The sequence below is a fragment of the Mus musculus genome, chromosome 10 (assembly GCF_000001635.26).
Source record: "Mus musculus strain C57BL/6J chromosome 10, GRCm38.p6 C57BL/6J".
NCBI lineage: Eukaryota > Metazoa > Chordata > Mammalia > Rodentia > Muridae > Mus > Mus musculus.
In genome coordinates, this window is record NC_000076.6 from 98,516,313 (window position 1) to 98,588,401 (window position 72,089).

General features: G+C 39.5%; 1 long non-coding RNA gene across 1 annotated transcript; it reads left to right on the forward strand.

Moving 5' to 3' along the window:
• The first annotated feature begins 21,175 nt into the window (after window positions 1-21,175).
• On the forward strand, window positions 21,176-51,220 carry Gm34297. Its single transcript, XR_871988.2, has 4 exons — window positions 21,176-21,320; window positions 37,751-37,831; window positions 46,785-46,915; window positions 50,558-51,220. It is a non-coding gene; the product is annotated as a predicted gene, 34297 (long non-coding RNA).
• The last annotated feature ends 20,869 nt before the right edge of the window (window positions 51,221-72,089 follow it).

Sequence of the window (72,089 nt, forward strand, 5' to 3'; positions counted from 1 at the left end):
CTCCTTTATGTCCCTTCAGAAAAGTGCAGGCCTCCCAGGGATGTCAACCAAACACCTCATAGCAAGAAGCATTGAGACTAGGTACAAACCCTCATATCAAGTCTGGGTGAGGCAACAGAGTAGGAGGAAAAGGGTCCCAAGAGCAGGCAAGAGAGTCAGAGGTATCCCCACTCCCCCATGTTAGTTTTAAATGTTACTTTTTAAAGTGCAATCTATCCAGTGCATCTAACCATACCAACTCTTTAGAAAAACTAACATCAGAAAATTCTTTAACAAGAGCCCTTCCTCCTTTTTTCCTTTGGTCATGTGTTTGGCAACTCCTCTCTAGAAGACCACTGTTACTCTAAAAGCAATGCCAGAAGGAAGGGTCAGGGGTAGCACAGAAACATGGAATAGGACTACTGGGATTCAATGGGTCATTTGTGCAAGAGTTTCCAGAGACTCTTAGTTAAGATAGATGTTCATGGTTCATCACAGCAACCACTGGTATTCAACCATGAAGTATGTACAAGTATGCATGTTTCAGACCATCCTAGTAACAGAGCTGCCCATCTAATCCACAGATTAAAACCACTGAAACAACACCCCTTCTCACTCCTTTGCCCACGAAGATAGCTCAAGCAGAATTTCCAAAAATAAAAGTCTGCAACCAAGCAAGTAGCCTGTGCTGATCACTTTTTGAGATTAAACAGGACTGAGGAGAAAAAGGTTGTGGGAAAGAAACCAAATTCCAGCTCTCTGGCCATTTACTAAGGCTGTGACAAAAAAAACAAGCCACACGAAGTTGTATTGGACATAGGACCTTACCAAGTACACCCATGGCAGTTTACTCCCATTACTGTTTTTTGGCATATTGAAGGGAAAAAAAAATCAATAGATTAGAACTTAAAAGTAGTATCGTAAAAGGTATGCCCCAAAGCATCGACATGATTGGCATATAATGAGAAAACTTGGTCACTTCTTACTCATTTGTAAATTGGTTGCACAGGGTCCAAGAATGTCTGTGACCTGTGTTAGCACTGGATCAAACAATGAACACATGAGCATAAACATTCTTTACTTTCAAGGTTAACAACAACCTCCATCACGCACAATGTTTTAATGATTTGTGTTTAGCTGGTGGCTTTGGAAATGGTTCTTGAATTACTTTCATAAATGTTTTCTTTCCCTGTGGGTATTCTCATTGCTGTGACAAAATAGTTTACAAAGCAATTTTAAAAAGGGAATAGAGGAAGGGAGGGAGGAGGCAAGGTAGAAGGAAAGCAGAAACGAAGGAAGAAGGAAGGGGGAGAGCAGGGAAAAAGCAAGGGAGCTATGGAGGACAGCAGGCAAGCTAATTTTATTTGGGTTCTGAGTTTCAGAGGAAAACAGCTTAAAGAAAGTAGGGTTCATTTAGACTAGCTGCCTCTCACACCTCGGTCTGTAGTCTCCATTGCTTTGGACTTCAGCTGAGACAGTCCACAGGGCGGTAGAACACAGAGTGTTGCAAAGCAGCTTAGTAATGGCAGGCAGAAGAGGAAATGAAAGGAGGAAGGAGAGATAGACAGAAAGAAGACATTCAGTTCAAAGATATGGAATGGTTCAATGCTGAAAGTAGCATTCTCATGGTATAGAGCTGCCATCTAGGTGTAAAGTCAACACAGAAACCTGTGGGGATATCTTATCCTAGCCAGGACATATCTTGCATGAGTTACTTTCTTTACAGCTGTGACAAAATACCTTACAAGAGGAATTTAAGGAAAGAAGGGCTTCAGCATCATAATTTTGGAAGCATAGAGCTCCACATGTAATAGAAGACATAGTGCCATAAATGTAAGGCAGTGAATCATGTCACTTTTGTCTTCAGAGCAGAGAGCATGTTCTACTCAATTCTTCCTTTCAATTCAGTCCAAGACCCCAGTTTATTGGAAGATGCTGCCCACATTCAAAGTGAATCACGGAATACATCACAGAATAGACAAGAAGTCTGTGTTCTAAGTTTAGCCTGAATTCTACAAAGTTTGCTAGATTAACCACCATGCATCCTATCTGCCCCTTGACATATCTGATTGAGCTCATGGGCCCACTCTGTAAATGACCACCACTTATTCCTGGATAGGAAATACGTGTATTCAAAACTTCCAAAACACTTTTGACCAAAACACCTTCTTAGCATTTTCCTTGACTTTACGTTTCATAATCTCAGAGATTTCTGTATGAATTCTACTTTCTCAACCAAAAAAACCACTCTGATTCATTCTCATGTTACCAGACCATGAATGAGATCATTCTTTGCTTCTTATCTGTAATGAAATTCAAAAGCATTCTAAATTTCTAAATTTAGCCTTTTCCTTTCCCTCCCTGGCCTCAGAGAATTTTTCACTGCAAATGTCATGAAACAGCATTAGAATGGGAGAAAGATGTCAGTTAAGGCTTGCATCTGTCTATCATGAACACTGTAGTGATCTCACCAGAGAATCAACAACTGAATCAGTAAATGTCACAATTTGCTAATCTACATTAGCCAAATCACTGTCTTTGGAAAACATGGTTGTCATTTCTGCAATTATAATCCATGATGCTGGAATAAAATGAAATATCAAGGACACTGTTCCAACTTGTAAGTGTACAGAGAATTACACAGATACAATGCAGCCACACAGCCACACTAGCCCATATAACCTTAGAAGCAGAATGAAATTCATCAACTTCAATGACCCAAGGTCACAGAGTGAGGAAATAGTGTAACTAATTTCCGATCTTGAATCTGTCTGTCTCCAAAGTCACTGCTCTTGACCTCCTCCTGACACTGATTCTCATTATTTTTCTAGTTACTTATCTTCCTGTGAACTTGATGCTACTAGTCTGTTCCTGATTTAGGAAGCAGAAATTATTGAATCTAAACAGCTTCAAATGTTCTTTGTTGCTTTTATAAAGGAGGATTTGGTCGGTTGGGGAGATGGCTAAGTGTAGGAACACTGTGTAGATGGACAGATTGCTAAGGTTTGCTGTTTGACAGCCTGTCTCCAAGTCTAGAGAGACCCTGCCTCAAGGGAATAAAGTAAGCTGTGATAAAGAAGACATCAAGAATCTTCCTTTGATCATCCACTTCTGTATTTGCTAGGCCCCGGCACCGTCTCACAAGAGAGAGCTATATCTGGGTCCTTTCAGCAAAATTTTGCTAGTGTGTGCAATGGTGTCAGCATTTGGAAGCTGAGTATGGGATGGATCCCTGCATCACTAGATGGTCCATCTTTTTGTCACAGCTCCAAATTTTGTCTCTGTAACTCCTTCCATGGGTGTTTTGTTCCCATTTCTAGGAAGGGGTAAAGTGTCCATACTTTGGTCTTCCTTCTTCTTGAATTTCATGAGTTTAGCAAGTTGTATCTTATATCTTGGGTATCCTGAGTTTCTGGGCTAATATCCACTTATCAGTGAGTACATATTGTGTGAGTCCCTTTGTGATTGGGTTACCTCACTCAGGATGATGCCCTCCAGGTCCATCCATTTCACAGTCAGCTATTGGATGGGTCACATGGCCCCCAATGCAGGAGCTAGAGATATTACCCAAGGAGCTAAAGGGAACTGCAACCCTATAGGTGGAACAACAATATCATATTGTTATATTTTATATATATTTATATATATTATGTTATATATATTGTTATATTTGTTATAATATTATATTGTTATATTGTTACTAACCAGTACCCCGGAGCTCTTGTGTCTAGCTGCATATGCATCAAAACATGGCCTAGTCAGCCATCACTGCAAAGAGAGGCCCATTGGACTTGCCAACTTTAGATGCCCCAGTACAGGGGAACGCCAGGGCCAAAAAGGGGGAGTGGGTGGGTAGGGGATTGGGGGGGTGGATATGGGGGACCTTTGGGATAGCATTGAAAATGTAAACGAGGAAAATACCTAATAAAAAAATTTAAAAAAATGAATCTTCCTTTGGCATCTGTGTACACACATGTGCTTGCACACACACACACACATACATACACACATGCACAGACATGAGCATACATAACATAACACATATGTACCACAAACTATACAAACACATACAAACACACACACAAGCTTACATAACGTATATATGTACCATATACAAACTACACACACACACACACACACACACACACACACACACACACAGGAATCTAGAATTCCTTACAAGTAAGTGTTCCTTGCTATAATTAACAGACTAATGGAATAATTATATCACAAGTGTCACTAATAACCATCTTAACTATTGAAACTGTATGTTTTCAATATTCACTCACAGTACACACTTTAAGAGTTCTTTACTAAATGGCATCTTATTTATTTATTTATTATTTATTTATTTATTTATTTATACATTTAAGACCATGTTTGAAAAGCCTTCCCCTTTTCCATCCCTCATTCATTCAGGTGTTTTTCAGTGATACACATTTCAATTTATCTTTTAATATAAAACTAAAGATTCCCAAAAAAAGGACAGCAATGTCTGTGGATTTCTGAGTTTTCTGCCTGTGCCCAACTAAAGCTGGTTTTCGAAGATGGTGGCTTGGGAACTCTTCCACATGCCCCATGTAAAATAGGGAGATCATTTTATAATCATCTTTCAGATTCTTTAACTTAGTTTTCATGTATTTTTATTTTATTGAAATGAATTTGGGAACAGAAGGAAGTATATTCTGATCCTTTGAATAGGTGAGTTAGCACAAAAAAATTCATGGATTCTTTATGATTTGCAATTAAAATTTGATTTATATAAAATAGAATGTATTGCTAAAAGCTTTGAGATCAGTTATAATGAATTTTCCTGCAGATTCATCCTAGTTAAACCACCTCTTGCCAATGTCACCCCCCCTCATTTCCCTGAAGTCTACTGCTCATTAACAAGTTTATTAGATTTTGGATATTTGGAATGATGATCTTGAGACATCATAATACTAATAAAGACCAAGTAGCCTACAGTGGCCATATAATGATGTGAAAGAGGACACATTCTAGACTTTTCAATAACAAAGATAAAAGTAAAGAAGTATTAATGGAATTTACCCTTAAATAGCCAGGAACTCAGATAAATAGAACAACCCATTTACCAAGAAATCCAGCTAGTCGTATGTTCTAGAGCACTTCATACGTGAATTCAGAAGGTCAGGATGATCCTGCTGTCACTGAAGTTAATTTTAGGTTGATTCATGTATAAACAGGTATTCCAGGGAAACCAGGCCAGTGTTCCTGCAGGAAGCCAGCCTAATTTTATGGCTGCTCTGCTCACATAGTGGGAGGCAGGAGAGAAGAAAGGATAAAAAGAGACATAAAGGCCTAGGGGGGTCAAATGCCAAGTTCAATTGAGTTCAGTTCCCAGAGATCCACTTAACCAGCCTGACTACATCGTAGCAGGGACCAGAATGCCAGGAGCCAGATGTAAACATCCCCTTTCCGAGCTGTCGGGAAGTTTTGGTGGTTCACCAGCCTGACCTTCAAAATCATGTTCATGACATTTATCACAAGCCTGAAAGTTTTATCCTGGAGAATTTTGACTGTGTAAACCTAGAAACAACAGCCTCTTAATCAAGTGAACCCCCCCCCAAAACAAACAAACAAACAAACAAACCACTAATCCTGTCATTTTATCATCAAGGAAGAGAAGAAAGAGAGAGGGGGGGGAAGGAAGGAAGGAAGGAAGGAAGGAAGGAAGGAAGGAAGGAAGGAAGGAAGGAAGGAAGGAAGGAAACCCCAAAACTTCCATTGCTATTTTGAGAAGACTTTTTGCACATTCAGGCCCCTTGAAAAGTCAGGTAAGGTTTTAGTATGTCATTGTGGTCACCATTCTATAATGTGGGATTTGTGTTTGTTTGTTTGTTTGTTTGTTTGTTTGTTTCCTTATTTGTTTTCTGTTTATCTTGCATTCTGTTTTTTTTAATTAATTTATTTATTCACTTTACATCATGGTCACCTTCCCCCTGTCCCTTCTCTCTTCACAATCCCACCTTTCCAAGTCCCTTCCCCCCACACTACTTTCTCCCTTTCTCCTCAGAAAAGGGGAAGCCCCCTCTTGGGTGTCACCCTACCCTGGGAAATTCAGATACAGTAGAACTAAGTGCATCCTCTCACACTGAGGCCCAACCAGAAGGCCAGTTCAGGAAAGCAATGCAATGGCAGGCAACAGAGTCAGAGACAGGCTCCACTCCAAATGTCAGGGGACCCACATGGTGACCAAGCAGCACATCTGCTGCAAATGCTGGGGGAGGCACCTAGGTCCAGTCCCAGCATGTTCATTGGTTGGTGGTTTTTGCATTTTTAAAAGCAAATTAAAAATTTTCCCAATGACACTGGGGATATAGCTCAGATCTTGCAAAGGATCTGAGTTCAGTTCTCATCCCCCTACATAGAGTATTCTACAACCACCTATAATTCCAGATCGAGGTGATCAGTTGCTCTCTTCTGGCCTCTTTGGGCACTGGGCACACACATGACACACATAAACATATGCAAGTATCCCACATACTCTTCCTCTCTCTCTCTTCCTCTCTCTCTCTCTCTCTCTCTCTCTCTCTCTCTCTCTCTCTCTTTCTCTCTCTCTGTTTCTGTCTCTGAAATTCTGTCTCTTTCTCTCTCTTTTCTCTCTATACATATATGTATAAGTATAGATGTATATATATGTACATGTGTATATGTGTGTATACACTCAGTTCAGAAACTAAGATAACAGTATTTTTTCTAAATGTGAGTGGTCTTATAACCAACATTATCTTTGTCTTTCCAGTGTGGAGCCACAAATTCTACATTGTCATCTAAATGAAATAAACATAAAAAAATCTAATTTTATTGAGGGTACCTTCCTGAAATACTAGGCTACATTTCATAAAAATTAACTATGTATTTGTATGAAAACAAGATCAAGAAGAAAGAGCCAGAGAGCAGTGACTTACTTGCCCAAGATTAGGTCAACTTGTATTGCCTGGCTTTGGGCTTGCTCTTCGGTCATGAGAAGCATTGTGGAACCACAAGAGCATCCTACTTCTCCATGGAAATCTTTGGGAACCCCAAAACTAACCAGTTTGGAGTTCGGCCTGGACAATCCCATCCCAGTCAGATCCAATCTCCACCCAGGTTTATTCACCTGGAACACAGCCTACAGAGTGGAGTTGTGTGCAGTCCCTGAGCCCCATTGTCTAGCTCTGGGATAACTCTTTGGTCCAGAGGATCTTTGAGGGACGCTAGGAGTGTCCTGCTCCCCAGGGGAAAACTTGGACCATGTTCCACCATTCGCATCCCAGTCAGATCTGCTCACTACCTCAGTTGGTTCTGACTGGAACACAGCTTGTAGAGTAGGGTCTGCCTAAGACACAGCCAGCAGAGTTGGGTAACCAGGCCTCCATTGTCAGGCTCATAGCTCTCTGCCCCTTTTCAAGAAGTCCTCCTGCTATGAGGATCATCCAGCCAATATCAGGGAAAAATCAGATACCTAAAGGAGAGCTTAAGAACACATTCAACAGGACCCAGGGGAATATGGCACCACAGGAGCCCAGCTATGCTGCTATAACAAACCCAGGATATCCTAATGAAACTGAAGTATAAGAGGAGGATCCTAATTTTATGTGGAGTTCCTTAATCCACTTAGATTTGACCTTAGTAAAAGGAGATAGGAATGGATCAATTTCACATTCTTCTACATGATAACCGCCAGTTGTGCCAGCACCATTGTTGAAAATGCTCTCTTTTTTTCACTGGATGGTTTTTGCTCCCTAGTCAAAGATCAAGTGACCATAGGTGTGTGGGTTCATTTCTGGGTCTTGAATTCTATTCCATTCGTCTACTTGTCTGTCGCTATACCAGTACCATGCAGTTTTTATCACAATTGCTCTGTAGTGCAGCTTTAGGTCAGGCATGGTGATTCCACCAGAGGTTCTTTTATCCTTGAGAAGAGTTTTTGCTATCCTAGGATTTTGTTGTTCCAGATGCTTGTACAACCACTCTGAAAATCAGTCTGGCGGTTCCTCAGAAAATTGGACATAGTACTACCGGAGGATCCAGCAATACCTCTCCTGGGCATATATCCAGAAGATGTCCCAACTGGTAAGAAGGACACATGCTCCACTATGTTCATAGCAGCCTTATTTATAATAGCCAGAAGCTGGAAAGAACCCAGATGCCCCTCAACAGAGGAATGGATACAGAAAATGTGGTACATTTACACAATGGAGTACTACTCAGCTATTAAAAAGAATGAATTTATGAAATCCCTAGGCAAATGGATGGACCTGGAGGGCATCATCCTGAGTGAGGTAACCCAATCACAAAAGAACTCACACAATATGTACTCACTGATAAGTGGATATTAGTCCAGAAATTTAGAATACCCAAGATAGAAGATACAATTTGTGAAACTCATGAAACTCAAGAAGAATGAAGACCAAAGTGTGGACACATTACCCTTCTTAGAATTGGGAACAAAACACCCATGGAAGGAGTTACAGAGACAAAGATTAGACCTGAGACGAAAGGATGGACCATCTAGAGACTGCCATATCCAGGGATCCATCCCATAATCAGCTTCCAAACGCTGACACCATTGCATACACTAGCAAGATTTTGCTGAAAAGACCCAGATATGGCTGTCTCTTGTGAGACTATGCCAGGGCCTGGCAAACACAGAAGTGGATGCTCACAGTCAGCTATTGGATGGACCACAGGGCCCCCAATGGAGGAGCTAGAGAAAGTATCCAAGGAGCTGAAGGGATCTGCAATCCTATAGGTGGAACAACAATATGACTAACCAATACCCCCCGGGAGCTCATTTATCTAGCTGCATATGAATAAGAAGATGGCCTAGTCGGCAATCAGTGGAAATAGAGGCCCATTGGTTGTGCAAACTTTATATGCCTCATTACAGGGGAACGCCAGGACCAAGAAGTGGGAGTGGGTGGGTAGGGGAGTGGGTGGGGGACTTTTGGGATAACATTGGAAATATAAGTGAAATAAATACCCAATTTTAAAAAAAAAAGAGGATCTAAAAGCCAGTCTTATAGAAATGATAGAGGCCATTAAAGAGGACATGACTAGATCCCTAAAGGAAATACAGGAAAAATATTCTAGAAGCATTAAAAGAGGAAGTAAATAAATATAAAGAAATACAGGAAATGCAGTCAAATAGGTGAAAGATATGAACAAAACTGTCCAAGACCTGAAAATGTAAATAGAAGCAATAAAGAAAACAGAAATTAAAGCAATATTGGAGACGGAAAACCTAGGAAAGAAAGCAGAAACTACAGACAAAAGTATCACCAATAGAATACAGTAGGTAGAAGAGAGAATCTCAGGTGTGGAAAATACAATAGAAGAAATCAATATACTAGTCAAAGAAAAAAAAAACACTGTTAAAAGACTAAACCTAAGATTAATAGAAATAGAAGAAGATTCCCAGCTCAAAAGCCCAGAAAACATCTTCAACAAAGTCATACAAGAAAATTTAAATAACCTGAAAAAGAGAGAGAGAGCTATAGAGGTTCAAGAAGCTGACAGAAAACAAAACAAATTTGATCAGAAAAAAATATCCTCCCTTGACATAATAATCAAAACACTAAATTATACAGAACGCAGAAAGAATTTTAAAAGCCAACTAACACATAAAGGCATACCTGTCAGAATTTCACCTGGTTTTTTATCTGAAACTATACTATAAAAGCTAAAAAGGCCTGGGCAAAGGTCTAGCAGACCCTAAGAGACCACAGATATCAGCCCAGAATACTATATCCAGTGTAATGTTTTGTATATGCTCAGCCCACGATTAGAAGGTGTGGCCCTGTTGAAATAGGTATGTCACTATGGGTGTAAGCTCTAAGACCCTCATCATAGTTGTCTGGAAGTCACCCAAATTAACAAAATCTGCTATCAGCCTTCAGATGAAGATGTAGAACTCTCAGATTCTCCTGAATCATATCTGCCTTGATGATTATGGACTGAACCTCTGAACCTGTAAGCCAACCCAAATTAAATGTTGGCCTTATTAGAGTTGCCTTGGTCATGGTGTCTGTTCACAGCAGTAAAACCCTAAGATACCCAGCAAAACTGTCAATCACTATAGATGGAGAAACCAAGATATTCCATGACAAAACCAAATTCAACCACTATCTTTCTACTCACCTAGCCACACAGAGAATGCTAACAGGAAAACTACAACCAATAAGGCTAACTACACTCAAGAAAACTCAAGATATAAATAATTTCACACCACTGAAACCAATAGAAAACTAACACACACACACCGGCACACTCAACTACTACCAACATGAAAATAACAGGAATTAGCAATTATAGGTCATTAATATTTCTCAACATCTATGGACTCAATTTCCCAGAAGGAAAAAAAAAAGCCACAGGCCAAGTGAATGAATACATCATTCTGCTGTTTAAAAGAAACACATTTCAGCAACAAAGATAAACATTATCTTAATGGAATCTAAAGGGCTGGGAAATGGTTGTCCATCAAACAGACCCAAGAAACAAGATGAAATAGCCATTCTAATGTCTAATAAAATAAACTTTCAAATAAATGCAATAAAAAGAGACAGGGAAGGTCACTTTGTACACATCAAAGAAAACAGCCACCAAGAGGATGTCTCAATTCTGAACATCTATACCCCAAAGGCAAGGGCAGTCACATTCATAAAAGAAACATTACTAAAACTTAAATCACACATGGAATCCCACACACACCCTACTCTCACCAATAGACAAGTCATTGAGACTGAAACTAAACAGAGGAAAAAAGGAAATCAACAGAGGTTATGATTCAAATGGACCTGACAAATATCCATAGAACATTTCACACAAAAGAATGTAGCTTCTTCCCCCCAAAATTAACCATATAATCAGTCACATAGCAAGCCCCAGCAGATACAAGAAGACTGAAATAACCTTGTGCATCTTATCAGATCAACAGGGATTAAAGCTGGACTTCAACAACAATACAAACAACACAAAGCCTAAATATTCATGGAAACTGAACAATTCTATACTCAATGATCACTGGGTCTAGAATTCAATGAAAATGAGGGTACTGCATACTGAAACTTATAGGACACTATACAGGCAGTGCTAATAGAAAAATACATAGCACTAAGTAACCTCATTAGAGAAAATTGGAGAGTTCCCATACTGACAAATTAAAAGATATCTAGAAAAAGAAGCAACCACACCCAGGAAGAGTAGATGGCAGGAAATAATTAAACTCAAGGCAGAAATCAATCAATGAGAAATAAGGAGAACAATATAAAGAATCAATGAAACTAAGAGCTGATTCTTTGAGAAAATCAACTAGACAAATCCTTAGCCAAACTAACTAAAAGACAGAGAGATAGTCACCCAAATTAACAAAATCAGAAATGAAAAGGGAAACAAAATAACAGACACTGAGGAAATTTAAAAAATTACTAGGTCTTATTTCAAAAGACTGTACCCACAAAATTGGAAACTCTAAATATAATGGATTGTTTTCTAGACAGATACCAATTACCAAAGCTAAATCATGATCAGTAAACTATCAGAATAGTCCAACAACTCCTAATGAAATAGAAGCAGTCATTAAAAGTATCCCAACCATAAAAGGTCCTGGGCCAGACGGTTTTAATGCAGAATTCTACCAGACTTTCAAAGAAGAGCTAATGCCAATACTTCTAAAACTATTCCATAACATAGAAACAAAAAGAACTTTGCCAAACTCATTCTATGAAGTCACAGTCACTCAGAACCTAAACTACACCAAGACTCAACAAAGAAATAAAATTTCAAACCAATTTTTTTAATGAACATTGATGCAAAAAATTGGCAATATCAAGAAAACACCCACAAAGTGAATCCAAGATCACAACAAAGATATTATTCACCATAATCAAGTAGGTTTCATTACAGGGATGCACGGGTGGTTCAATATAGGAAAATCTATCAATGAAATCCACCATACAAACAAACTGAAAGAAAAGAAAATGAATGAGTATCTCATTAGATGCCAAAAAAGTGTTTCACAATATCCAAAACCCCTTCATATTAAAAAGCCATGAAGAGATAACAGATACAAGGCACATACCTAAATATAATAAAAGCAATATGCAATAGCCAACATCAAACATAAAACATGTCCACTAAATTTGGGACTAGACAAGGCTATGTACTCTCCCTGTATATCGCTTCAACATAGTATTTGAAGTTTTAACTAGACATAAGACAACTAAAGAAGATCAAGGGAATACAAATCAGAAAGGAATAAATCCAAGTATCACTATTTGTAAATGATATGGTAGTATACATTAAATGACCACAAAAATTCTAACAGAGAACTCCTACAGGTGATAAACACCTTCAGCAAAGTGATTGGATACAAAATTAACTCCAAGACATCAGAAGTCTTCATCTGCACAAGCAATCTACACATACAATGCAATTCCCAACAAAATTCCAACACAATCCTTTACAGATATTGAAATAACAATTCTCAACTTCATATGGAAAAACAAAACACCCAGGATAGCTAAAACAATAAAAGATCCTGAACAATAAAAGAACTTCTGGAGGTTTCACTATGCCTGACTTCAAGTTGTACTACAGAGAAATAGTAATAAAAACTTCATGGTATTGATAGAGAAACAGACAGGTGTGTCATAGGAATTGAATCAACAACTGAGAAATAAGCCCACCCTCCCACTGATACTTGATTTTGACAAAGAAAACAAAATCAAACAATAGGAAATGGAGAATACCTTCAACAAACGGTGCTGGTCTAACTGGAAATCTGCAAATTGTTTGACATTTATGGTCCTGCACAAAACTTAAGACCAGATGGATCAAAGACCTCAATGTAAAATCAGATACACTACAGAAAGTGAGGAATAGCCTTGAACTCATTGGTACAGGAGACAATGTACCAAACAGAACATCTTATGCACTAAGGTCAATAATTAATAAATGGGACCTCACAAAACTCAAAAGCTTCTGTAAGTCAAACGACACTGTCATTAGGAAAAAAACAACAATCTACAGATTGGTAAAATATCTAAACTAACCCTACATCTGACAGAGGGCTAATATCTAAAATATATAAAGAACTCAAGAAGTTGGACTCCAAAGAAACCAAATAATCCAATTAAAATTTAGGTACAGATCTGAACAGGAAATTCTCAACAGAAGAAATTGAATGGCTGAGAAGCATCTAAAGAAATGTTTAATATCCTTAGTCACCAGGAAAAAGCAATCAAAATGACTCTGAGATTCCATTTTACACCCATCAGAATGGCTAAGATCAAAACCTCAAAGAACAGCACATGCTGGCAAGAATATGGAGCAAGGGGAACACTCCTACACTCCTGGTGGGAGAGCAAACTTGTACAACCACTCTAGAAATCAATTTGGCAGTTTCTCAGAAGACTCGAATAGTTCTACTTCAAGACACAGCTATACCACTCCTGGGCATATACCCAAAAGTTGCTCCACAATCCCACAAAGACGTGTGTTCAACTGCATTTATAGCAGTTTTATTTATAATAGCCAGAAACTGGAAACAAGCTAAGTGTCCCTCACTGATGAATAGGTAAAGAAAATGTGGTTCGTTTACACAATGGTACTACTCAGCCATGAAAAACAAGGACATCATGAATTTCGCAGGCAAACAGATGGAACTAAAAAATATCATACTGAGTGAGGTAACCCAGACCTAAAAGGACCTGCATGGTTTGTACTCACTTATAGGTAGATATTAGCTATAAAATATAGGATAACCATGCTATAATCAATAGACCCAAAGAAGCCAAATAACAAGGAGGTCCCAAAGAAGATGGTTGAATCTTTCTCAGAAGGGGAAACAAAATAGATATCAGAGACTATGGAGGGAGGGAAGTAGGTGGAAGAGGACAGGGGGAAGGGAGTGGAGCATTGGGAGGTGGAGATCATATGTAGTGAGAACAGGAGAGAGAAAGGGGATATGGACAAGGGGTTGGGGGGCAATGTTTAGGACCCATCAAAGACCTGGGATGAGAGGAGGCCTCAAAGGATCTATGGGGGGGCAATTCTAGCGGTGGGGATATGGATTCTGAAGTGGGCACTACCTGTAGACAGGTAGACCCAGTGAAGGAATAAGGGCATCAGCCCACTCAAAACCTTTGATCCAAAACGTGTCCTCCCCTACAACATGTACAGGGACAAAATTAGAACAAACTGAAGGAATGGTCAACCAATGGCTAGACCAAATTGAGACACATCCCACAGGCAAGAACCAATCCCTGACATAACTAATGATTTTCTGTCATGCTTGCAAACAGGAATCTAGCATAACTGTTCTCTGAGAGGTTCTACCCAGCAGCCAATGGAAAGAGATGCAGAGAATGACACCCAAACTGTACATGCAGCTTAGTGAGTCTTAAGGAAGAGTTGGGTGGATTTAAGGACCTGAAGATGACAGGGACTCCACAGTAAGACCAAGAGAGTCAACTAATCTGAACTCTTGGAGGTTCCCAGAGACTGGACCACCAAGCAAAGACTGAGCAAGGGCCACACCTAATCCTTACCCCCTGCATATATGTAGTAGAGGAACAGCTTGGTCATCATGCAGGTCTCCCAACAGCTGGATCAGGGGCTGTCCCAGAGCTGTTGCCTGCCTGCCTGTGGATCCCCTAAATGGACTCCCTTGTCTGGCCTCAGTGGGAAAGGATTCTCAGTATCAAGTACGACTTGATAGGAAAGGGAGGTGGTAGTTGGGGAGACTTCCCGAATGCGGCGAGAACTTGTGTGGGGGGCTACTGAGAGGAGATGAAGGGTTTATTTTGGGTTGTAAGGTGAATAAATAAATAAACTGAATGAAAAGAAAACAAAAGCAGATCCACCTATATGTTTAACCTGCCTGTGGATCTGTCCAACAGTTTTGTCCTTCTCCAATACTGGTTATATTTGCAAATAGGTCAACAGCAAACAGATCCTTGCTAAGGGCTCACATAAACCAACCCATAAGCACCTCCCTCTTGACGAATAAATATTGCCTTTATTTTCTTTTATATTCTCTAGTGCTTGGCCAGTATAGTTGCTGAAATATTTATTGCCCCTTCAAATGCAATGTTATGCCCACATGTGATATATAAAGAACCTGCAAAGACAGGAGGCTTTCTTGCCAGGTGACATAGATAATCCATCTAACAGAAGGAGCATCAAAGGCTGAAAGAGATCTACATTGTATTTCTCCAGGCATCCAGAAGGTAAAATGGGGTTTGCAGTCTTCAATCAGGTCCTCAGTGACACTAGCACCTCACACCTGGGGCTCACCCGGCTAAATGGGCCAGCCGACTAAGGCAATTATCCGAGTGACGCATGGAAATAAGCCATTTTTAGCTGAAATATCTAAGCAGCTCAAGCTAAAGTAGGTTGTTACCTGGGTCATTCAGGCAAAAACAGATTGTTTTCTTTAAATGCTCTTGTAGAGGGAGGAGGGGAGAGGGAGTTGAGTCCAACTGAAGCAAAAGCTAAGCAATAAGAAATCTCAAAATACTGCCAAAGCTTATGACATGAAAAGCCAGTGTCATGAGCTACTGAGCAGAGAAAGCGATCTATTTTCTTAACCTACTGGATGCACAGAGACATGGTCTTAATTTGAAATACAAGCCTTTTGATGATACGTTATCGTCTCCATGACGTGGAACCTATCTCTGACACTTCTAAATTGGCCAAAAACCTGAGGTTGTTGGCCTTGGGTAAAATCTACTGTGATTTCTCTGCTAAAAGATCAGAAATAAAATGACACCTAATGGTTTATCACTCTGCCCACAGATCAGTACCTCCATCCACTCTCACCAGAGAAGCTTCTTGCTATGAGAATGAATGGGACTTAATACAGACTCAAAACCAGAAAATTTTCAGAGTGAGAGGCTTGGTCACACCAGGATCTCAGGGGCCCAGAGGCAGGTTGACTCCCAGGAGCTCTGACACAGCCAGGATTTCAGGTTCACAGGATCCCAGAAAAAAAACAGGATCACAGAGACAGCTGAAATCTTAAAAGTTCTGAAACAACCAGAGTCACAGGAAGGACAAACTCCATTCAGATATAGCCAGGGCAGGTAGCACTAGAAATAATCAGATGGCGGGATGCAAGCATAAGAACATAAGCAACAGAAACCAAGGTTAATTCTCCCACGATAGCATGTCCTGGATACACCATCACACCAGAAAAGCAAGCCTCGGATCTGAAATCACCTCTCGTGACAATGGGAGAGGACTTTAAAAAGGACACAAAATTTAGAAAGTTCAAGTTAAACAAAAGGTATTATCTTTAACTATCAAGGATGCATGAAGAGAAAAGAAATTGACACTAGCAATCCAGACAGTCCAAATTATGAGAAGTACCTCATGGGTTTCAGGTTATTTAATAAAAGGTGCTAGAGTAAAATGTCTAGTCTTTGTGAATATACACAATGAAGGCCAGTATTATCTTTCTTGACTATGGTACCATTTCCTGCTTTTTACACCTGATCACATGAGCTTATTTTATACTCTGTCTAAAGAGTAATTGATGTCATTGTGAGAGCTCAGACTGTCCTAAGTCTTCCCTTTTTGTGGGAAATTTGCTTATCTATATGTCTATGCTATTTTCTGCCTATACCAGGAACACATTCCTGGCTTTATCTCCATATACTATTGCTATACTTCTAAAAAGAATATAGACCCTGGAAGGACACCTGTGATTATGAACCTGTGATTTTCTAGACGACAACACACCCAGCTTCTGTGAAAGGAACCACAGAATGATGCAATAGAGAAATGGAGGAGGGCCCTGTGTTCCATCCTATAGATGACTGTGAGCATTCACTTCTGTATTTGCCAGGCATTGGCATAGCCTCATATGAGACAGCTATATCAGAGTCCTTTCACCATAATCTTGCTGGCATATGCAATAGTGTCTGGGTTTGGTGGCTGATTATGGGATGGATCCCCAGGTGGGGTAGTCTCTGGATGGTCCATTCTTTCCTCTTAGCTTCAAACTTTGTCTCTGTAACTATTTCCATACGTATTTCATTCCCCATTCTAAAGAGGAATGAAGTATCCACACGTTGGTCTTCCTTCTTGATTTTCTTGTGTTTTGCAAATTGTATCTTGGGTATTCTAAGTTTCTGGGCTAATATCCACTTATCAGTGAGTGTATACCAAGTGACTTCTTTTGCGATTGGGTTACCCCACTCAGGATGATACCGTCCAGATACATCCATTTGCCTAAGAATTTCATAAATTCATTTGTTTTTAATAGCTGAGTAGTACTCCATTGTGTAAATGTATCACATTTTCTTGTATCCATTCCTCTGTTGAGGGACATCTGGATTCTGGGAAGAGAGGCCACTTGGTCTTGCAAACTTTATATGCCCCAGAACAGGGGAATGCCGGGGCCAAGAAGTGGGAGTGGGTGGGTAGAGGAGCAGGGCAGGGGAAGGGTACAGGGAACTTTCAGGATAGCATTTGAAATGTAAATAAAGAAAATATCTAATAAAAAATGGAGGATGGATGAGATGCCTCAAGCAGTAAGGATGCTTAGTCAACGTGCTAAGATGTCTCTTGAACACTGATTAGTTCAATTGTTAGTTAGTGGCTCATAGTAAAGACTCTGCCACCTAGGTGTTATGGTTTTTACACTTAATAGCAAAGCAACTTGGGAATTTTTCTAACTTCTCTGAATCTTCAGTATCCCTCTCTGCAATGACTCTGTAAGTTTAAATACTGCTGTCAGAAGCCATCTAGGGAAGGCTAAAGGCATGCAAGTGTCTTTTTATAGAGATGATCCACCATTTCTCATGGCCTTCAGTGGGTGAGCACTGAGGCAAGGTCCCAAGAGCATTCATGCTAGGATTGAGTCTTTCCTCTCACTGATATGCAATTCCTGGGCATTGGCCCACCCTATTGGTCAGATTTCCTGCAGATCAATAAAAGATTTATTCTCATATAGGAAACCTGTGTATCCAAATTAATGATTTCATAATTCCTAATAATGACTTTGTAGAATCCCTAAATTTATACAAGGAATTTTGGGCCCTCTACAATATGAAAACTACAAAGAGTGTTCTTTAAACCTTTATGTGTCGAGGGCTAACTGCACTCGAATAAGAAAACAGTCTTGGAAGCAAATTTAAGATCAGGGAGAACATTCTTTCTAGGCTAGGATCAAGACCACAATCTGGTAACTAAAGGTCATAAACTGGGAATGGGCAATTAATTGTAGGCACAAAGGAGAAAATAAAATATTGACTGATCTATTAAAAAAACTTCAAAACTAATGAGACACAAGGCAGATGATTTGTCTCTTGACAAGACCATGCTAACTAAGAATTATTGTTTCAAACTTATAATGAATTTATGGAGGTAACAGTTAAGGTTTAATTTTTCTTAATGGAAAGACATGTAACTATGTCTGCTGTAACTCTGTTATTTTACGACGTGAACCATTGTCTTCAACTTGTTATGAACTTATGGAATGTAAAGATGTTTGGAACACCATGTGATGAGCTATCCTGAGAGAGTATAAGAACTAAAAGCCAAAAATAAATGATGCAGCTTTCTTCAGCTTCATCCAGAATGAGTGAGTATTTTCTTCATGTGTAGTTTTTTTCTTTTACTTTATTCCTTCTCGTCTTTTTTTTCTTTTCTCTCTGGTTCATGAAGAGTTAACAAATTCCAAGCCTCTTGCATGGCCAGTGATGGCTCCTTGAGCCAAGAGAAAAGATCCCTAGCAATTAATTCTTTCCTTAATTTCTGCAAGAATTAATTACTAAAAGCCAACAATGGCTTTTGACCTTAGAAAAGCAAATAGTTATAAACAGAAGAATTGTCAAAGACAAAAAATATTTTGGCCTAGGCCACTGACTCTATGCCCCATCACTGTCTTCTCCAGGAAATCCTGTGATGCAGTGACTGGCTGTTGGCATGCTGCTTTCCACAGACTCTGAGATAACATGAGTTAATGTCCGTAAAGCAATTAGAACATGGGTATAGTAAAATTTTAGCACCTCAATCACTCTTCATCATCTCCTTCCTATCAGTGGTCCTGATCATTGCTTTTCATAAGCAACTTTTCTTCCCCTGAGCACCAGAGAATGATTGGGAAGCAGCGAGGACAAGCGAGGCTCACAAGGTAAAGGCCCTTGCCTGATTACTGGAATTTAATCTCTGATACCCAGAGGATAGGAAAAGAAAACTGTCATCTGAGCTCCACATTAACATCACAGTACATGTGTGCCTAAGTGCAAGGGGTGCACTTGCATATGGGTGCACACACAACCACATACAACCATACACACACACACACACACACACACACACAAGCTAAGCCAGCTATGGAATATATGTAATAAAAATGTGGTTTAATCACTTTTACCTCTTGTTTATAACTCCAAATTAACTCATGGCTTGATTGCTGTTTTCTAAGCTATTTAACCAGGAGAAATATGCAGAAAAACATTGGATGAGATTTCTTTCATGTACAAGCCCCTTTTCATTTGTTTGGTGGGTTAGAAATCTTTAAAAACAATCACAGTCATGTATGAATATGTATAGCTGGACTTAGGAGGACTTAGAGATTAAGGATGTAAAGACTGACTCTTCTTCAAAGAAAGAAGAGGATGTGAGTTGTAGTGAACAACTAATTCATAAACTGGGAATTTGTATTCAGATTTTCAAGATGAAACAATATGAGGAGCAATGGGCAGAAGAAAAAGAGGAGGAGAGGGAAAGTGTAACTGCTATGTCAGAGAAGGAGAATTTTGACACTCAAATATAGAAACTATATCAAATATGGCTATTTCTTAAAATGGAGGAGAGGTGTATGGTTGTTTAAAGCATCTGTGTACCTGAATTACACTGATGTGAGACAATATTTTATAGTAAGATCCTTCTAAGAATCATGAGTTTAGAGTTTACTATCAGCTAAAACAACAAATTCTAGCAAGCCCACAGTGTATTTAACAGCCTGGAGTGTTTGTTTTTTATTCTAGTGTGAAGCCCTTTGCATGCAATCACTTTATCCAGTGTAATCATTTCCCATCTATGCTGGGCTGAGTTAGGCCTGCAGGTATCAGCCTTGGCCTTTAGACATTGCATTTCTCCTTTAAACATGAAAAGTCTGTGCAATCTTGTGCCAAGGTGATCTGAAACTCACCTGACTTACAACTCAGGTGGAGGTCATGTGTTTTTTTTTTTCCCTTTAATTTAAAGGTTATCTAATTGCATTATTATTTGGCATTCTACCAAAGAGAAAAACTGTGACCCTCCGCTTCTAATACCTCTCCAGCAGATAGCTGAACCGAGTAGCTGTGCTTCTTACAACTGTTTACCCACTAGAGTGCATGAATGCAAGGAAAATGTGTTCCTTCTGTGGCCTCAAGATTATCTTTTTTACTATCAGCCAAAGAAATTAGAAAAAATTCTCCCCCACATCCCCTAATGTCACTCTTTTAGACAGTTATGACATCACAAAGGCAACATTGCTGTGCTTACACAGCTGATTAACACCACAGACATTTGAAAATCAATCCAGAAATTGTCCGAGTTGTTTGACTTTCTGAGTACTCACAAAGCTAGCAGGAAATAATAAGTTTGTTTTTATTTTAATGTTTCCCTGTACAGTCATAGATTTACTATTGAACTGAGAATACCCAGAATATATTACACGCAGGTATGAATTTATCAATAAATGAATGAACTTTCAATAGATTAATAAAAGTAAAAGAAATAATGGTGAAAATGTAAATTGGAACTGATCCAAATTGTACTTATTAGTAGTCTAAGACTCAGAACATTAAAAAACACAACTGTACTTGTGGTATACCGGCTGATATAATCAAGTTAGAATAAACTGCTTGAAAAAAGTTCAGCTCCAGTGTCCCACAAATGCTGTTGTAAGACTCTGATGAGTCTTAGCTACAGGGGTGTCGTGTCTGCTCTTGACCAGCAAGAACAACACAGTCGGATTCTTATCAACAGCCTTTATTGCAGGAACGCCTCCATGCTTCTACGGGGACCCCTGGCGCCCAGGGAGCCCTGTTTATATACAACCCAGCACAGGAGAAGGCTCCGTGGCCCCCTGGGATTGGTCAGTCAGCCGGCACCCAATTTGCATGCACCCGCTTGGGAAGGGTGGGCACCAAATTCGAATTGACACCTGCATTGTTTATGACAACGGCAACCGGAAACCGGTGCCATCTTGGAGTTGGCTTCCCACACAGGGGACCCTCTGACTGAACCATACAAAGCAAGAGAAATTTATTGTTCCAGCGCTCTGGGGTCGCCCTGCACCCAAAGGAGAGGCAGCGACTCCAGGCAGGCCTGTTCGTAGAGTTTTTATACAGTTTTCAGGGGGCGGAATAGAGCAGCAGCAGCTAGGCACAATATGATTGGTGGAACAGTGCCAGAGTACCCTTTAAACTGATTGGTCTTTAAGTAATGAGGTAGTGGGGGCTTCTCATACCTGCAGGCAGCCTGAGCACAGTCAGAGTTGCGTTTTTTCTGAGGAATGTAATCAGTCTCTCCCTTCCCACCTACATGCTCCATCGAACTCTTCCTTCTGGGAGGGAAGGGGTCTTCATGTTCTGGTGCCTAGCGGAATTTTTCAACAGTCTTTAGTTAGCTGACCTCTTCACTGTCAACTAAGAACTGAAGCTACTCACAATTGCCCAAGTTGTAGGGAGCATCACATACAAGATCTACTAACACCTCTGTTTCTAGGAAGCACATAAACTTTTACTGAATTCTCCCAAAGAGCAAAATCCATTCCTTTCCCAGGTACATTGCACGGGCATGTGATTTTACTTGAATAATCTTAATATTCACTTTCCTATTACAGAGGCTCTCAAAATATGATACTTAACCTTCATAGCCTACATTAATAGTCACAATCCATTTTGTAATGCTGTCTGACTTTACCTTTTGATTCAGATTTTAATGAGACTGCACATTTTTAAAATGGAATTATTAACTGAAAAACAAATTCCTAATCAAATTGTAACACATTTCTGTCTTTCACTCTTTTTAGCTGTTTGCAATTCACAAATTCAATTCTCATGTCCCCCAAGTGCTGTTGTCCAGAAAGAACATGAATGCCAAATAAAAGACCTGCTTTCTCCCCTTAATATTTTTAAGAGGCAAAAATAACTGACCACAGCAGAGCTGCCCACTGTAAGCAACACAATGTATTCTGGAAGTTTCAATAGGGAAGAACTTGCTGCTTCAGTAATATAGGTGGAAGTCACACAAATCACATCCTGACAATCCAATTTGACCAGAACATTGTGACCAGCCAAGCCTGTCCTTACACATTGAATATTCCCACCCAACTGTCCACTACACAATGCTGCTCTTCACATGTGATTAGCAATAAAATAGAGAGGTAGATCAGTCATTTCTCATGAGATGTTTTTAAACAGCCTGCACAGTAATAAAATAACTCTAAAACTAGCCTGTCCTGACATTTAAGGAACAAAATCCTTTCAAATAAATAGGTAGGATTGAAAGACTATTTCCAAGTGTCCAAAGAGCTGTGTTGATGCTGGTTTCCTTCAAGCTGCCCTGTGATCAAATAAAGTCAATTGCACAAGTGTCCTTCTGGCTTCAGAGAGGGTTAGCTCACGGAGCAGCAAAGTTTACACAGGATCACTTGCCAGAATGTGAGCATGGATTTGGTTCCACTTTCCTTAAAAAAGAAAAGAATGAAAAAGTCTCTTCAAACTGAAGTTTCAGCTAAACTTCAACCAATGGCCTAACTTTTGTTACAAAATTTGATTTGAAATTAGTTGACTTCAATATCGCACATCCACTTTCCTGAATAACTCTCTCTGTCTCTCTCTCTCTCTCTGCCTCTCTCTCTCTCTGTCTCTCTCTCTCTGTCTCTCTCTCTCTCTGTCTGTCTCTGTCTGTTTCTGTCTCTCTCTCTCTCTCTCTCTTTCTCTCTCTCTCTCTCTCTCTCTCACACACACACACACACACACACTTTAAGAGGCATTTCACCTTTCCTTCTTTCTCCTCTTTGACACCTTTTTCTTGTAACATTTTTTCATTATTCAGAATAATGGATTTAATTATGACATTTTCAATCATTTGTAGCATTGTACCTCCTTCTTCCTTAGCTACTCACTGCCTTCCTTTCTCCCCTCTACACTTCTTACTATCTGGCTCCATTTCTTGCTCCATCTCTGGCTCCAATCCTACACCCCACACAACCCTGCCTTACCTCTGTTGATGACTTTTGCTTTACTTAGAATTAATGGTATGCTTTTGCCTTGGGAGGCACATGTTTAATGGCATGAATCTTATTTAATGTATTTTTATATCTCAATATCTAATTCTGTTCATCAGCCATTAGTCGATTAAAGATGAATTAAAACCTTTCACTGAGAGGCTTCGTTTGGAATCTCCAAATGACTAAAAGTAACTCTCTAACAAGTCAAGATGCTAGGACTCTTTCGTATGACCTTTGGACTATTGTTCTGATCATGGACTGAGCTTTCAACTGCTCTTCCCAACAATTGGCCCCATGTCACCAATTCTCCACTGTTTCATCATTTGAAGCTCTCTGTCCACTGAGATTCTTCTTGCTCAAGCCTTCACCATCCACTAGTATCTAGTGCTCAGTCACTGGAGCATGGTTTGGCTTTCCCTTCCCAATGTCTCCACCCATCATCTTAGGGACTTTCACTGCCAACTTACCAAGGCTTTCGATCCCTTCTGTTTCTCTGTCTCTTATCCAAGCACTGGGGCCTTGATTCTCTGGTTGACTTTCTTGTGACTGGCTCTTTTCCCATGCATGGAGATGTGGATAGATTAAAAGAAGAATTGAACTAAGGGTAAGAATTGTCTGTGAGCTGTGTGACAACAAAAGTTGGGTCACTTGTGCTTGCCAGCAAAGACCAGGGAAATAAGGTAAGTGTAAAACATCAAGAAAAATGAGTGAGAAGATTAGTCTGACAGATATATTAAATGTTATAATATAAATATATATAAATGTTAAATATATATTAAATGTTATAATTGAAGTACCCAAAGTGTGCATCATTCTCTTAGCTGTCTACCAGTTGCTCACTCCTCACATTCCATTCATACCTACATCCCAGGCTTTTGTTGTTTGTTGTTGTTGTTGTTGCTAGATATTTTCTTTATTTACATTTCAAATGTTATCCCATTTCCTGGTTTCCCCCCTGAAAACCCCCTACCCCATGCCCCCTCCCCCTCCTCACTAGCCCACCCACTACTGCTTCCCTGTCCTGGTATTCCCCTATACTGGGACATCCTAGGCTCTTAACATAGCCCTAAGGTTCCCCATCCCTTCCTTGATATTTTGTGGTGAAGAACAGAAAGGATTTAATGATCCAGGAAAAGAATCATTGTCTCAGGCTAGCGCTGGGAAAAATGAGATACACCTGGACCAGCTTATCTTAAGGGTTGGAGTGACAGCAGAAAGTGATGAAATGAGAAACAGAAAACTATAGCAGGTTACAAAAGAACTGCATGGGCAGGAAGACAGAACTGAAAACTTGATGAGCCTTCTGCATAGGTTTCATGGAAAGCCAATGGTGCGTGTGTGTGTGTGTGTGTGTGTGTGTGTGTGTGTGTGTGTGTGTGTGTGTGTTTGTGTGTGTGTGTGTGTGTGTGTGTGTGTGTGTGTATGTGTGTGTGTGTGTGTGTGTGTGTGTGTGTGTGTGTGTGTGTTTGTGTGTGTCCCTGAGTCTTATGTTTTACTTGGGGAGCCAGTCACATAGTTGACAGTATCAGTTGAATGATCTGAAATATAGTGTTCAGGTTTCATATCAGACTGAAGACTAGACTATTTCAGGTCATTGGTTTAACTTGCTCTATGGAGTAAAATCAGCCAGATCTCCTGTAAACAGAGAGGAGAAAGGTCATTGAACCAAGCTGGGTAGCTGTGATATCCCACTGCTGCTAGCCTGTAGAGTTCCAGTCCCTCACCTAGATCAACCCAACCATCTGGTTCTATGGGCTTGCTCCCAAGCTACCAAATGCAGTTGGAGAAAATTGGCTCTAACCTAGACTTAGGAATTTCAAGTTCAGCTGGACAGTCTGTGCCATTCAGCAATTCTTTTACTTATCCATGATTGGTTCCCTTTTTTATTTCCTACAGCAGCTGTGCCAACACTTTATCTCTGTTTTCATTTTTGTTTTTTGTTTGTTTGTTTGTTTGTTTTTTTTTTTTTTTTTTTTTTTTTTTTTTTTTTTTTTTTTTTAGGATTCTCACCCTTGCATGTCTGTGTTCTACAACCATGTACTAAAAACTTGGAATATACAACGGGGATCATAGAAAATAAAAATAATTACAAGCTCTTCAAACCACTTCTCATTTAAAAGGGGGAATTCATTGCCCTTCCTTTGAACCTGATCTGGGGATTATGATCTCTTTGAGCTAATAAAATGCATCAGAAATAAGATTTGTACCACTTTCAAGCAAGGTTTTGGGAATTTCTGCAGTTTCTTCTTACCCTCGTGGAGCCCAAGGACACAATGTTCTGAAAGCTCTGATTTATATGTCTTGCCAATGGATAATAGAAAACATGGATGGAGATACTGGTCAACTTAGCCATCATAGCAAAGACCAGACAGCTACTGCCTGAATACAGCCAGCTGACCATGCCTAGACAAAATAAAATGCCAATCCCAGATTTCAGTATCACTGGATCAAATGCACAACCCTTGTATCTGCGCAGTGACTTTGCTCTTCTGATTCATTGTATGTGAATTCCTGGATTTATGAGCCAATCCTCCTAACTTCTGGTATGACCAAAAAACAAGATTTTAGTGGCTTTATACAATGCTGGCTTAGTACTTTGTCTTTTAAGTCCAATCAGCTGCTCTTAGCTTTCTGAGACCATGGCATTCTTTAAGACCCAGAGGAAATCAACCAGCGAGAGGTCTAACCTCAAGCATTCATTTCCTGTACTTCTGGAATGAGGATGCCATGTAACAGCTGTGTTACATCCATGGCCTTACCCATCATGGACCTCAAACTGTGAGCCAAATAAACCTACCCTTCCTAAATCACCCCTTGTATGGTATTTGGCCAGAGGGGACCGTCACATACCAAATACAGAAAATTGGTTCTGCTTGTGGATGCTGCTGTGGTAACTAAGGCAGACAGAAGATAATACTTGTTCTCATATCTACTGCCATGAATTCAAATAGCCATGCAAGGATATCTTGAAGGTAGTCTATGTGCCCAGGAGGACAGGAGAATTAGTGTTAATGACTACCAAGGGATTTGCCATGACCCACTCTTCTCCTCACCAAGTGGACTGTTGTCTCTTTTCCAGTTTTCCTTTTGGAGAACACAGCTCTGAAGATCATTCAGCTCAGAGTCTAATATTGCTGGCTTATGTGTAGTTTCCACTATTGGGTCTTCAATTTACATAATGAAAAACAATCCTCAAAGAACGTGGGGGGCAGGAAATGCTGAAATACAAGCTCACATTAGGAGAAAATGAAAGGTCATCCTGGGTCATTTAGAGAGAATCTATCTCAAAATAGGAAGTCAAAGGAAGACGAAGAATGCATCTCAATGACAGAGCACTTGTTAACATGCACAAGGTCCTCGACAAAACCCTAGTACAGAAAGATATTCAATTAAATTAATGACCAAATCCAATAGAAGTAAAAGTAATATTGTAAGGTTAAAATTTACCCCCCCCTACAAACAAGTTAAGGTTCTGGAATCTACTTGGCAGCAGGTCAGTTTGGTTAGACAACTTTTCCATTTCCAAGGAATTAGAGAATATATATGTGTGTTTACAAATATGTTATAAATGTGGATATCTTCTAAAGGAATTGGACACTATATAACTAATGCCTACTAAAATTCTACCCAAGAATTTAAGACTTTAAATATATCCCCAGGTTTATACTAGAGATATTATTATTTTAGATTTCAACACAATTTGCACCCCATACACACACACACACACACACACACACACACACACACGGGCATGTGGCAGGGTGGGAGGGTGGGAGGATAGCTTAAGAAAGACTCTGTAAATCATGTTCAAGCCTAACTCCTGAACAGTAATGAAAATCTTCCCGTGCCTGAGTCCCTCAGATGCAGAAGTCTCTTTTTTCTTGGTGATTTAATCGCTTCCTCCCATTTAATTGCTTTGAGGATTAACTGTGGGCAAATGTATTCCAATAATAGGCCAATCTATGAAGAACAGGAAGCTTTCCCCACAGTCCCAAGGGAAATTTAGCACTTGCAACTGTAACTCTGCATAACAGTTCTCATGTTTCTTTTAGCCCTTAAGCCATGTGTGTCACGTTGCCTGGTTTGAGTGTTAAAAAAAAAAAAAGTCACAGGTTTCACTGTTTACATGCAGTCATTTGTACACAATTTCTGGCAGGAATAAAGATGACTTTTCTTAATCCAGGCCATACAGGAAGCTATTTCTTTCCAAATCAAGCCATTAATGCTTAAACAAGCAAACACTGCAGCCAAGAGTAAAATCAATTTGCAAAAAAGCAAAGGCTTTTTTCCAAACACTCCAGCAGTCACTGGGGAAGACGCTTTTACAAATCCAGTGCCGAAGAGAGTATTAGAGCATTAGGTTTGGTTGATCCTATTTTTCTAGTTGGATTTATTTTATTTGAGAGTCAAGGTGATTAATAGTATTGAATGCTATCGGGAATGTTTCACCTCCGTAAGAAATCCCCTCTCTGCCAAATAACAAGGGAAGAAAGCCATCCATGGCCAGTGACCTTCATGTGACCTCTTCGACAAGTGTGTCTGGGAATCTTCCAATGACTGAATACGCTCTGACAGCCTTTTCCAAACTTTGCTGCACATTAGAACAACCTGGGGAGCCTTTAAAAATTCTAGTGTTCAGGCTGCACCTATCGCAATTAAATCACAGTGTCTATGGACTGAGTGCCAAGCATCAAAGCACTACAGTGCTCCCCAGATGTTTGGAATATGCAGCAGAAGCTGGGAGCAACCTCTGCTCAGTCACATCTCTGACTCTTGCCGCTTCGGGGTGATAAAGTCCTAGGAGAAAGAGTCAAAAATAAATTCTTTCTCTATCGTCCAGAAAATCCTGGACTTATATTTATTATTATTATTTTTTTTTTATTATTTTTTATTTTTTATTTTTTTTTTCCATTTTTTATTAGGTATTTAGCTCATTTACATTTCCAATGCTATACCAAAAGTCCCCCTTACCCACCCACCCCCACTCCCCTACCCACCCACTCCCCCCCTTTGGCCCTGGCGTTCCCCTGTACCGGGGCACACAAAGTCTGCGTGTCCAATGGGCCTCTCTTTCCAGTGATGGCCGACTAGGCCATCTTTTGATACATATGCAGCTAGAGTCAAGAGCTCAGGGGTACTGGTTAGTTCATAATGTTGTTCCACCTATAGGGTTGAAGATCCCTTTAGCTCCTTGGGTACTTTCTCTAGCTCCTCCATTGGGAGCCCTGTGATCCATCCATTAGCTGACTGTGAGCATCCACTTCTGTGTTTGCTAGGCCCCGGCATAGTCTCACAAGAGACAGCTACATCTGGGTCCTTTCGATAAAATCTTGCTAGTATATGCAATGGTGTCAGCGTTTGGATGCTGATTATGGGGTGGATCCCTGGATATGGCAGTCTCTACATGGTCCATCCTTTCATCTCAGCTCCAAACTTTGTTTCTGTAACTCCTTCCATGGGTGTTTTGTTCCCACTTCTAAGGAGGGGCATAGTGTCCACACTTCAGTCTTCATTTTTCTTGAGTTTCATGTGTTTAGGAAATTGTATCTTATATCGTGGGTATCCTAGGTTTTGGGCTAGTATCCACTTATCAGTGAGTACATATTGTGTGAGTTCCTTTGTGATTGTGTTACCTCACTCAGGATGATGCTCTCCAGGTCCATCCATTTGGCTAGGAATTTCATAAATTCATTCTTTTTAATAGCTGAGTAGTACTCCATTGTGTAGATGTACCACATTTTCTGTATCCATTCCTCTGTTGAGGGGCATCTGGGTTCTTTCCAGTTTCTGGCTATTATAAATAAGGCTGCTATGAACATAGTGGAGCATGTGTCCTTCTTACCAGTTGGGGCTTCTTCTGGATATATGCCCAGGAGAGGTATTGCTGGATCCTCCGGTAGTACTATGTCCAATTTTCTGAGGAACCGCCAGACTGATTTCCAGAGTGGTTGTACAAGCCTGCAATCCCACCAACAATGGAGGAGTGTTCCTCTTTCTCCACATCCTCGCCAGCATCTGCTGTCACCTGAATTTTTGATCTTAGCCATTCTCACTGGTGTGAGGTGGAATCTCAGGGTTGTTTTGATTTGCATTTCCCTGATGATTAAGGATGTTGAACATTTTTTCAGGTGCTTCTCTGCCATTCGGTATTCCTCAGGTGAGAATTCTTTGTTCAGTTCTGAGCCCCATTTTTTAAGGGGGTTATTTGATTTTCTGAGGTCCACCTTCTTGAGTTCTTTATATATGTTGGATATTAGTCCCCTATCTGATTTAGGATAGGTAAAGATCCTTTCCCAGTCTGTTGGTGGTCTTTTTGTCTTATAGACAGTGTCTTTTGCCTTGCAGAAACTTTGGAGTTTCATTAGGTCCCATTTGTCAATTCTCGATCTTATAGCACAAGCCATTGCTGTTCTGTTCAGGAATTTTTCCCCTGTGCCCATATCTTCAAGGCTTTTCCCCACTTTCTCCTCTATAAGTTTCAGTGTCTCTGGTTTTATGTGAAGTTCCTTGATCCACTTAGATTTGACCTTAGTACAAGGAGATAAGTATGGATCGATTCGCATTCTTCTACATGATAACAACCAGTTGTGCCAGCACCAATTGTTGAAAATGCTGTCTTTCTTCCACTGGATGGTTTTGGCTCCCTTGTCGAAGATCAAGTGACCATAGGTATGTGGGTTCATTTCTGGGTCTTCAATTCTATTCCATTGGTCCACTTGTCTGTCTCTATACCAGTACCATGCAGTTTTTATCACAATTGCTCTGTAGTAAAGCTTTAGGTCAGGCATGGTGATTCCACCAGAGGTTCTTTTATCCTTGAGAAGAGTTTTTGCTATCCTCGGTTTTTTGTTATTCCAGATGAATTTGCAAATTGCTCCTTCTAATTCGTTGAAGAATTGAGTTGGAATTTTAATGGGGATTGCATTGAATCTGTAGATTGCTTTTGGCAAGATAGCCATTTTTACAATGTTGGTCCTGCCAATCCATGAGCATGGGAGATCTTTCCATCTTCTGAGATCTTCTTTAATTTCTTTCTTCAGGGACTTGAAGTTTTTATCATACAGATCTTTCACTTCCTTCGTTAGAGTCACGCCGAGATATTTTATATTATTTGTGGCTATTGAGAAGGGTGTTGTTTCCCTAATTTCTTTCTCAGCCTGTTTATTCTTTGTGTAGAGAAAGGCCATTGACTTGTTTGAGTTAATTTTATATCCAGCTACTTCACCGAAGCTGTTTATCAGGTTTAGGAGTTCTCTGTTGGAATTTTTAGGGTCACTTATATATACTATCATATCATCTGCAAAAAGTGATATTTTGACTTCCTCTTTTCCAATTTGTATCCCCTTGATCTCCTTTTGTTGTCGAATTGCTCTGGCTAATACTTCAAGTACTATGTTGAAAAGGTAGGGAGAAAGTGGGCAGCCTTGTCTAGTCCCTGATTTTAGTGGGATTGCTTCCAGCTTCTCTCCATTTACTTTGATGTTGGCTACTGGTTTGCTGTAGATTGTTTTTATCATGTTTAGGTATTGGCCTTGAATTCCTGATCTTTCCAGAACTTTTATCATGAATGGGTGTTGGATCTTGTCAAATGCTTTTTCTGCATCTAACGAGATGATCATGTGGTTTTTGTCTTTGAGTTTGTTTATATAATGGATTACATTGATGGATTTTCGTATATTAAACCATCCCTGCATCCCTGGAATAAAACCTACTTGGTCAGGATGGATGATTGCTTTAATGTGTTCTTGGATTCGGTTAGCGAGAATTTTATTAAGGATTTTTGCATCGATGTTCATAAGAGAAATTGGTCTGAAGTTCTCTATCTTTGTTGGATCTTTCTGTGGTTTAGGTATCAGAGTAATAGTGGCTTCATAAAATGAGTTGGGTAGAATACCTTCTACTTCTATCTTGTGAAAAAGTTTGTGCAGAACTGGAGTTAGATCTTCTTTGAAGGTCTGATAGAACTCTGCACTAAACCCGTCTGGTCCTGGGCTTTTTTTGGCTGGGAGACTATTAATAACTGCTTCTATTTCTTTAGGGGATATGGGACTGTTTAGAAGGTCAACTTGATCCTGATTCAACTTTGGTACCTGGTATCTGTCCAGAAATTTGTCCATTTCGTCCAGGTTTTCCAGTTTTGTTGAGTATAGCCTTTTGTAGAAGGATCTGATGGTGTTTTGGATTTCTTCAGGATCTGTTGTTATGTCTCCCTTTTCATTTCTGATTTTGTTAATTAGGATTTTGTCCCTGTGCCCTTTAGTGAGTCTAGCTAAGGGTTTATCTATCTTGTTGATTTTCTCAAAGAACCAACTCCTCGTTTGGTTAATTCTTTGAATAGTTCTTCTTGTTTCCACTTGGTTGATTTCACCCCTGAGTTTGATTATTTCCTGCCGTCTACTCCTCTTGGGTGAATTTGCTTCCTTTTTTTCTAGAGCTTTTAGATGTGTTGTCAAGCTGCTAGTATGTGCTCTCTCCCGTTTTTTCTTGAAGGCACTCATAGCTATGAGTTTCCCTCTTAGAAATGCTTTCATTGTGTCCCAAAGGTTTGGGTACGTTGTGGCTTCATTTTCATTAAACTCTAAAAAGTCTTTAATTTCTTTCTTTATTCCTTCCTTGACCAAGGTATCATTGAGAAGAGTGTTGTTCAGTTTCCATGTGAATGTTGGCTTTCTGTTATTTATTTTGTTATTGAAGATCAGCCTTAGTGCATGGTGATCTGATAGGATACATGGGACAATTTCAATATTTTTGAATCTGTTGAGGCCTGATTTGTGACCTATTATGTGGTCAATTTTGGAGAAGGTACCATGAGGTGCTGAGAAGAAGGTATATCCTTTTGTTTTAGGGTAAAATGTTCTGTAGATATCTGTCAGATCCATTTGTTTCATCACTTCTGTTAGTTTCAGTGTGTCCCTGTTTAGTTTCTGTTTCCATGATCTGTCCATTGGTGAAAGTGGTGTGTTGAAGTCTCCCACTATTATTGTGTGAGGCGCAATGTGTGCTTTGAGCTTTACTAAAGTTTCTTTAGTGAATGTGGCTGCTCTTGTATTTGGAGCATAGATATTCAGAATTGAGAGTTCCTCTTGGAGGATTTTACCTTTGATGAGAATGAAATGTCCCTCCTTATCTTTTTTGATGACTTTGGGTTGGAAGTCAATCTTATCAGATATTAGGATGGCTACTCCTGCTTGTTTCTTCATACCATTTGCTTGGAAAATTGTTTTCCAGCCTTTCATTCTGAGGTAGTGTCTATCTTTTTCTCTGAGATGAGTTTCCTGTAAGCAGCAAAATGTTGGGTCTTGTTTGTGTAGCCAGTTTGTTAGTCTATGTCTTTTTATTGGCGAGTTGAGACCATTGATGTTAAGAGATATTAAGGAAAAGTAATTGTTGCTTCCTGTTATTTTAGTTGTTAAAGGTGGCATTCTGTTCTTGTGGCTGTCTTCTTTTAGGTTTGTTGAGGGATTACCTTCTTGTTTTTTCTAGGGCGTTGTTCCCGTTCTTGTATTGGTTTTTTTCTGTTATTATCCTTTGAAGGGCTGGATTCGTGGAGAGATAATGCGTGAATTTGGTTTTGTCGTGGAATACTTTGGTTTCTCCCTCTATGATAATTGAGAGTTTGGCTGGGTATAGTAGCCTGGGCTGCAGTTTGTGTTCTCTTAGTGTCTGTATAACATCTGTCCAGGCTCTTCTGGCTTTCATAGTCTCTGGTGAAAAATCTGGTGTAATTCTGATAGGCTTGCCTTTATATGTTACTTGACCTTTTTCCCTTACTGCTTTTAGTATTCTATCTTTATTTAGTGCATTTGATGTTCTGATTATTATGTGTCGGGAGGAATTTCTTTTCTGGTCCAGTCTATTTGGAGTTCTGTAGGCTTCTTGTATGTTCATATGCATCTCATTCTTTAGATTTGGGAAGTTTTCTTCAATAATTTTGTTGAAGATGTTTGCTGGACCTTTGAGTTGAAAATCTTCATTCTCATCCACTCCTATTATCCGTACGTTTGGTCTTCTTATTGTGTCCTGGATTTCCTGGATATTTTGAGTTAGGATCTTTTTGCATTTTCCATTTTCTTTGATTGTTGTGCCGATGTTCTCTATGGAATCTTCTGCACCTGAGATTCTCTCTTCCATCTCTTGTATTCTGTTGCTGATGCTCAAATCTATGGTTCCAGATTTCTTTCCTAGGGTTTCTATCTCTAGTGTTGCCTCGCTTTGAGTTTTCTTTATTGTGTCTACTTCCCTTTTTAGGTCTAGTATGGTTTTGTTCATTTCCATCACCTGTTTGTATGTTTTTTCCTCTTTTTCTGTAAGGACTTCTACCTGTTTGATTGTGTTTTCCTGTTTTTCTTTAAGGACTTGTAACTCTTTAGCAGTGTTCTCCTGTATTTCTTTAAGTGATTTATTAAAGTCCTTCTTGATGTCCTCTACCATCATCATGAGATATGCTTTTAAATCTAGGTCTAGGTTCTCAGGTGTGTTGGGGTTCCCTGGACTGGGCGAAGTGGGTGTGCTGGGTTCTGGTGATGGTGAGTGGTCTTGGTTCCTGTTAGTAAGATTCCTCCGTTTACCTTTCGCCATCTGGTAATCTCTGGAGTTAGTAGTTATAGTTGACTCTGTTTAGAGATTGTTCTTCTGGTGATTCTGTTACCGTCTATCAGCAGACCTGGGAGACAGATTCTCTCCTCTGAGTTTCAGTGCTCAGAGCACTCTCTGCTGGCAAGCTCTCTTACAGGGAAGGTGCGCAGATATCTTGTATTTGGACCTCCTCCTGGCCGAAGAAGAAGGCCCAAAACAGGACCTTTCTCAGACACTGTGTTGCTTTGGCAGTTCCCAGGTGGTACAGACTCTCACCTAAGCAGACTAAATTCCTAAGTTCCTTGGAGTCCCGGGACCAAGATGGCGACCGCTGCTGCTGTGGCTTAGGCCGCCTCCCCAGCCGGGTGGGCACCTGTCCTCCGGTCCGGAAGGTGGCTGGCTGTCCCCGGCCCACACAGGGTGCTGCCTCAGCGCCTCTGTGCTTCTGCCTGTTCCAGAAGCTGTCAGGTTCTCTGGCGCACCCTCTCACCTGTTCAGACTAATTTCCTAAGTTCGGCGGGTCTCGGACCAAGATGGCGACCGCTGCTGCTGTGGCTTAGGCCGCCTCCCCAGCCGGGCGGGCACCTGTCCTCCGGTCCGGAAGGTGGCCGGCTGTCCCCGGCCCACACAGGGTGCTGCCTCAGCGCCTCTGTGCTTCCGCCTGTTCCAGAAGCTGTCAGGTTCTCTGGCGCACCCTCTCACCTGTTCAGACTAATTTCCTAAGTTCGGCGGGTCCCGGACCAAGATGGCGACCGCTGCTGCTGTGGCTTAGGCCGCCTCCCCAGCCGGGTGGGCACCTGTCCTCCGGTCCGGAAGGTGGCCGGCTGTCCCCGGCCCACACAGGGTGCTGCCTCAGCCCCTCTGTGCTTCTGCCTGTTCCAGAGGCTGTCAGGTTCTCTGGCGCACCCTCTCACCTGTTCAGACTAATTTCCTAAGTTCGGCAGGTCCCGGACCAAGATGGCGACCGCTCTGGACTTATATTTATTAAAATAGAGGGAAATACATACATCTAGAGCCCTAGAAGAGTTTATGACTTTTGATCTACATATTATAATTTGTAAACCTGTTTTAAGTAGATAAAGATATAGAGACAAAGGCACAATGATATCCATAGTAGTATTAAACTTTAAGGGTTAAACATGTCATTTTGCCATGGCTTAGTGAATTAAGAAATAACTTACAATTAAACACAAGCTTCTTATTTTTAATCACATAAGAAGTTCTCCTGAGATAATATTAAGTTAAACACCAAAATATGTGTATGTACTCCTTGATATACATTGCCATGTATAGAATATACTGCATGCATATGTGAGAGTTGAATTATATACATGGACATTAGATGAAAGTAGCTCAATGCAAAAGGAGAGACCAATAAGGTCACATTTCAAAGGAGAATCGATGCTTACACTTAACAGAGTAGTGGGCTATGGGTGGGCTATGGGTGGGCTATGGGTGGGCTATGCATCAATAAGAGAATTGTCTCCTCATTCCATACTGTTTCCACTTTCAGCAGACTGTATGTACTATTAACTTAAAAGTATAGTTAAGACAATCCAGAAAATAATGCACATGTATGTTCAAAGAGTAAAAGCTCTGTGAAGCATAAATGAATACTTCTACTTGTTCAACACATTTCTTTTGTTTGTTGCACATTTTTCAACATTTAATAACCAAGTATTCATTACTTTCTTGTTGAATTTTTTTTTAAAAAGTTCGACCTATAAATAGATTCTTCTGGGCTAGGGAGACAGTTTGCTGTGGGACAGCACTTGGTTTTTGAGCATTAGAATCTGAATTTGGATCCCCCAACCCTGTGTTGAAAGCTGGATGTTTCTGTTCATTCATGAAGTCCCAGCACTGGGTTGGGGGGAAACAGGAAGACCCTGAGAGAGAAAAGACAACTGATATCTTACCTTTGCAGGGATGATCACACCTGCACACTCATGTGAATGCGATTGTCAAAATATCACACTCCCAGCATCTAGCACAGGCTATATGAGCCTTTGTCAGTTACTAAAAATAAGTATTATGTTTATGAGGAAAAACTTAAACAGTGCTGAAGAAGAGAAGAATAAAAATTCAGTGGACATTCCGGGGATTAAGTAGATCCAACTTTGCACATATCAGTTAGTTCATTTTTAGTAAACTAGAATTTCTAAAAACCTTGATTACCTAACCCTGTTTACCTAGTAATACATATTATATCTGATATTTAAGAAAGCTGATACATTTAAAATAAGTATTCCATTGGTCTAATTCTTTCTTTAAATAAACAACCAGAAAGCTTGGGTGGGTTCCCATCAATGGCATGACTTATTCCTTATATAGTAGTTCAATACAGGAGTGAAAGGTAATCCAAAGTCACAAACACCTTCCATCTGAGGTCCATGTGATCTGTTTGGGCCAGAGAGTCTTTTCCTCACACCAAAATAATGGTGAAAGAGAAAGTAAAGAGTGTTCATGAATGGAGTGAGGACCCAGCAGTTGCTTGGGTTGTCCCTATCTATCACTACCACTATCCCTGCCAAGTACATGTGTTCAAATCCAAAAATCTTAACATGACTTCAGTAAGAGATAAAAATGCTAGGAGATTCCTAGATCGTAGGAGTGGAACATTACTAGATGAGATTAGTGCCCTGTTAGAAGAGAAAGAATCATGTGTGTGAGGAGAAAGCCTAACAAGGAATAAGGACAGACCTAGCCCATGAACTCCACAATCTCTAAAGATATCAGCATCCCATTTCAATTGTTTAAAATCTACCCAGTCTCTAATCCAGAAGCAGTCCTGAAGACCCAAGATATATTCCAGCAGCAAGAAGTAGTAGACACTGGTCTCTATCTGGATGTACCTCCAGACTAAGCAGTCTGTCACTGAAACAGTGCCATCTTAGAGAAATAAGGCATGGATCTTAGAAAGTGAGCTAACTACCTTTGCTCTGTGTTATTTGTAATAGGAGTATGGTCCCTTCAAAGATTACTTCTAAATGACTCAACCAATCATAGTTCTAGATTTCCCAGTTTTTACTGGGTCTTATCTCTGTCTTGTACATGAAATTTGTATGAGTGCTTTCAGGTTATAATGTCAAGTTACTGACATTTCCATGTGTGTGTGTGTGTGTGTGTGTGTGTGTGTGTGTGTGTGTGTGTGTGTCCTTTCTCTAAGCAGAGTTGTAAAATAGCTAGAACATTCTCAGTTATTTTGATTTTAGAGAACTGTCTTGCTTTTCATCCTTACCCTCAATCTAGGATCATGGGGAACCTTCTATTTTTATTCTGTGTTGCATAAACTCAAAATGAATGGTCATGATACATTCAAATTGTAATGCTAGTCACTGTCTTCTAAGGGCTTGATCCATCTCAGTTTACCTCAGGTGGACATCAGCTTTGGTGTCCATTCTCCTTGCTCTCTAGTCACATTATAGCACCTTCTTTTCAGCTCTTTAAAAAACTTTTATGAACTCAGCATTTGTTCCTCCATTGTCAGGTTTTTTCTTCCCCCACCGTTTGTGGAAGACTGTCCACTCCTCCTTGTCTTCTTTATAGCAGATTTATATATCACCTAGCTTCTTCATTATGCTTGACTAATTTTTTTGTCAGAAAAAAATATGTGCTTACTGGGGGTGTGGGGTCTGGAGACACATCTCAGCAGTTACAAACATTTGATAATCTACTAAGGGTCCTGAGTTCAGATTCCAGAACCCATAAGGCAGTTCACAGGACCCTCTAACTCCAGGCCTAGGAGGTTCAATGCCCTATTCTGCACCCCATGAACACCCACATGCAAGTGCCATACACTCATACAAACACATAAATGAAAGTAAATCAAGTTTTAAAAAAATCTAACAATTTCCATGATTTCTAAGGTTCTGTAATCATAATTGCACACACTGCATTACAGAAATGTCATTTGAATAAAGTTCACTTATATTTCCTCATATTAACAAGATGTCACCTGCCTTGAAGATTCTCTTCGGCCGGGGCTGGAGGACCTGAGTTTAAGTTCCCTGAATTCAACTGAGAACACGGGTGAGTGTGGTGCTATGCACTTGCAATCTTAACAATAGCAAAATGGGAAGGAGAAACAGGCAGATCCTTGGGCGCTGTGGTCCAGCTATCCTGGCCCATGTTGCAAAGCACCTGGCCAATAAGACAACCATCACTGAAGATTATCCTCTGATGTCCAACATGCTCAAATCCTCAATACTCCAATACTCTCTCACACATGCATGAGTGTGCACATATACACACACACACATACACACACGGGGGGGGGGCAGGGGGCGGGGGTCCTGCATTAAAATATCAGTCATCCATACATATAGAAATAGGCTTTATAATTTTTTGGTCTTCCCTAATACATCCTGTAAATGAAATGTACTCTGTTAGAAATCAGTCACTAAGCATATATAGAAGCAGGGACCACTGCTGGGCAGGAGGTAGAAATGGATCTGGTCAGACCCATTACTGCTCTGGGAAGCACATGCCCTCATGAGGCTGAGTCACGCATTATGACCAGTCTATTTTTACATCTTTACTTTCATGGTCCGGATGAGTCTGGTCTAACTCTATTACAATAATTTGAACACTATTGTTTAAGTCCATTACCATTCACTGTTGTTGAGATAAATGTGCTATGGTCGTATGGAAAATATCTAAAAATACTGTCCTTGAATGATAATCAAAAAATATGAAGTCATTTTCTATTTCTGTAAGACAGACAACTGCTCTCTATCAGGAGAGGCTAGTGAATATCAGTGCTTAAGAAAAACAACACCTAGTACTTTCTTTGATCTATGTTCATCTTATATCTTTTTTCTTTTGCCAGAGCTGGGAAAATTTCTCAGTTGTGTATAGAAAGAAAGACAGGGACAGAGATGTGTCATTGGTGACTATGTGGCATAATCAAAGCTCTGATCCCGTCTTATGTAAATTTTCCACAAAGTTCATGGGCATTTTACCTCTAGTATGATGCCCAGAGCCAAGGTCAGACTCTAGTCCTCATTTGGTAAAAATATTATTTAAAATTCAGTTTAGTTGACAAATACAGAAAAGTCACCTATGACACACTGCTAGAAAATCTGCTAGGAAAGGCAGCAGTGATGAAATGTAGAAAGTCCTTATAAAAAGAAAAATGCATTCTTTTAATATTGCCTTTTAATTTGTCTTATATTCTGGCTGCTGAACCTACCTAGGGACACGCCATGCTGTGGGAGAGCTCTGCTGCTTACGTCATCCCATCTTAAAGCTCTGCTCTTTCAACAGCCACATTGAAGGATTAACTCCTAATGTGTAATGAATTGTCCTCCCTTTAACTTTAAAGAATCACCTTCAGGTTCAAGTTCATTCAAGGCCTACTCCTTAGCATAAATGCACCATCAGTCTTGATGTCCTAGATGGTTCCACTCAAGCTTGAAGACTTCTTAGTCTTATTAGACAACCTTACTTTTGTTTCAAATCATATGTAACCTCATCTATGCAACTGTGTGCAAGTTGCTACGGCATCCTTTCCCTTCTGTGATTTGTGGAGTTTAGGTCTAAGTATATTATTTGGTATTTTATATCATCATCTTTTCCAATCTATTTATAGGAACTTCAACTATAGAGGTTTCTGTTTTTCTAGCAGTGGACAATTGGTTTCTCATAATATCGGTTGATTATTTTTAAAACATAAAATCAGCTCTACATTCACAAACATTGAACCATTGCTTTATAGATTAATTTGCTGGGTAGAACATTTATTTTCAGGGACTGCTGTTTATTGCTGATAAATATAGCTGCTGATTTAAGCTCTTTACCTGGCTCTAACCCTGCTGTGAGATCTTCTAAGGCAAGAAGCTTTGGAGTGACATAGTCAGGTAGCGCACTGAATGCATTTAGCAAGCTCTTACTGCAAGCACCATGATCAGATAATAAAGCAACTGCTGTAACTCAAGGTCAAATGATCCTTAATCTAAAAACAATCTCTAAATGACATAAGAAGGGCTTTAACTTCAGCATCCACTGCATTTGAAGCTGTGTTTCATCTCTCTACAGAATAAAGTCAATAATATGAGAATCATAAACCAAACAGGGCTGCAAATCCTCTTAGACTACCTGCTGGAAAGCAAGTGAGGGGCGGAAGCATTGTTTCCAAATGTCACAAACGCGAAGAACTGAGAAGACGGTTCATAGGTTGATCACTGTATGTGAGCAGTAGCCAATGTTATTTAATGAGGGATATGTTCTCCACTTATTTCCTGAATCTTCAATTGAGTGTTCCAGGAAACCAGCTTAGTAGAAAAGGCCAAAGATATGCAAGGTTAAAATTAGACGTAGCCATCATAATTTAAATCAGATCATTTGAACCTTTGTTTTTTTTTTTTAATATTTTTATTACGTATTTTCCTCAATTACATTTCCAATGCTATCCCAAAAGTCCCCCATACCCTCCCCCCTACTCCCCTACCTACCCATTCCCACTTTTTGGCCCTGGCGTTCCCCTGTACTGGGGAATATAAAGTTTGCCTGTCCAATGGGCCTCTCTTTCCAGTGATGGCCGACTAGGCCATCTTTTGATACATATGCAGCTAGAGTCAAGAGCTCCGGGGTACTGGTTAGTTCATAATGTTGTTGCACCTACAGGGTTGCAGATCTCTTTAGCTCCTTGGATACTTTCTCTAGCTCCTTCATTGGGGGCCCTGTGATCCATCCAATAGCTGACTGTGAGCATCCACTTATGTGTTTGCTAGGCCCTGGCCTAGTCTCACAAGAGACAGCTATATCAGGGTCCTTTCAGCAAACACTTGCTAGTGTATGCAATGGTGTCATTGTTTGGAGGCTAATTATGGGATGGATCCCTGGATATGGCAGTCTCTAGATGGACCATCCTTTTGTCTCAGCTTCCTAGCTTCACCTATGCCTCTCATTACTGAGAATCTTAAACAAAAATAATTCAATGCTCCCATTTCTGTAATGGGTTTTATTTCCCTGAATACTAAGTACTTTATTGTAGCATGCATCCCAATAATTAATGGAAGGAAGCAGTCATTTGTATGCCTTAAGAAAACAATGGAATTTCAACATCAATTCATTAGGGGCAAAGAATCTATGCAATAATACTTCTTAGACTTCGGTGTGCACAGCATCAACTGGGAATCATGTTTTTAAAAATGTAGCTTCCTGGTCATCATCTTTTGAGGCAGCCTTGGCATTTCCAAAACACATTCAAGCATGCCAATTCATAAGGTTCAATGAACCTTCTTTATACAGGACTTCTAAGTGGGGGATGAAGATGAGGGAAGCTTGAAAATAGGTTTTCTGATTTGCTTCTTCATGCTCTACTCTTATTGATATACACAAACATACCAAACCTCTTTAGAAAAGAAGCTAGGCAGTGTGTGGTTTATCCTTTTGAAATACAAAACACAATGCAAATGCAAAATAATGACTGTTACAATTTTTTTTCTAAGCTTTGTGTTAACTATGGATTCACCATTGATTCACTCAAGGACTGTGTCTACTCTTCTTACTGAGGCCAGTCAACAAGTATAAAACCCCAAGACGACTGTGAAAACCTCAATATAACAAATGGCAACACTCAGGTTCCGTCTGGTTCAGAAGTGATCAGGCTCAGAAGTAATGGAACGAAAACAGTGTTTTAAGTTGGGGATCCACCCAGAGTGATGTTTTCTCTTTGTTGAGCTCAGGAATTAGCATATGTACTTAAAATGCTGACTCAGACTTTGGACAGGCCATTTGCTTTTCTGAGTTCAAACTACGTTAAAGCTTTTAATAAAACTCTGGGGGAAATTCCATTGCCATACAACGAAATTCCATTACGTACGGTTGGTTTTGGCTTCCGAGTTGGCAGTAAAACATAGCAAGTGACGTTTCCTTTCATTTTGTTCCTGAGGCTTGGCTACAACATTACTGTTTATATGTTTCTCAAGGATAGTATTTCCACTTAAAAATATTTCTAATTTTGTTCTTCAAAAAGTTCTAAATATAGGTACACTCTTATTATTATTATGCCATTGTGTGTTAAAATTAAGTAACAGCAATTATCTTGGTTAACAGTAGCCATAAATATGTTACACTTATGGTGTTTAAAATACTAAGGAACAATCTTTTGGTAGAAAAGTTTGGTTTTCCTGAAGTCCTGCATGAGGTTAAACGTGCAGTCATATTTCTGTGAGAACCAAAATCTCACCCATCAACAGTGTTTTAATATTTCTTAATTGTATAAAACATCACACACCAAAATGAAGCAGATCTAAAGTCCATACAACTGAACAAACACCTATAAAGTTATAATGGGCTCTTGAAACAGAAGCTGTGGAGCTTTGCATTAAATTTTATACTTTCAGTATCAGATATGTTTTATGTATCTATCTACTGCCAAAGGCAAAAAAAAAAGAAAGAAAGAAAGAAAGAAAGAAAAGAAAAGAAAAGAAAAGAAAAGAAAAGAAAAGAAAAGAAAAGAAAAGAAAAGAAAAGAAAAGAAAAATCATGGCAGAATTAGAAACAGAAAACAATTGACTCCATATCTTGATTCAAAGCTCGTGTCAAATAGACCTATGGCAGCACTCCTCTGCCAGCTGCAGCTAGCTCCAGTTCTACTGCCTCCTAGAATGGAGAGTCTTCAAAAGTTCCACATGGGCACTTGTGTAGATTTGAACAGGTTTGAACATGTGGTATGCTCAGTCAAACCGAAGACCTGTCACAACTAAAACTGGGTTGTCCTCACAAGAGACATTACAATTGGAAAGGAGTTTTGAAACTCCAACCTATGGCTCCACTTATTTTAAACATTACTTGACAGCACATATTCCCAATACAATGAGGGAAAAAGAGATGTTTTGATTTTGCAATCATTGAAGTAAGCTTTGATCTATTTTAATAGAAAAAAGAATATGTTCATTGAATATATTTATTTTTTATTTCCCAGTCTCTTTTAGGGGTTTCAAAGCAAATGAATAGAGAAAATAAGAGGCAGAAAAGCATAGGTAAGGCTAAGCATGAAAGTAATGGAGAATGTGTCTACTAATTTACACCAGACAATAATTTAGGAGACAGTATAATATATCAGGTTTTAACTGCTTGAATATTATTATACCAAACGTAATTTAGTGCTCAAACAAAAGTTCAATTCCACTCGTAGACATTTTTTACCTTGTCAAAAAAGATTCATAAAAAGGTCTTTCCTCCTGAATGTACCATACTGTACAAAAGGATTATTATTTGGTAGATATAAAAAAAGATATATCCCTTTGCAAAACTCTGAAGTCATGAATAGCAGAATCATAAAGAGACCCTGGAAAGAGATAAAAGAGCATCAGATTAGTATTGGTGCTAGAAGCTGGAGGAGGTAGCAGTTTGTAAATTATGCCTTCCAGATCAGTAGAAAGTATTAACAATCTCTTTGTGTAGTCAATCCCAAATCTAGCACAGGTAAAAGAATAAGTCTTTGTGTGTGATGAAAGTTTGTCTAGCTAGATTCCGGAAGTCATAAACAGCCAAAGACAAAGCCCCAGAAACATATCACTAACAACTTTACCCTACAAGAAACAGAAATAATAGTAATTACTTCCCAGAACATAGTATTGACTGCTTATTAGTGCCGGTTGACAAGGTGGGAATGACAGAGTCCTTTGGACCCAGAAGAGCAGTCATAGCACTTACAATCTTTGAAAAGTAAAATTCTGTACATAAACAAAGCTAGAGATGCCCTCCAGTCTATATACCCACTTAAGAGGTTCACAGCGAATACAAGTATTGCCTCTTGTTCAGCCACTACAAAAGCACATAGCTCTAGGCTTTTAGCCTCACAGACCAGAGGGCCTAACCATGGTAGATGATGAAAAGGTAGCTAAGAAATCATACTAGTTCTTATACAAGGATAAATAAGGTACAGATTTTATTTACCTAGAAAAAAAATGTAGCAAAATTCAATCACAACAAATAAAAACAATACTAACAAAACACTGTAATTAATGAAAATCACCAAAGAAGGTAAAATGCTGGTTTCTGAGGATGTGTAAGTATCAATAGAAGGATATGAGGACCGTAAAGCTTCCAGAAGGTAGGCAGGAAACATTCTTTCACACATGTATTTAAAAGGCTATCTTAACCCTGCCCACCTCTCATGAGGCTGTAATTACCCACAGTACCCAAGCCATCCCTGTTCATGGACATGAATCAAAGCCAACAGAAACGCAACATGACTTTTAGTCTATGTATATTGATATAGAAAGAGAGTGACTTTATTTCTGAGTTGAATAAAACCAGGAGCTATACTCTCTACCAAATGGAAAGAACTGGTGTTCGAGTATGCCAAAAAAAAAAAAAAAGTTGAGTCCTCAGCTACGTGAACAAGAAGGAATTCAGTTTCTTATACCAAGAATTCAAGTTGCATTTCTTGAATTTTTAATCCAGAGAATATTGATTACTCTACAGGTTGAGAAAATGAATCGTCAGATTAGAAATGAGAAAGCAAAGTTTGAGAAGAAAAAAAAAAATTAAAGTCCAAGCTAAGTAAGAAAGATGTTTTTTAATGTACATTTGAAATAACTTTGAAGACTAAAGTATACATTCTATAAGACCAAAAGAAAGCTCAGATGACGTCAGTGGGCCACAAAGAGTCATCTTTGAAGAATCGTGGAGAACAGATGTCTTGCTGGCAGGCGAGTAAGGGCAAATAAATGCTTCCATTTTCAAAAAAGGTGAGAGCAGTTCAGTTCTTTAAACTGTATGCCAAAGAGATTGAACGAAGCCCTAGCAAAACTCCAGAGTTATCAAAGGGTTAGTAAACACTTGGGAAGTAAAGACATGATCACTGGGGACCAAGACAATTTTATAAAGTTCAAATCATGCTAGGATTGTATCATGTCCTACTTTACCAACATTTACTACATAGGCTTAGGAGAATGTCACCATGCCAGGTACTTTCAAGACAATCTCTGATATAGTATAGTGTCATGGGCGATTACTGTGGCCATAATTGGTTGATGTTGATTATTGTAATAATTATTAATGTGCATTGTCAATTAAAGGTACCAGAATACACACACATAGGAAGATAAATAAATGACAATTTGCACATATTAATCCATATGTTTATATGCATAGCCACCCAAATGTATATTTAATATGCACTATAGCACACATAAATTCAAAAACATGCACACACATACACATACATACACAAACACATAGCATTTTATATATTTATATAAATATATGTGTGTATGTATGTATGTGTGTGTGTATAAGCACATACATTCTAATCTCCACAGCACAGAGGAGAAACACTGGGCTAAGAAATCTGTTCATTCATACAACTACTAAGAGTAAAATAGGGATCTCAATATCATATTTTTTTCTGATTTTCAAATCAATATTTCTTGTCAACAAAGGGATTCTAGGCACTTTTCACAGAGAACGATAACTGAAATTAACAGGAGTGATCAAAATAGATCTGAAGTACCTTTGGCCTGTTCAACTTTTAAAACTCTGAATAGTAATAGAAAAGGCATGATAATCAGGCCTGAATATAATGCAAAGTGTGTGGTGTGGTACAGAAAGACTGGAATCTATTTTGGATATAGTGACAAGAAGGGCAAGAGAAGCAACAGCATTCTCAGACCCAGTCCATACAGCAGCCCCTTAACTACGAAGAGCACTTTGACTCTTGGCTGTGAGCTCAAGAAATTAACAATGAGAAGTTGCTGCTGAACGAAAGAGTCCAGCACTGAGCTGCACAAGGGAAAACGATCTGAAGTTCACCAGAAGAGAGAAAATTGCCTCATTTAACCTTAAGGAAGTTGGATTAACACAGTGGTATTTGTCCAAAGTGAACTAGGCATGATGATAGAAAATCAAGTCTTCTGGAGCAAGCTAGAAAAAGAGAAATACTATGTATTGTAAGAGAAGACAACTTAGATAGTGAGTGAGTGAGTCTGTACTACCTAGTCACTCTCTTGTCCAGAGAGCTTTAAAAAAACAAACAGAATAAAAGGAAAGCTGTTTCTCTGAGTCAGAATTGAACATAATAAACATCAGAGGTTCCTGTTAAGGCTGGGATTAAATGCAGTGACTAATGAATGATTAAACGTTTCAGGGAGATGATGCATAAGACAGCGTAAAGGAAGTCAGAGTCACCTAGGTCCTGACCAGAATGAATGGTGTGGGCCGTTGATGTAAGTGTGGGCAGTTCAGACATCTATTGCCCTAGAAGTTCCCTCCAAAGCCTTTGCATTAGACAATTCCTGGGAGGAACTTGGATCTATCCTACTAGGGCATCATAACAAATTCAAGGTTTTCTGGTGCTGAGTGCCCAGTGAGATTTCTGCCAATGGAGTCCAACAGACTTTGGGTGTTGAGCAACACACCAACAGTCAAGCTTCTCACGGCAAGGAGAGCTGTCTATCTACCAAATATGGAGGAAATATTCTTCTCCAATCTCCATGAGGATGATCTCTCTGATCACAAAGAAATGGGAATTACATGACTAAAGAAACAAATCAGCTAACAGCTTTCATAAGCATTTCATAAACACTTCAACAACACTTCCTATTACCTACTGCTCTGAGGTCTATGCCAGAAACTAAAACGCTTTTAAGTAGTGCAAAAATTCCTGGGTCCCAAGCCAATGGTTTTGGTTATCAAAGCAGATGGAGAGTGGAGGATATGCACTGTTGTATAACTTTCTTGCTGCTACTAGAGCAAATTACCACAAACTTACAGTCAAAAATCCCAAATAGTACAAATATTATCTTTCCATTCTGGAGGTCAGAAGTACCAATGCAATCTCAGTGAGCTAAAAGCCAAGTGTCAGTAAATCTGTGTTCCTTTCAGGAGCTCTTTGGGTAAAAAGTCTGGTTCTTTGTCTTTTCCAACCTCCCAAGGCTCTCTGATTTCTCTGCCTTATGTCCCCCTCATTACTGCATCTTCCATTTTCCTTGTCATGTCTCCCACATTCTTGTCTACCTTCTCTACTCAGATACATCCTTCTGATCACATCCCATTCGATGGAATAAGCTAGCATAATCTATCCATAGCTACAGACTTCAAAGACTACAAGGATACAGGCGTTGTCATCCTGCCTCCTCAGTCCAGCTAATATTTAAACTAGTAAGTCTATGTCATATCACTACCAAAAACAAGTAGAAGGAATTTTCTGGTTGCTTTTCTCTTTTTCCTCCTCCTCCTCCTCCTCCTCCTCCTCCTCCTCCTCCTCCTCCTCCTCCTCCTCCTCCTCCTCTTCCTCCACCACCACCTTTACCTCTTCCTTTTCGTGTTCCTTCATCACTACTACCATCGTCCACATCCACATCCCCACCATCACCATGACCTCCTTGTCCTCTGTTTGTTCTTCTCTTCTTCCTCCTCCTTCTCTTCCTTTCTTTTCCCCTCCACTTCTACCACTACCACCTCTCTCTCCTCTTCCTTTCTCTCTTTCCCTTCATCAAAGACACAATTCCTTGAGATTTTTCAATAAATATCTTTAAAGGTTCATACATTTGACCTATATGAAGTGAAAATATTAAGAAAATCCATAAAGACACAGGTCTTCAAAACTTGAAGAAGTGGATTAGCAAGCAAAAGGGACCCCCTTCAAAAAATGCTATTTCCATCACCCTGTGACAAGAATGGGGTTTTTCCTTGTATGGTTTAAAATTTTGATTGTATGATTTTCAATATCCATAAGATATTTTAAAACCATTATTTCACAAAGTATCCAATTAGACAAATCATTTATGAGCAAATTTCCCATGCCAATAGAAACAGAGAGGACATGACCCTCCAGGAAGCTGTACTTGGAGTTTGTAGCTCACAAAGTTATGTTAGTGAAAACTTTTTATTTCCTGGAGGTTTCTCTAACACCCGTGTCTTTGATGTGGTTTCTATGATGAATGCCAGGCAAATACCAATTTCAAATTTTGCTCACTTTATGTTATTGCTGCCAACTCCCTTTTATGACCCAATTTGCTTACTAGAAACAAAATACACCATGAACTAATCAACCAGTCTGTAAGTTGGTATCCATTTGCATCAGTAGCCACAGAGGCTATAAAATAAAACTTGTAAGCCATTACCTGGCTGATGCTTGCAGAAAAGGTGCAAGTTCGATAGGCTGTCCAATGAGTTATGAGCAGTCTTTATCCTCTTTTCTGGAGCAACCAGGCAAGTTGTATCATCAGTAGTAGATGAATGCTCAAAATGGACACCTTGGAATGCCATGTCTATAAATAAATTTCAGTTTTCTACTTAACACCATGCCGTCACAAAGTAAAAACAATATTTTCAATAGTTCTATCTCATTCTTATGACACTAAGTTTTGTCTCATTTTAGCAATCAAAACTTGACCTGTTAACTTTTCTTTTTAACAGTCATAAAATGGGAAGTCACACCAGGTATCCCAAGAGACTAGAACAAAAAAATACTGCTAGAGGCTTATCAAGTTATTACATTAAACTGTATCATGAAGTGATTTCTGCTGGGACCTCTTAAATCCATGTTTCTCAACTTGTGGGTCACAACCTCAATGAGTCAATTTATAAGAAGAAGAAGAACATATCCTGAATATCAAATATTTACATTATGATTCACAACAGTAGCAAAATTACAGTTCTGAAATACCAATGAAAATAACTGTATGGTTGGGGGTCACCACAACATGAAGAAGTACGTTAAAGGGTCACAGCATCAGGAAGGTTGATAACCACTGCCTTAAATGTGTTTGTGGTTTTTTTGTGTATTCATAAGACATTTTCATAGTGGCATATGCAAATTGTCTGATGTTAATTTATATATAAAAGGTTTATTCTTTCCAAGCAGACATACATATACTAACAAGAGTGCATTTTCACTATATTTAAGAATACCATAAAATATAGTAAGAAGGATATGATGTCAGAATTAAGGGAAACCTGTGCAGGAAAATCTCCACCCAGGCTTTCCCTAATGGATTCATACTGTTGCATCTCAATGACTGGAGCAGGGTGTGATAAGTGAAGCCTTGCTCATCACTTCATCGGGAGGCAGCTGCCCATGATGCGCTCCCATTACCTTAGTCTCCAGAATCTGCAGTCCAGAGCCTCGAGTAGCCAAAGGACTACAGCAAAGGGAATAATTTCATTTATCAATTAACAAGAACCAACTGATTACTTCGAAAAGTTCCAAGACTCAGAAAGTTCAATGGTTAAAATTATTATTATTTGCAGTTTGATGTTAGAATGTTAACATTTTTTATCCCCATTTTCTCATTTATAAGCAAACATAACAATGTATTGTTTTTATGATCTGTATGTAAAGCGAGCCCTCTTGAAGACTTCTATGTTAGAGGCTTAGTGGGTCTCCAGTTGGTAGAGCCAGCAGTGGAGAGGTAAATAGTTCATGAAGGCTCCAGCCTAAACAATGGCCTAACCTACTGGTGAGTTCATATTTTGATGGTATTGTGGCCTCAATGTGGGCAACAGATTACTACAGGCATGACAATTGAAGGATACCTTGCCAATGCGTTCCTATATGCTTCACCCTGGGGTGAGTAGCTGCTTAATACTTACATAGTAGTAAGCTACTATGACATTCTGTCTCACTTTAGGCCCAAAGCAATGGACTTAAGCTATTATATACTGAAACCGCTGAAACTATAAGCTAAAAGGAAGGTTTTTACCCCCTTGGAATTGTTTACAACAGTGTTAAGGGAATAAATCACACATCTGTGGTATGTTGACTTTTAAACTTAAAATGGCTGCACTACACTACACAGCACTATTCTTTCTGCCTGCTATGTTGTAGCAGATCTACTGCTGTGCCCTTGTTTTTAAGTCTTTCCCAATTTCTACAATGGAGAAATAATATTATAATAATAATAAATAATAATACTTCTAGACCTGACTGAGATTATTCATGTGCTTCAATGCATCAATTAAGGATCTGAATAAAGAGAATGACTCTTCAGGAAAAATTTAGGCATCCTATTCATCTTATTTGTGTTCGGTCCTCTTCTTTGCTACTCATCAGCTGAGACTTTAAACTTTTTATTTTTCTTAATTATAATATCTTTGTCTATACAATGGGAAATAGTGTTTACTTACCTAACTTTAATGAATTTCGAGTATGTTTATTCAAAGTATGTGACTGCCCAAGCCCAGCAAACTATAATAATTCATTTTCTGTATGCAAAACTCATTTAAAAGTGGCTAAAGTACAAAATAGAATTGGAATTGGAACTTTCAGAAGTAACCATGCCTCTGAGCACAGCTGGTGCCAGGAGCTTCAAGTCAAGTTTCTATCTAGCATCTTCTGGCTCTGTTCACTGCTTCCTGGATTCATGCTCAGACTGGCTTTTATCCTACTTAAAAGGAAAGAGAACCTTTTTCCAATATATACTGAAGGAAAGCCCAAAGAAAGATTCTCATTAGTTTTGTTTGGGTCATGTACCTATTCATAAACTAATCACTATGGGTAGATAAAGATGAGGCAAAATGATTTGTGCATTATATCTGCTCTTTGACTGCTAACTGGGAATTGTTAATTTCTCAATACTTACAACATAGGGTTCTCTTCTTCAGAAGTGGAATTCCAGAGCAAAAAGAGAAAGATGCTAAGCCAAAATAATAACAAATATCCATCATCATGGTTAACAAATTTCTGTGATGTTTTATTAGCATTGTTATTATTGTTGGTATTATTATTTAGATTAACAGCATAATATCCTGCATTCTCCAAATAAATAGCTTCAATCAAATCTGTGTCTATACCCATAGGAAAAGAAGGAGTTGGTTCGTGTGATTCTGAAGGAATCTGTTCCAAGATCTGCAGGGCAAGTTGGCTGAAAAGACGCCGGAGAGCCAATGGTACCTTCCTGCTCTGAAGAAAGGCATGCTCAAGGAGACACAGCCAATGCTTTCGTCTGAATCCAAAGGCAGGAGAAAGTTGATATCGTAGTACACGGATGATGTCATGAGTCGTCTCACATAGGGAGTCAGTCTCAACCATTTTATTCTCTCCAAATAGTCAACAGATTAGGCAAATCCTACCCATGCTAATAATAGCATTAGTAATCATTATAAGTCACCTACAAAAAGGGGGTTCTTCCTTAACTAGTATGCAGATTTGCATATGACTCTCATGTTTATAAAAACTATTCTTGAGGATACACCCCAAATAATGTTTGACCAAGTAGCTAAATACATGCACCCCAAGCAAGTGGGCACTAATGATCAGATCTAGAAACCTAAGATAAAAAAAAAAATGGAAGTGTCAAATATTTTTCCAACACTAAGCAAGAGCATGGAAGAGCAGATTTTCTGACATCTGTGGTTCATAGAAGCCCTTGTATGACCTTTATATTACTTTATTCTCTCAGATCAACAAAGTAAGACCATTTGGTCATGTTCTATAGACATGAAAAAAAAAAAAAAAAAAAACCAGCAACGGTCTCTTCAGACAGTCTTAATAATCACTGAAACTTGCCCAAAGATCAAATGAGAAATTAACTTAAATGAAAGCAATTCTAATGAGAAAAGCATACGTCACTACCCAGGTAGAAATTTACTAATGAAGCAATCAACTGCTATCAGACAAGGTGTGTGATATATTACACATAGTATATTCAATATCTATGTATGCCTCCATCACCACTAAATATAGGCACTACTTTTTCAGGACAACACAGAAGAGAAAATTAGGATAAAAAATGTTAAGATGTGTTTTCTCAAGATTAAGGCAATTGTCAGACCAATGGCAATATTGTTTACATAAAACCAAAATATAACTGACTCTTTCATAGTAAATAGTAACTCAGTATCATATATGACTTGGAACTCCAAGGTAAGCTGACTCTGTTTTCAACATAATTTGCCCAACAAAGATTTGCTGCACCAAGCCACCTACTTAGTGGCTTCCAAAGAAACTCAGGGATGGATGAGATTTTGGTCTTAAACATAAGAGGAACTTCATTCCATAATCAGCTGGCATGGGTGAGCCACAGGGTTCCTAGCCATGGCAACTGCTGACATCTGAAGCTGGTAATTCTTTGTTGTAAGAGTCTGTATTACATACTATAGGGAATTTAGCAGAAGTATCTCTGATCTCAATTCACTAGGCACCCGTAACAACTAAGTGGAACCATAAATGTCTCAAGACATGGTAAATTTTTCCTGGGAATGAAAACCCTTCCAGTGTGAGATCCCTGGCACTGGATGAAATTGTGACAGAGAACATAAACTTTTGGCTGCAAATCTGTTAGATTTTTGATTGGTTGGATTCATTGTTGTTCGTTTGATATTATACCTGTGCTACCTCTTAATGGGCGAAGGATTTTTCCATTTTCCTTAAATAATTAGATTACAGAAGCTTCACCATTGGTTTTAGAGGAAACATCACAGAGACAAAAGAAAATATCTAACTATAAATAATGGATTTTTTATACTTTCATCTTCTACCTTACAGAAAAACAATGATAGGTGGTCAAAGAAAGTGTTGTACTTTTACGCCACCAACAACAGCAACGAATCACAAATTTGACAAAGAAAATCCAAGCTGAAAAGGTTTTAGTTTAGAATTCTTCAAATTCTTCAATAATCAAATTAATCTTTAGGATCACTTCAAAAATGAGCAGCTCATTGACCAATGTTAAAGCTATTATTTCATAATATACTTTCAAAAGTAAAAAAAAAAATAGTAAAAACTTGTCATTAGTTGCCTCCTTTAGGTCTTGAGTATTTGACCTTGATGGAGGTAGGTATAAGAAGAAATTGAACATTTCACAGCTACAGTAAACTGTCTTGCACTACATCTCTTTATAGCTACAGTGTCATTCCCATAAGACTGCTTACCATAAACAACCAATGAGTGTGTTCACATTATACACTAGTTTAATAAATAAATAGACATATTGTTATTGTGGAATAAACTCCAATTTGACAATTCAAAAGTTTGGTTATATCAATCTGCGTTTTTCTTATGTGGAGTAATGTCCATGATATATTACTAAGTCAAAAAAATAAGTTTCCAGGTTGATATGTGTATTTGTGTTCACCTGGAAGAACAAAAGACTACATGAGAAAAAAAGCATAAATATGGAAGATTGGCAACCACACTTTAGAAAAAAGTGCTAAACTATGGGACAAAAGCAAACCATTTGGTAAAAATTAACATTTGCTCAGAATGAGTATTCAAAGTTCCTTCATAAGTATTTTCCACATATATTCAATTCATTTAAAGCCAATTATTCCTTCTTTTCTGTATTTATAGTAAGGGAATCTGCAACAACCAGTCAAACACTGTTGGATTGGCTGAATGCACTTGGTTACAATAGCATTTAAATGTGGTTCATATGGGTAGATTAATAACATATGCATTCTAAATGAATATTTTAAAATAATCTAAAGACATTCATAGTCGCTGTCTCTGGCTGAATCATGAATGCACTTTTGTTATTGTGCTTGTCTATGTTTGTTAATGAGTATGTGATGCCTTTTTAATGAAGGCCTGAAAGTTAAGGAAAGAGAATTGGAACACAGAGAATGGAGAGAAGAAAATGGCCTTGGAGGACACTTTTAAGAACTATGTCAGAAAATGCTGTGTGAATAAAATGACTTGAAATGTGTGTGGCTGTTTCTGAAATATGTCTCGGAAATCTTAGTCCACAGTTGCCGGAGGAACTGAGTCATACAGTCACAGGAATCTCTTCATGATGGAGGGGAATGAATTCCGGGAGATAAAAGCAGGTTGGTGGAAAATGGCTCCGAGGGATTTGTTCTCTTCTGTGTATGAGCTGAGTTCAGTTCAAGACTTTTTGATTATACATGAATATGGGAATATATTCTCATGGGACTTAAAGGGTATTTTATACGGGATTAAAGCCAAGAACTCCTTTTCCGTTTGAACGACCTCCCTGGAAACCAGCTCTACAGTTCCCTACACTGCACAGAGTGGAAAGCACACAGGAAGCAGGTGGGGATGCACTGGTGTGTGTGTGTGCTTATGCGATGGCCAGTGCCTTCTTTGGAAAGTGATTGGTATTCCAGTGTTATAAACACAACACACAAAATTATGCTGTCAGCACTAAAATTCCTGCTTTCCCAGGCCATCCATCATCCTGCTGTAGGGCTCTAGAAGACCCTCTTTCTGCCACCCCAAAGCCTAGCAAACCAGACAGAAAGCCCGGTTTGTTTTCCTTTTTGGCAGGAGATAATTGTACATATTTGGGGGTGTGGTGTGATAATTTAGTAGATGCAATATTGGATCAGATCCAAGCAATTAGCTTTCCTGTCTCCTTATATCCATAATCTCATTGTATTCAGAGTCTTCAGATGCCTTTCTAATTTGTCACCAAAAGACACTATCGGCTGTTTTTAACTGCGGTCGCCCCCACAGTGCTATGGAAACATGAGAACTTACTCTCAGTATCTAACTGCATCTTCTCACCCTTCTGTGCCCACTAGCTCAGTGGTTCTCAACTCCTTTGGGAGTCAAACGACCTATTCGTAGGAGTCACCCAAGACCATCAGAAAACATAGATCTTTACATTATGTCCAATAATAGTAGTAAAATTTCAATTGTGAAGTAACGATGAAAATAGTTGTATGGCTGGGGATCCCCACAACGTGAGGAACTGTATGAAAAGGTCACAGCGTTGGGAAGGTTGGGAACCACTGACTGCGTTAGCTTATTGTTGTTGCTCTTTCATTTTAGCCTTTGGAATCAAGTTGTTTTAGCTTACATAAGTGGGGACGCATAGTATTTGTTATTGTATAGCTGGCTAGTTTTGCTTGGCACAGCATCTTCCAGTTCAATTGTTTTGGGGCAAATTGAAAGATATCTTTCTCCTTTATAACCAGACAATTGCTTACTATATAAGTGTGCCATCTTTTCTGGATCCATTCATCCTCAAATAGACACTTAAAACCTGTAGATTGACTATAGGCGTGCAGTAGCACACTAGAACATGCATAGATTTCTTTAACAATATTACTCCATTTTCTTTGGGTATATATATCCAGAAGTAGCATAGTTTATTTTATGCTATTTCCAGTTTCAGCTTTCTGAAATTCTCTTACTTTTTATACTAATGACTGTATTAATTTGTACTGATTCCACCAGTGCTGGAAGGTCTCTTCTCCCTACATTCTTGCTAGCAGCTGTTTCTTTGCCTTAAAATGATAATAGTGATATTACTAACTAATAATATCATTAATATTAATAATCATAATAGACATTTTGACTAAGATAAGATCTCATTGTGTGGTTTTGATTGGTATTTGCTTATTGGTTTCTGTGACTGAGCACTTTTTCACATTCGTATGGGTCATTTGTGTCTACTTTTAAAAAATATTTATATTGTACTCATGACTTATTCACATATCTATGCACCATATTTATGAAGTGCTCACAGAAGTCAGAACGCCATCTCCTGGATCTCTTGATACCACTAGTTGTGAGCCTCCTGATATGGGCACTGGGACCTTTTCTAGACCACAAAGTGCTCCTACCTGAGTCCTTGTCTCCATTCCACTAGTTTCCCAATGTCCCTTGTTCAGTTTATCAAAGTACTCCTGTCCTTTTAGAATGTGGACATTTGCTATTTGTCAGATAAATAGTTCACAAATATTTCCCCTATCCTTTGGTCTTATTGTCTGTGCTCTTAGGGTCTTATCCAAAGTATATTTGCCTATACTGATAAATTAAAGTGTCCCCTTGTGTTCGAGTCTAGTGGTCTAATAATTCTGGTTTTACAGATGTGGATGCTCGCAGCCAACAATCAGACTGAGCACAGGGACCCCAGTGGAGGAATTAAGGAAAGAACTGAAGGAGTTCAAGGGGCTTTATCTGGAATCAATGGGAAGGGAGCAGGCTGTTGGTCCTGTGAAGGCTCGATGCCCCAGTGTAGAGAAATGCTAGGGCAGTGAGGCAGAAGTGGATAGGTGGGTGGGGGAGCACCCTCATAGAAGCAGGGTAAGGTGGGGATGGGATAGGGGCTTGCAGAGGGGAAACTGGGAAAGGGGATAACATTTGAAATGTAAATAAATAAAATATCCAATTTAAAAATAATAATAATTCAGGTATTCAATAGTTAAATACTTCTAATCTTTCCAGAGCCATATATTGAAGATCCTGTCTCTTCTCTAGTGTGTATTTTTGGTACTTTGATTCAAAGAGGAGTAGCTATAAGTGCCTGGATTTATTTCTGGGCTCTTCATTCTGTTTGTTCATTTCTATGTTTGTTTTTGATGCCAGAACAGCTATGTCCTAGTTACTGTGTGCCTGTAATGTGCCTTGATACCCGATATGACAACACCAGGTTTCTTCTTTTCTGGGCAAAATAAAGAAATGGGGGGAGGGGGCATAAGTCTGTATAGTATGTGAATCTTTAGGCTCTTTAAAATAAGTTTTAAACAGAATTAAGAAATAGGTAACCTGGCAATTTTATATTATTCCTTGTAAACACCCTTAGTTCCAGGAAGATTGATGTGTTAAAGAGTCCACTCAGAAATAATTCATAAGGAATGTTAAGAAAATTAAATTTGATCTCTGCCTGGGTTTCCAAGAAGCACAGATACAAGACAAAATGGAAGCTTCCATTTTAGTGACCCAATATAAAGTTGTCAGGTTCCGAAATAAGCTGTGAGTCCGGTGGGCAGCAGTTTCTAATTAAGTGTCCTAGAGCTGGTTCAAACGCTCTAGACTCCCTAAGACATGATTTTTTGAAAGGTTACAGAAGTAGTAACTAAGGATAAGATTTGTGGAAGACAACTTAACTTTGAAGAGGGTTGCCTCCGTCCAAAAGACTCCCCCCTCCACCAACAGCCCTTCATACCTCAGAAGCTAAAGTTCTTCCCCTTTGGGCTCAAGCCAAGAGAATGAGATTCAGTAGTACTTCCTGAGTCTCAGAGTGAGCACTTGTATTAAAAAAACACGTGACACTGATTTGGACGGATCTGGAAGTCACCAGCGAAGGTCAAGGGCAGAGAAATAAGAGCGGTCCTGCCAGGCTGGAGTTTACCTGCTTCCCCCCCCCCCCCCCCCAGCCCCCTTCGGTTCGCAAAAAGACCTTGCTCTCAGGGGGGAAAAAATCTCTGCCAAGTGTCAGTATGGCAGGAGCCACCCCACATCCAAGCCCTGAGGCAGGATCTGAAGTGGCTGCGGAAAGGGACAGCTGCATCCTTTGAATCTGTGCTGAGACTCCAGGAAAAGCTCAGAAAAAGAAACGGCACCAGACTGCCCAGGAGACAAAACTAACGTTTGATGTTCTCTGGGAACATCAAGGCGTTTCACAGGCATAAGGACAGGAGAAGAGCATCGCCCTCATACCTCTTAGCGCCCTCATTCTCCTGCCCCGCATTGAAAGAGATCAAAACCACGGACACATGCAGTTGCTGAAGAGCATAAACAAGCTGAAGAAAATTTTTCAGCTACACTCCTCCTAAAAGGCTGCTTTCCCACAGCCAGCCAACGCTCACAGGATGAGGAGAAAGGAGTCCTACCTTTGAATGTGGATCTAGGGATTGATATTCTTATTATCAAATTTAGCTGTTATTTAAATTTTGAGCATAGCCAGAGAACTCTGCATGGTCTAAAACTACACAGAAAATTCGGGGATTTAGCAGATTTTTTTTCCTGTAGAAGAGAGAGAATTTCACTCCTGAAATGTTTGGAGAGGGTTTGAAAGTTTGAAAAGCAAACCCTGCAATTTGATTATATCCCTGCCCCTCCACCCCCAAAGATTGCCTTGTCCAAAGTAACTATACTTACCAGAGGTGACTGTCACGTTCTGAGTAGAGCTCAGAGAAGGAAAATGCTATATGATGGTCCTCAAAGAGTTGTCGAAAGACTAATCAAAATGATGAAGGACCGCAACCATCCAATCTCACAGAGGGCAACACAAGGAGCTCTGGCTGTTCATGCTGGGAATTCTGGGTAAGAGGCAGCAGCTCGTTTAACCTCTGTAACCAGGCTTACACGTAGAGAACCATCAGAAAACACATTTGTTCTTGAGGGCTTGACACCAACGAACGCACAAATAGTCCAGGATGAAGAAACATGTGTGAGGAAAGTCTTTCAAGACTAATAATTTTAATAGTGTTAGGTGGATTTGCATGGTCACATATTTACCATTGCTGCTTGTTTAGGCAGAGGGTAAATGACATTTGCCATGTTCCTCACATTGAGGACCACTAACCACTCTTAACTGTCATAATCCAGTTTGCCAAAAACCCCGTCCTCCTGAATGGGCCATTATATTAGAAACGAATTCACTCAACACCATAATGCACCAAATGATGGTTTGCCTCTTGAGCCCATCTTAGTTTTAGTTTGTCTTCATAAAGAAAGTGGTTAAAGGAATAACCCATCAATCACTGCCCTGCTTCCCTGGGGTCTGAAAGGGAGAAGACGTAAGCATGAACAGTGCATCCTTGGATGTCTTCCTTTAAATGTCTCCCTGAATGCAGTTCACTATTATTTTATTTTAAGTAGCATGCTTGTAGCTCACCCAGTGGCTTCTTCTCACACTCCACCCATTCATTCATTCTGCTTCTCAGGTCCTGCCACATCCTGCACAGCTCCCGGGATCTAAAACCCAGCTCGGGTGGTGAGGGCATGAAGGTAAGACAAGCACGGAGACACTCAGAAAAGCTGCGATCAGATGGAGATGGCCTGGGCTCTCAGATGCAGAAAAGTCAAAGTCGGCCACTTGGAAGGTTGGAGTGTTTACTGCACACAGCTGAACGGATGAGATTATTATACATAGTTATTGTTACATGGAGTTAAACAAGGAGACAGAATGACTACATACAGCTGAACAAGAAGGCAGGCTTAGCTAATCTCGCCTCTGTAGGAGAGCAGTCTTCCAACTATAAATGTCTGAGGGGAGAAAGCTATGGTGGACGTTTTCTGCACACACTGTTTGACTCGAGGGCTTTGATGCTCCAACGATGCAGAGGCATCCATCAGTCCTGGACATTCCAATGCTCACAGCTAACAGAACTTCTCTCACTCCTACAAGTACCCAATTGTTACACTGGTGTCGGAGTATGAATAAATGATGTTTTCTGCGTTATCTGGATGCTAAAGTCAAACCCCACCTCAACCCTTTACCTACCTTGGCAGCATCTGGGATAGAGATGCATGATTTAGTACTTTAAAAGAATCAAGGTATCACTTTTTCCCCAGGGACACTACAGGGAAAAGGACCACAAAGTGACCCTAAGGTGTGGTAGACTTATCGCAGCAGCAGATTTTACTGTGAGAAACGGCCAGAGGTGAAGTTTTCCTACACCACTCCTATATGTACAAGTCGTGAATCGTCAAGTCTCAATCTCAGAGAAATAACTCTGGCAAGGAAAAGCAGTGCCTAGACTCCCAAGAGATTCGGTGCTACCAAAAAGAATAGTAGTTGTCTAAAAACAAAAACGAACAAACAAACAAAATGGTATACTCTCCCATGATGAGAGCAGTTGACACCAGTGGTTTGGAGACTATGATAAAAAAACAAAAACAAAAACAAAAAACAAAAAACAAAAAACCAACTATTTATTTAAAAAGAAAGAATTCTTGCCATATGGTTAGCTTTAAGAAAATTTTCAATGGCTTCTATCCTAGGAAGGATAGAAGCCAAGCCCCCACCCCCACCCCGCACGCGCCCCCAGGCTGGCACTTACCATCCCTCCTTGTTTGGAGACTGCTGCTGCTACAGTGATTTCTCTATAACCTTCAATTCTACTTTGCCATTACTTACCTGAAATTCTTTATCCCAAGACACAGTTAGATCAGCCACAACTTACCTCTCTCTCTCTCTCTCTCTCTCTCTCTCTCTCTCTCTCTCTCACTCTCACTCTCTCTCTCCTTCTCTCTCTTTCTCTCCTCTCTCTGTCTCTCTTTGTCTCTCTATCTCTCTCTTTCTCCCTCTGTATGTGTGTGTGCATGTGTATGTGCATATATACTTCTGTGTCTGTCTCTCTGTCTGTCTGTCTCCCTGTGTATCTACCTCTGCATATGTATGTGTGTCTATCTCTCTGTGTCTACCACTTTGCCCTGCCCGTGTATCTGTCATATTTGTTCCTGTGTCTGTGTCTGGCTGATTGGCTGGCTCTCTCTCTCTCTCTCTCTCTCTCTCTCTCTCTTTCTCTCTCTCTCTCTCACTGTATGTGGGGAGCAGAGGTTATAGTTAAATGTATACAAAATAAATGTTATATAGTACAGAACTTTATTAATATTTATCTCATTCAATTGAAATTATTAGATTATACATAACTACATAGTCCCTTGTTAAATCGAAAACTCCTAAAAGATAGGAACCATATTCTTACAATGTAAAGTATAATGCTAAATAGATGAGCTAATGAGTGAACTGAAAGGATGGATGGATGGATGGATGGATGGATGGATGGATGGATGGATGGATGGATGGATAGATGGATAGATGGATGGATGGATGGATGGATGGATGGATGGATGGATAGGTAGATGAGTGGATAGATAGATGAATGCAATGGAGTATTTTTGTGTCATTGGCTATAAGCACCATTAGCCAATTCCCAGTCATAATACTTTTCCTAGTCTACAATATTGCCTTTATTTGTAAAAGCATGATTCTACCAGGAAAACCTTAAAGACTGTTCTTTCTTGGTATAGATCATATTTTAGGATAAACCTGGCAAACCAATATTATTAGGAGCAAAACTCAAAGACTTCAGGTTATGCTTGCTCCATTGTTCTCAAAATAAAAAAGAAAGATTTACTTGAACTAAGTACCATAAAAGATGCTAGCCCTTGACAACAAACAAAGCTAAGCTGGGGCTGCTCTGTTTTGCTATCCTAGCTTACCAAAGCCATGGAAGATGTTCCAGAAGAGACTGGATAAGAAGCAACATAACATTTCCTTTAGGTTCCTCTTGGTCACCTGAAAGGAACTGCTTGAGACTCATTAATGTTCAGTGTTCGTTGCCAAATTAATTTGCTCTTGTGTCAATGTGTCTTCTCCTAAGCTGGCATGAGTGATCTCCTTCTGTGGGCATCAGTAGCTATGTATGCCTCCCGCACTGCATGCCCACGTAGTTCTGTCTCAGGAGGATGAAGCTGCTTCTCTGAATAGCCAGCTTTTCCAATTTAATCCGAATCTGACTTTTTGTCATCTTTATTTTTAGTTTATAAACTGCTTGGGAAGTGCTTTCTTTTCCTTTCTGGTTCCTGGCTGAAAGTGAGGTTACGGAAATACCTCCGGAGTGGTTATTTCTATCCACACTGAGATGAGAAACTGGGTAGGTTTAGCTAAACATTCAGATCTTTCAGCTTTTACCATTCACTATTAATAAAACCATCATCTGTCTTTCATATGTTAAAAAAAATTAGCTTTGTACTTGAGAAGTCTGCTTTCTTTTTCACTGTATGTCCTTCTAGGGAGTCTTTCTGGAGTGAAGCCATACTCTGTGGAGGTCATGGAGTGAAGCCATACTATGTAGAGGTCATGTCAGTTATACTCGGTTACACAGGAGAGTGCTTCATTCCTAAATAGTGCCATTGGATCCACTGGCGAGTCGTCCATCATGAACCAGGGCCATCTATACTGATGGATGACTGGGCTCTGCCCCTCCAAATTACTGTTCTCTCACAGAGTAGATACATTGGACAGATTCCTTATAACCTGAGGTCCCCTGTCTCCACTCTTTATAGAACTTTCTTAATGTGACAATGGCGGCCCATGGCTCCAGCTGCATATGTAGCAGAGGATGCCCTTGTTGGACATCAATGGGAGGAGACGCCCTTGATCCTGGGAAGGCTCCATGCCCCAGTGGAGGGGAATGCCAGGGTGGGGAGGTAAGAGTGGGTGGGTGGGGTAACACTCATAGAAGCAGAGGAAGGGAAGATGGGATAGGGGATTTCTGAAGGGGAAACTGGGAAAGGGGATAACATTTGAAATATAAATAAATAAAATATCCAATTTTATTTTTTAAAAAAAGACATATTCTAAATTAGCATGGTAAAGAGGAAATAAAACAAAAATTGTCAAAAGAGAAGAAAAAATAATAAAGCAATATATAACTGATCTAAATTTAATTTCAGATTCTTTAAAAAAATTTTAATCTGAATTTCTTGAATTCCTTTCCCTCTCTGCCCAGGGTTTCTTTGAAAATAAGCTTTCAAAGCCTTCACCAAGACAAACAAAAACAAACAGCCTTTACCTTTAATGTCAGGTAATGCCTTTTAAAAACTCACCTTTCCCAGGTTAGATGAGAACATTGGCTGAAAAGAGAGTTATAATCCACATAACTAATATAGGGTTGCTGGAATTCTACCAAATGGTTCACCATCCTCCTACAACATAAAGCCCTGCCATTTCCTGTATGGGTGTGGATGGACTAGGAAACACAGCTTCTGTTCTATCACCTACTGCAATCTGCCCTCCACCGGCGACTTGTGCAAAACCCCACCATTCGAATAATCTCACCGGAGATTCCAGTACAAAGTAAGATGCATGCTGTTACAGAGATTGGAGAGTTGTCCACTTCCTTATATTCTATTGCAATTGTAAGTTCTGAGTGTTTACTGAATCTCAGTAGTACATTTTTGTCTCATGTAGATACCCCATCAGGAATCAATACATTCATTGGAGACTTCTGAAATCTCTCGTGAATTCACAGCCCACGTCCACCCATCACATTCACCCTCTTCGTCTTTCACTACTTTGTATGGCAGACAGATTCGCATACCTTTAAGGCTAGGCTAAGCCTTACAGATTAGTCATTTACGTTAATTCTCACTTCGTACAAATGGAAAGCTGGAGCCCACAGAGTTTAGGAGACATTCATAGCATGGCCTCATTAGCTAATGGTAGGCCTAGGACAGATGTCCACGGTTATTGCCTTTTAATGTATTGCTCTTCCCCCGTATTTATTACCTCACTGTCCTTGCACTGACTTGACTAATGCTCCTGGCAACATCCTCAGCACCTTGGTCCATCGCCTTGTGCTTTCACAGTGCCCATCTGTTTAAGCCTAACCCCCATGTTCCTGGTCTGTTTCACACCTCTAGCCTTCCCATAGTCTAAAACACTCCCTGCTCCCTGTGTTCTCATAACCATCTACTTACTTAGACATATTCAAGCATCCTCACCTCTCTCTCTCTCTCTCTCTCTCTCTCTCTCTCTCTCTCTCTCTCTCTCTCTCTCTCTCTCTTGTGGTGCTTCAAAAGCAGTGTCACACATCTGCGTTCCTGGGCATTTGCCTTGGATAATTCCCCATGCCTTCTACAGGCTGCAACATTCCAAGCTCTGCCCTGTGTGTCTTCGTGCCATATCTTTGTCATTGACTCCCACGTCTCCATCTCCCCCTCTGTGCTGTGTGTGCTCTCTGTGTGTTTTCTCTTCTCATTTCAATACAGGCTCCACAGACGCCACAAACTCGGCAAGTCTGAAACACAGCACATGCCCCTTCAAAGACTGGTCTTGCTCCTTTGTCTCTTGCTCCGTCAAAATGGCTAGCTGGAGATTTTCTTTATCTCTTGGTCACAAAGTAGACTGCAAAATATTTGTCACGTTGACATTAGTCACACATAATCATCAGCAAATTGCTTAACCTTTATTTCCAAGATTTAATGATGCTTTATATATATATATATATATATGTGTATGTGTGTGTGTATGTATGTATGTATATGTATATGTATATGTATATGTATATGTATATGTATATGTATATGTATATGTATATGTATATGTATAGCAGAGACTCCAATAGTATGGAAAATTAACTGAACATATAGATATAATATCTACCTATAATAGCCTTCATCAATTTTATTTCCTACTATAAATATGATGACAATTCTTACTAATATGATTAGTATATATCACAAATCAAAGTCCAATTATACACCATAAGCCAGGCCCAGGGCACTCTCCTAACTGCTTTGTGTCACACAGAAGTCTCATTGGCTATCTCTCTGACCTCATATATGTTCCCTTTGATCTGTTTCCACTCTGCATCCTTAAATGGCTAGAGAAAGTTTTCAAGTTGTTTTTCCCCCCTAGCCATCCAAAGGTTTCTTGTTGCTAGGTTGAAGTCCAGCCATCCTGGGATGGTTTTAACATGCTCTCATAGTCTATCTCCTGTTTACTTTCTTGTTTCATCTTTTGATTTTCCTATTCACTCATCATAATCATAACACAATGATCCTTTAAAAAAAGATCCTATACTTGCACACACAAGAGATCTCACTCATCACTTTCCTATATAGAATATTCTGCGAATGTATGTGTGTGCATGTGTTACTGTGTATGTGAGTATCATAATATATTCTTAGACTTTCACAAAGCAGTTAAAAACATTATATGTATTCTAGGCAGGACAAGTTTTAGTAGAATAGTGATGTTTGCAAAATTAGTTGTTTATTCATAATCATATTTCAGTTTTTTAAAAGATGTATTTATTTATTACATATAAGTACACTGTAGCTGCCTTCAGACACACCAGAAATGGGTATCAAATCTCATTACGGATTGTTGTGAGCCACCATGTGGTTGCTGGGATTTGAACTCAGGACCTTCAGAAGAGCAGTCAATGCTCTTAAGCTCTGAGCCATCTCACCAGCCTCATATTTCAGTTTATATGACAGGTTTTTTTCCAAGAAATCTTTAATCTATAGTAACTCTGCGATATTAACTTTCTAGAGCAACCTAATCTGGTATAAGATACACTTATCAAATAAGACTTGCTTGTCTTTTTGATGTCATTGTTTCTATAGGACCATTGTAACAATATTCTATAAAAAGAAACAAATTAAGATTTATTCAATATGATTTAAGAGACCATATGACCAAATTCAAGACACCACTGTGGTTATCCCCTTAAGTACTCTAAGATAAAGTACTTAAATATCATCCACCTCGGCATCATTTGTGATTCCTTGAACCATGGAAGCAACATGCCACTCTCTGTCTCAGTTTTCACAGGACCTCCTCCCCTTCTTCTGGGATGCCCCAAGTCCAGGTTGATTTTATCTTAAAGTTTTTGACTAAGTACATCAGCCAAAGTATTACTCCTAAATGAAGTCAGATTCAGACAAACTCAATTATGCATCTTCACCTATACCCTCACAGGATGTTACCATGGAGATTTCAAAAGGTTGTTATTTCTTTTCAGGGTTTACATGATTTACAAGATAATCAGACTGGGATTGAGAGTGTAGATCAACTTGGTGGTATAGCACTTACTTAGTCAGTATGCGTGAAGCTCCAGGTGCCATCCCTATTAACACAGTAACACCTAGAAAAGATCATTATAACTATAGTGATACACACACGTGTGTGCCTGTGTGTGTGTGTGTGTGTGTGTGTGTGTGTGTGTGAGAGAGAGAGAGAGAGAGAGAGAGAGAGAGAGAGGAGGGGGGAGACAGAAGTAGACAGAGATAGAGAATGTATTCCCAGGCTTACACAAGGAAGTCAAATAATATTCTAGGTATTTTAGGCAGGAAAAATTTTAATAGAATAATTGATGCTTACAAAACAGAGAGAACGTTATTATTTCTACAGGTTGGCTATTTGTTTCAGGAAGAGAAACTTGCTCATAGCAGAAGATTAACCTTATTTTTGTTGCAAGAGTAAGCAGCTCAGAAATTCCCCTTAAATACCTCAATAGCATTAAATGTTCATAGCATTGAGACAAGTGGTGATATCCAGAAGACAATACAAAATTCTGATTCTGTGAACTGGCAATTGTCTGCTTGCTGTCACATGTAAAGGGCTAATATCATTCCTACTAAGTTGAGTATAGAAATAGCTGAAATAGCTAATAATTAATTCAGACAGCATGCAGCATGGTATTTATATGTATCCGTTGCCATATTTGTCATCCTGTAATATGCCTATGACTGACTTGAAACCACTGACCACTTAATTAAACAAAAAGGTATACAATCAGTTCCTGTGAACTTGTATGAACAGGTCACCATGGCACTGTTTAGTATACAAATGTACACTGTGTTGGGAACCTAAAACAAATTCTAAACTCTAAGTCCCTGCCATGAAGAGTGTAGACCAAAGAAAGTGTCAAGTGTTCCAAGAACTAACATGGACAATATCAAGTTTACATAATCTTTGAGTTTTCCTACAGTTTAAAACAAAACCAAACAAACTCTTGGTGGCTGCATCTGCACCATGGCTTCACTCCCAAATGATGTTCAAGCTCTGCATGAGCCATTTGAAAACTAGTATCCAAACAGGTGCAATAACACCAGTTTGGTCCAACACCCAATGAGCCAGGAAAACACGCTCCATATGGTTTTAGGCTTTATGCTGTGACAATCTAAGTCAGACAATCACCTCGAGAAGAGGAGATATTCTTTGTCTCACAGGACAGGTTTCAGGCCATCATTGATTGGTGCATTGTGTTGACCTGTGGCTAGGCATGAGCTAGCAAAGAGTTCATGGCAAAGCAAACTTGGTCTCTTAATTTTTTTTGTCTTGTATTAATCATTCCATTCATTTACATCTCAAATGATATATCACTTTCTGGTTACCCCTTCAACAACCCCCTCCATTCTACATCTGCCCTTCCCCCTCCCCTTTGCCTGAGAGCGCTCACCCACCCACACCCCCTATGCTGCAACATCACAAACTTTCTCTGTTTGTTTATTAAGGCCAGTAGGCAAAGAGGAAGAGGCTGGGCTCGTGTCTCTTCAAGGCACATTCCCCGTGAGTTAAAGCCCATTCACTACCTTATGAAGATGTCACCACCTCCCATAATGCACCTGATTGGCAGTGCAGTAGGTAGCCAAACCATTTACACAAGAGCCCTTAGAAAGTCTTCCAGATCTAACCTATGGCAACATGTTATTCCATAGAGTCTTGCCATCAAGTTCATGTGATAGGTTTAGTATTCTCCTAATAGAGAAAAGGTTTAAGTAGAAGTCCCAGATCACACAGTGGTGGAGCAGTAGGATATTTAAAACTGAAGATATCTAACTGTGGTTGACTCTCTAGGCATGCTGCTTTACCACCATTTACTGTATGGTACTGAGTTCAGCTTGCTGAGCTCTGTGTTTGATTTTAAATGCCTGGTAACACTGAGTATGTCACAGAATCAAAGTGGAGAGCAAAATTAATTTAGGACAAAATTGTATCTTGCCAATCAACTGGCATTACTGTAAATATTGTGATGAGCATCTATCTAAAAGGAAAAGTAAGGAATGTGTGCAGTTCACTGTGATTTACCCATGAAGTGTCCTCATCTCTATTTGTAACATTACCCCAACAGGTTTGATCGTTTCCTTTCTTCTGGCTTAGATGAAATGTGTTCTTGCTAAAAGTGTCGCTGACTTTACTGTACAGGAAGAATATATAAACAATATAAACAATTCTCAAAATGTATGGGAAAGCTCAGAACTACCCTCCCCTTTATTAAGCATGGCATTTGCTATATTAAAGACATTCCAGGTTTTCATCTACAAGGGCTTTTTCTTTTCAGTTCTATTATATTTTAAAATTTTACTTTAGTGAGCACCCATGCCTCTATATGTGGCAAATGTATGTGTACATGTGTTTATGTGTGTATGAACTTACTCTTGCTGTGTATGTTTCTCTCACCTTGTTTTTGGAGGGAATGGAGTCTCTCATTGTAGCAAAAGCTAGCCCTTTTGCCTAAACCAGTTGGCAAGGGAGCTCCCAGTACCATTCTGTCATCTATGCTGGTGTTATAGACACATATAGCTTAAGCACTTAGCTTTCATGAGTGTGCTATGGATCCAAATGCAGGTCATCAATTTGAATGGCAGGCACTTTGCCACTTAGAGCTCTCCCCAAGCCCAGGAATTTTAATGTGTAAGCTGTGTGTTTATGCATTGCCTGAGGTTGTCTCTCTAATCTTTCATCCAGCAATCCCTTGTCCTATGCTTTCATGTCCCACTCTTGTACATCCCATTCTCTGCCCTAGAGTCTGTTTTGAATGCAACCAAACCGCTCTCTTTATTGCAAACTATTAAATGGTAATTTAGTCTGTGTGCTTTTTTTTTTACCTGCGCAATTTCAAGCTAATTGCATGGCTCTGTATTTGTCCAAACCAAAGCAACTGTGTGTTCTTTCTTCTTGAATCAATCTTTAACTTCAAAATGAATGGCTAAAGGGTCTTTGTGTGAGGGGAGAGGTCTGTGTGGTGATATGTGCTGGACCTTATCGCAAGGACAGGTGTGAGACATCCTACCAGCTCTAGCCACGCTTTCGCCCAGATAGGCTGAATGTACGCCAGTTCACCCTACTCTTCAGCACTTGTCAAGCACCAGACCATGAGATGTTTCATCTTGGTGGTCTCTGGCTAAGGCCAGTTCAAAATAGCAAATGCAACAGAATATAGTGAAATATTGACAGCTCTGAAGTTTTTGTTTTGTTTTGTTTTGTTTTGTTTTGTTTTACCAGCTTTCACCTGAGGCCTAAGAGTGACTGCTTAAAGTGACTAATGGCCACTACATATTTTTCAAAAGGATAAAAGGTATCTTTTCTGCTTAATTGACTTACTTAACCAAAAGGAGTTCAGAACTAGAGAATTCTGAGATGGTTTTCTCATTGAGCTTTAAAGCAACCAATTCTAAGGCACTCAGTTTCTTTTTTTTTTTTCTTGTTTTTTTTTTCTTTCTCTTTTAGATGGTTTGGGGTATTTCTGACATTTGACATATCAGCTAAAGTCAGCTAGTCAGCTTTCAAACATCTGGTTATAGTCAGTTGGTATTAAACCAGATTAGTTAAACCTAATTTGACATTCATATTATAAATCATTGCTGGAGGCTGGAGATTACGAACATGGATCATTGGCCAGGAAAGCCCCTAAGAATGGCAAACCTGCCCTGAGAGCCAGCAAATGTTGACCACTGTTAGTGCTGATGACACAAACATTAATCCCTTCTGATGTTAATACACACACACACACACACACACACACACACACATCCATGCTGTAGGATTATTTACTATAAAAGCTGTCTCTCACACCAGCACAAAAGCTCTGTCTGGGAATAAATGTATCCTTTCTTTCATTTTGCTCTGGCCAGTGGCCAACAGGGAATGCACATCAAAATTAGGGACCTCTTTCCACACTGGTCTGAAAGATGATAGCAAGCTTCCATCTACCTTCTCACTTGTGGGGGTGGAGGGTGTTTGTTTGTCTGTTTGTTTTTGGTTCTTTGGCTTTGGTTTGTTTGGTTTTTTTTAGAGGGATGTAAGAAAACATCAAAAAAACAAACAAAAATCCAGGAGGGCACTGAACAGCTTAGAGTCCTACTTCAATTGATTCAGTCACAGCATTGCATGGTCACCTGCAAAAACCCAGAGCTCAGCCCCGACAAACTGTGAAGTGCATTGTGAGTTCATGAGACAGCTACACGATGCTCTGTGGCCTCAAGGTCAGGGCTCACTGGCTGCCTAGTTATGGAAAGTCATGTTTGGAATTTGGTGACAGCTTCCAGTCAACAGCCAGCGTGCTTACTGTTGGCAAAGTCAGAAAAAGAAAAAGAGAAATATGTTATACACCATCATTCTAAGGCCAACGTATTGCTAATTTATTAATTTACATTAGTGTACAGCCTTCATGTATGTCTGTATGAGTGTGTCAAATTTCCCAGAAGAGAAATTACAGACAGTTATGAGCTACCATGTCAGTGCTGGGATTTGAATTCCAGCCCTGTAGAAGAGTAGCCAGTACTCTTAACCACTGAGACATCTCTCGGGCCACAAATGATATTTTTATACAAAGAGGATTGATCCCAACTGCTACCTTGAAGACAGAGATGCAACCTAAATAACATATGACAAATATTTCTTACTTTACAAAAATCCAATTTTCAAAACTCAAGAAATTAGTAACAGAAATTTGAGGTAGATGACAATTTCTTTCAAATCATAACCACACAAACGTGCAAATAATGTCCACACATATGTCAGCATGTAGGCACCATTGATTTCCTGGGATCACACTCATGAAGCACCATAAACTCATTAGCTTAAACAATAGAAAATTATTCTTTTTCCTCCAACAGTTACAGAGGTCAACATTTTGAAATAAGCATGGCTAAAGGACAGGAACCCCTATAAAGTTTCCTTTCTGTTGCTGTGATAAACACCATGACCAAGACAATGTACAGAAGGTGTGGGCTTACGGTTGCAGAAGGATATGTGTGCAGAATGAAGTGTGGTGGGAACAGCTACACACCTCGACAGCGGTAGGAACAGCTCAGAACTTACTGATCCACAAGCAGGAAGCTGAGAGTGAATTAGAAGTAATATTTGATTTTGAAACCTCAGCAACCTACTCCACCCCCTACCCCCCAACACACACACACACACGCTTGGTGGTATACTTCCTCCAGAGAAGCCATACTTCATAAACCTACCTAAGCAGTATCAGCAACCAGGAACCAAGAATTCAAACATCTGAGCCTGTGGAAGACTTATTCTCATTCAATACACCATAATCCACCCCCCTGGGCCTTATAGGCCCATAGTCTTATCAAAATTAAAAAAAAAAAAAATGTGTCTAGTCCGACTCCAAAAGTCCCCTGTGGTGGTTTGAATAAGGTATGGCCCCCATAGACTCATGTGTTTGAATGCTTGACCCATAAGAATTGGTGCTATTAGAAAGTGTGACCTTGTTGGAGAAAGTCTGTTACTATAGAGGCAGTGTTGAGATCTCCTGTGCTCAAGCTATACCCAGTTAGTTACACGATCTTCTCCTGGCTGCCTTCAGATTAAGATGTAGAACTCTCAACTCCTTTTCCAGCATCATATCTGCCTGGACAGTGCCATGCTTCGAGCCATGATGAAAATGGATTGAACCCCTGAAACTGTCAGCTATCCCCAATTAAATGTCCTATAAGAGTTGTCATAGTCATGGTGTCTCTTCACAGCAGTAGAAACCCTAACTAATCATTCCCATAGCCTTTCAGTCTCAACACTGCTTAAAAGTCTTAGCTCTTAACCATAAATCCTGTAATATTAAAACAAATTACATACTTCTAGCATGTAAAGGCACATAATAAACATTATCATTCCAAAAGAAAGTATCTTTTCTATTTCTAGGATAAAATATTTTGACTAAAATCAACCTGGGGGAAAGGGGATTTATTACATCCTACAGCTTCTAGTTCATCATCCAGGGAAGTCAGGGAAGGACTCGAAGCAGGAACCTGGAGGCAGGAATTGATACTGAAGTTACAGAGGAATACTGCTTACTGACTTATTTCCTGTGACTTGCTCAGGCTCCTTATAGAACCCAGGACCACAATCACAAGAATGGACCACCCACAATGGTCTGCCCCGCCCCCCCCCCATACTCATTACTGATTAAGAAGATGCTCTATATGTCTGCTACAGATCTATTTTCTGGAGGGGTTTTCTTAGTTGAAGTTTCCTCCTCTCAGATGTCAGCGCTTAAGCAGACACAATGCCATGAGGGTGAGTTTCAGTTCTGATCACAGAAAAAATTTCCCTCCCTGCCTCCTCCAGGTGCACAGCCCCAATTCTTCGGTCAAAATCAGTAGCAAAATGGAACTAAATTTGTACATATTTAACCTTAGAGCTAATTATGTAGGAATAACTTTAAAAGTAAGTGTAGTGCATTTGTAAAGACTTCCATTCTTATCTCAGATCACCTTACTGTTTTCAAATGGTGGGTTATACTGTGGGCAATCGTCTTTTAAGGGTTTTGTCACTAATTCTAGCAACTAACTCAGGTGTTTGTTCACTTTACAATAAAGGTGAACTTGCTTATAAAAATTTTTGTTATCTTCATAACATTTTATGAGGTATGAACAGGTGTGATAGGTAGAAAAAATAACAGGCCCCCAAGGATATCATCTCTAACTCCTGGGACCTGCATCTCCTATAACAAACATTGGAAATATTATAAGGACTTGGAGAGAGGAACTACAATCTGGGTTATCTAGGTCCAGCTTAAATGCACCATTACCTTGTGAAAGAAAAGAGGGGAGACATGAGACAGGCACACAGAGGAGGTGCAGTATGGATGGAACACAGAGCAGGACCCAGACACCATCCAGGGGATATCCGGAGCTGCCAGAGGGGGAAGTATGGTCACGTTCTGTTAACTTTTGGAAGAGCCCTACATCTCAATTGCTGTGGGATAGTTGATGACAGTGTGAACCTTGGGATAATGTAGATAGATAGATAGATAGATAGATAGATAGATAGATAGATAGATAGATAGATAGATAACTGTTTTTAGTTGTGGTGTGGCTCAGTTCTTAACACACAACATTAATTCCTCTGGCTGGGATATAGACAGGCCCTTAGTACAC